The sequence below is a fragment of the Prinia subflava genome, chromosome 3 (assembly GCF_021018805.1).
Source record: "Prinia subflava isolate CZ2003 ecotype Zambia chromosome 3, Cam_Psub_1.2, whole genome shotgun sequence".
NCBI classification, from domain to species: Eukaryota; Metazoa; Chordata; class Aves; order Passeriformes; family Cisticolidae; genus Prinia; species Prinia subflava.
This window is the reverse complement of record NC_086249.1, coordinates 63,263,489-63,335,577: the sequence shown is the minus strand read 5'-3', so window position 1 is coordinate 63,335,577 and position 72,089 is coordinate 63,263,489. Positions and strand designations below refer to the sequence as shown.

Here is a 72,089-nt window from a genome sequence, read left to right as displayed (position 1 = left end):
ACCTTCTGAGCTTAAAGAATAGAAATCAATAGCTTCATGTCTATTTATTACTTGGAATTAGTGGAGTCCTTGGTGTTTGATAGTGAGGCACATGTTGTTCAATATCTTTATCAATAACCATGATGACCTAGTTTGACCTAGAAATACTATGATGAACTTAAGGACTGGACTGATGGAAAACTCTTGAAGTTCCTCTAGGAAAAAAAGTCATTTTCTGCATCCTGAGTAGAAGAACACCAAACAATAACACATGCCAAACAAGTAGCTGAATATCAGCTCTGTTGTAGAGGACTTGGGAGCAACAATGAATTAATAAAAACTAACTTCACAAGGTGTTCTGTGATTCACTGAGAGAATTGTACCTGACCAACAAAGGGATTTTTTTTCCACTCAGTGCTAGCAAAGCCACTACTGGGACACTGTATCACTCTTGTTTGCCTCTTCTGGTTGCAGCATGGGGAGAAAATTAAGGAAGTCTAAAAAATGCCACATATCCAAGAAAATGTGTATGAAAGAGCTGGATGTGTTTAGTACGACAGAGGGAAGGTTAAGAGGTAATTTAGGACTGCACGCAAGTACTTGAAGGACAGTTACCAAAACAGTCCAGTTATTTGGACTCTTTTTGTTATTTTAGGAGATACAAGAGGCATTGGCCATGAGCCTGATCAAATTCAAATTATTAGGAAAAGTGTCTTTCACTAAGAGCTTGCCAAGGCACTAGAACATGTTTCTTAAATCGGTTCTAGGATACTCATATTTTCATATTTTCTCTTATGAGGAGCAGCTGAGGGAACTGGAGTTGTTTATTCTGGAGAAAAAGAGGCTCTTGGAGGACCTTATAATCGTCTACAGCTACCTGAAAGAAGGTTATAGCCAGGTGAGGGTCGTTCTCTTTTCTCAAGTAACTGACAACAGGATGAGAGGGAACAATCTCGAGCTGTGACAGATATTAGGTAAAATTCCTTGCTGAAAAGGGTTCTCAAACTTTGATACAGGCTGCACAATGAAGTAGATGAGTCACTCTCCCTGGACATATTTTAAAAAACAGGTAGATGTGCTGCTTATGAACTTAGTTTAGTGGGACTTGAGAGTGTTAGATTTAGGATCAGACTTGAATCTCTTTTCCAACCTAAATGATTTCATGATTCTATGTATCTTTTCTAAAATTAGGGAGGGGATGGTTTCCTGACAATAGGAATACCCAGTTGAGGCTTTTGAATCCTTGACTGCTGGATAAAATTTACAAACAATACACAAACCTGAGACCAGGGCCTATATTCTGCCTCCATGCTAAATAATATAATTTCACAGTTCTAGTCATATATTTTCTTTTCATTTATTCTTACAAATGTATCCCAAAGCATGTTAACCACAATGAAAAAACTTCACCATTAAGACTGATTTCAACTTGCTGGTATTATGGCTAATTATGAATCTGGTAACCAGAGCATTGTCCCAGGATATTTCAGTTGGAATTCTCTCAGGCTGATGTGGGAAATGAGGAATTCCTGAAAATGTTTTCAGTTGGAAAAAAAAATGAAAGGGTTCTGTAAAAAGATGCATCTGAATAAATTGCCTATTATTCCAAATGAATCAGAAAGTTTTAGTGATAATATTACAAAAAGACTAAGCCTTTAAGCATCATCAGAACACTGAAAATAGCAGGCCCTTTGATGATTTACACAGAAGTCCTCATAATTTGCTTCGGTATATCTAACGCTGATGTGCTTGGCATTGTCCTAAGAGTGGCAAATGTGTAGCAATAAATGTTCCATCCTGAAAAATATTGTGGTGCTCATTTGGCTGAGATGTCCCTCAGATTAGCAGCTGCTGAGGTGTTCCCAGACTTGCAGCCTGGAATTTGGATGTCTAAATTCAATTTCAGTCCCATTTTAGGCAAATAAAACATACATAGGTTTAGCTATATTTCCTCCAGGGAATATAGGCCATTAATGTTTCCACTAAAAATTAAGGGAAAGCAGCAAAATTGAAAGTGATAAATATATTCACACCATATGTTTTAGCAATCTAATTTTACATGCCTGTGTCAGAAGCCTAAACTCTGTTCACTTGCTTGAAAACACTTTCTGGAGGAGTCTTTATGTAGGTTGTTTCTCATGATTATATATGCTCTAAATTCAGTACTTATATGCAGAATCCTTTTTTGCTATATACAGGAGATAAATGGCACAGACAGAAATAGATCAAGGTTTTCAGGCTGACCCTTTCTAGTTCCCTACTCACTGGGCTCTATGTCACTTGGGGTTTTTTCATCTACCTCAAGACCATGCTTTTTTCCTTGCATTTCTGTACGAACAATAGGACCTCTTTCATACAAAACAGTTCTGTAAATGTTGGCAGCTATTTAGTGAAAAGGAAACACAGAATATCTGTATTTCTTGCATTTTATGTCCTTCTCTTCACCCATCCTGGCACAATGAAGTGTTCAGCAGTGAACATGGTCTTGAAAGGTCAGGGACAGGGATAGGAACAGGAGCAGGGGCAGAGCGAATCTCTCCCAGCATTTGGAGATTGGAGCAGGTTCCTCCCCACTCCCCAATCCACTCTCAAAGGAACTTTCACTCTCCTAGAAGGAGCTGTTGCTTTCTTGAGGGCAATGGCCTGAAAAAACCCAGGGCTGGAAGAACAAAAAAAGCCCTCTGAAGGAAAGACCCACTCACCATGGGTACCCTGCTCCTCCCAGCAGCCCTGGGAGTCAGAGTGACACAGGTTAAGTGCAAAACCAAGGAGAGGAGATGGGTACTAAGCAATTTTCTTTTAAAATGAGTCAATTTTACTAATAATGAGGTTTTTCTGCCCAAAAGAGACAATTCTGACTTGAAAAATTCTCAACTCAGTGCTTTTAGTCAAAACAGAAGGATTTTGTTGCTCCTGTTGTGGATGGGATTCCAGTATCCACCATCTGAGCCATGGACTCAGGTCAAGGCAGCTAAATTTATGCACCTGTCTGTAGGCTGGGAGTCTAAACTCCCATTATGAGCAAAGCAGTTAAAGGACATAAGTAAATTTCCTAAACAAGGAGAATCCAAGGCATTTGGCACATCCATATGCACTTGGCAGATACAACATAGGACTACCCATGTCTTTCCAAAATGGCAATTAAATTCATGTGAGATGTCACAGGGATGTTAAATGGGATAAGATGCCAATGGAAAACTCTGCCTTCCCTAAGGAAAATTCTTACTGTGATCCATAGAATCAGTGGAATTTGGAGAGTGATCTGCTCACATAAAATAATACACCTATATGGATGATTCCCATTCCCTAAGTACAGCAACACAGATTATGCCAACCATACATGTATATTTCCTAACATTTTGCTAAGGTTTAAGTAGATTTTTACATGAAAATGTGTGAATTTTTTTTTTATACTGCATGACAGTTGGCAATGTAGAAAATATTGTTTAACATTTGCAAACAAATGTGGTAAACTTTAAAAGTAAAAAAAAAGGAAATTCATTGGTGTTGGGGGAAAATGGATGTTAAAAGCCAACACGTAACAGCATATGAGGAAACCTCAGACACAAAGAAAGAGATTTAAGTGGTACATACAAAATTACCTGGGACCTAACAACTACATATTATGAAACACAGTGAAAGATCCCTACATATCTACCACAAGTCTGTCTGGCCAAAGGCTGTACGATCCACAACACAGCTAATAAATATCTTGCGTCTTTATGGATTGAAATTTGTAAATTATGTTTCTCTTCATCCAAGGTATTTTCCCTAAACAGGATTAGAAATGTACAACACCTTTCTGAAAATTACCCAGAGGCTAGGAGACTTTATGTGTCCTTTCCTTTGTGGCATTCTGGTGGCCATTAAGGACAGTTTTGCATTGCAGCATCTTGTAGCTGTGGTAGCTAAATCAACCAACTTCTACTGATTTGCACATTTCCATGAAGCTGTGAGAATATGAATGGATTAAAGACTTGCACCGGTGAATCTGATTTGACTGAAATCATTCGAAACATTACTCAAGATATTTTGCACAGAGAACAGAAAAAAGATGAGACCTTACATCTGTTTGGTGTCATCAGTTTTCCTCTTTTTGCTGTCAAATACACGCACACACCTATTAAAAAATTTGTAAAGGAATTCGAAGTAAAAATTGTTTCAAAAAAAAAAAATCTGTTTTCTTCTATGTGGTCAAGGACTTGAAGAGATGACAAAGCTTAAAAAAAGTATTTCTTAATAATTTTGGGGTCATTCTTTGTTTCAAGATTCTTTCTTGATTAGAACTAAAACTAGAGGGATAAATTTGCCCTTGACCTTATCCTTAAAAACTATTAATAATTACTAATTTCAAAACCAAATCCACAGTAAATACGCCTCAAATACTGTACACTGAATTGGAGAGCATGCTTTAAAGACATTCAGGAATGAATGAATTAGAAATTTTCTAATTAAAAAAAAAAAGAAAAAAGACAATTTTCTCAATTGGTTTTAATACTTTATTTCTTCCAGAGCTTCTCTTCTCTTGAACTGGCAGGATTTAATCATTGTGAAAGTAGCTGTGTCTGCACCCAACTGCACTACAAAAGTCTTGCATGCTCACACTGTTAATAATATCTGTGCAATTCTTATGACATCATGCCAGTGACTAGAAATATGGGGATAAAATTAATTCTATATAAAAAGAATAAAAAGAGAGGCTGAGTCTGTACCATTTGAGGGTTTGTTCATCAGGTTCTTTCACACTAATTACAATTATGCTTTTGAGTTCAAAAATATTTTTCTATGGAAGTGCTGATTGTTGTTATCTCTAAAGATAAATGGACAAGCAGAAATAGAACTACTATAGATACAGATAAAAATAGTGTCTTTATTGCTTTACATGAAATGATAAGTATATTGATGAAGCTGCGTATTAGTAAATTTTGAAAAATGAAATATTCTACTGAGTTTTGGCACTGTATTGGTAGCTGTGTTTAGACATTAGAAAGAGACTGAGCTATCTAAATCCAGTCTATTTTATTTAGCTCTGTTAATTCAGCTGTGTTTATTCACTACACCAGAGGAACATCTAAAATTGTACTGACCTTCGTGCTCAACAATCTTGGGCTACAGGGGAGTTTTGCAGGATTGAGAAAAAACAAGGAAAGCGAGAACGAAAGCAGGGTGGCTACTCTACCTTCCATTTTCTATTTGAGTGCAGTATCAGTGAGTCATTGAGGACACTATCTGGTTGTCATGCAAAAGAGATGTGTTAAATTTAATATCAGGAAATACTCCCTTGCCTACAAGTGTCTACACACACCTCAGCACATCCAGCCTGTCTTCCACTTGCCTCCTGGGATGTGATGGGTTTCCTGTGGGTCCTGTAAAATATCTACTAGTGCCATACAAATGCTCCAGATATCATAACGGTCAGAAATAGCTGTAGGTGATTTAGTTAATTTATGATGGCAAGAAAGATTAAGCAACATTAAATTATTACTTTTACACTTTTGATTCTGTCTGTTCATAAGACCGCAATGAGATTCATCTGCCTGAGCAGCAGGACCTAGAGTTTTCCTGGGCTATCCCACCTGTCTTCCAACAGTGTCTCCAAAGTAACACAAGCTTGCTGTCATTCTGAACCATATCTGCCAGACTGTCCAGATGTTTGGATATCCTAAGACATAGCAGATGGCACTAAATGTCTGCATGTAGGCAAACAAATTGAATCTCTGTTCAGTTAAATCAGTGAATGGGGCCTCAGTGTCATCTGAGACATCTCTATTACCTTCAAGCGACTGGTAAATCACACAAGACTTGGAAGAGACTCACATCTTCTTCAGATCAACATCTGAATATCAACCAGGAATATCCTAAGGCCTCCTGGAAGGCATTAAATACCTGTGTTTAGGTGACTGAATTAGTCATTGATTGCAAAATAGTAGGGAGCTATTCAGCTAAGTAAGATACATACATTTTATCATCTGCAAGTTCTGTAGACTTCACTGACTGTGTAGAGTAGAAACTCAGTGTAGTTGTCCATACACAGTATATGGGCAAGGGTTTGGTAGGGGTGGCTGCAGGGACAGTCTGTATAAAGACAGAGGCTGCCTGAATCCAGCTAATTTCAGCTGGCTTCAGCACAGCAATACACCTGAGCCCATCAGCCAAGCTGATGTTGCCTTGAGAAAGATTTATCATCAGAAAAAGCAAAACACTGTACAGGCATTGAGGAATGAAATTTGGAAGAAAGTCTGAGAAGTAACCCAGTGAACAAAAAAGTCAGAGAGGGAAAGGAAGGAGGTGCTCCAGGCTCCAGAGCAGAGATTTCTCTTCAGTTCATGGAGATATCCACAGCAGAGCACATATCCACACTGAAGCCTGTGGAGGAGCAGGTACATATTTTCTGAAGGAACTGCCACTTTTTGAGAGCTCATGCTAGATTAGATTGTCCTGACACAGACATGAGCCAGTGAAGACGAGAAAACATTTCACTGCAGCCACTGGAGACTACCACATCAAAGTAGATATCTAGACTGTGGCTGATGGAGGACACATGCTGAAACAAATTTATTCTGAAGTAATGTATGACAAATAGGTGACCTGCAATGGAGTCAGAAAAATGTGGGGAGGAGGAAGGAACTGCAGAGAGCAACATTTACGTGTTGACTGTAACCACCTGTTTTCCACCCTGCCAGTTCCACTTGAGGCAAGGATGCAGGGAGTAAAGGACTGAAGTTGAGCTTGGGAAAAATGAACAGGTTGTGGAGGAATGTGTTTTACTTTGTTTCTGAACTTCCAAATGTATTTTAATTGCAATACATTAAATTAATTTTCCCCAATTTGAGTCTGTTTTCCCTGCGACAATGATTTGTAAGTGATCTCCCTGTCTGTGTCTCAATCTTTTTTTTTCCTCTTGTTTTCTGCTCTTGAAATGTTGAGGATAGGGAATGTGAGAGAGCAGATGGGTGGGTGCGGTGGTTTAATCCCAGCTGGCAGCTAAATACCATTCAATTCTCACTCACACCCCTACAATCTCCTCCTGCCCCTCCACCTCCTCGAGTAGGGAGTATAATTGGTGAACCTCATGGGTTCAGATGAGATCATGATCATAATCATCAATTAATTTATGATAATAGTATCTGTTATTAATAACAAAATTTAATTATACAATGATTATAAGTATAAATATACAATTTAGATATAAATATTAATGGTTATTAAACAAAAATAATACATTATGTATTATGATACAATATATATTGTATATTTATGTATATGTGTATATATATTATATATTGATTATTCACCCCATTAATGTTATTATATAGTGTTATATGTATAGTGTTTATTACAATGAAAAATAAAAAGAATATGAGATGGAGATGATGATGGTGTTGATGATGATTGATGATGATGATAAGGAGAGAAAGTAACAAAACCCTATAGAAACAGGTAACGTACAGTCCAATTCTCACCACCTTCTAACCAACGTCCAGCCTGTCCCTGAGCAGAGATCAACCCTGCCTGGCCAACTCCCTCCAGTTTACATACTGGGCAGGACGTTCTGTAGCATGGCACACCCCTTTGGCCAGTCTGGGTCAGCTGTCCCCTCCTGTGCATTTGTGCACCTCAGTACTGGCAGAGTATAGGACACTGAAAAGTCTTTGACTGAGGATAACCACTACTGAGCCAAAACATCAGGGTGTCATCAACATTGGTCTCATACTAAATCCAAAAAGCACAGCACTGTACTAGCTACTAAGAAGAGAATTAACTACATTTCAGGTGAAAACAGGAAAATAAGGGTCTGACAGCCAGCTGAGATCAATCTTCCAATCTTGAATATTTTTTATCCAACTATCTTGTCATTAGAATATCTCAGATTCCAAGAGAAGCGTTATTACACTTTAAAGATGTCAAATATTATCTTCAGAGATTAAATACCTGTTTTGCTACACATCATGAAGTGATTAGAATCTCTAAATAAGTATTGCTGTATAAAATGCTGCTAAAGAATTCTAGTTAGATCAAAAGATAAAATGCAAATGTGAATAGCATGATTACATGATCAGAGGAAATTCATTTTTAACTGTGCTAGAGAACAAAAAGGGTAAGTTCTTGTTCTCCTTCCACTTACTTAGAAGAGAAAGCAAGTATTGGCAATATTAAATGTCTTTTTTTCATGGGATATAGTGCAGAAGTAACTGTGCTGTAATATACAGAAGGCCTGGTCTGACACAAAAAGGAAGTGTTCTTTTAGGATTTTGTCTCTGCTTCTGACTTGCAGAGCAGGTTCAAAAAGCAACCTGTCTGCTTATAAAATCTCAGGAGGATTTTGATTAACATCCCTCTTATAGTTAAATTTTGGCATATCATTACATAAAACAGGAATACTAACTGCCTGTTTTCTCAGTTTGTCTCCCACCTCTCAGCAGTAGCAGCTGTATAAAAACCCTAGATTAGACAATCACTAAGTAATTTACTCATTGGGACATTTTCTTTTTAACCCCACAAAATAGAAAGTGATTTATGCTTTTCATATGTCTATCTATCAATTTAAGTTACACATATGAAAAGCAGCTGTGATTTTTGTTGCATAGGCTTATTTTTTTAAGGTACTTGAAGATGTGAATAGTTGAAAAACATAATTTATGTCCCACATTGTCTGAAAAAAATCTATATGCAATTGTGAAGAGTGGATAGGCATCCTGGAAAATAAATACTTCAGTCAGACTTTGTTTGACTAGAATGTTGAGCTGCTCTTTACAAGATGAATATCAGCCTACCATGAGCTTCCTGTGGCAAAATTATCAGATATGTCATTTTCCTATTAAAAAGAGAAATACTAAGCAGCGAAATGGTATGCAGCATTGATTAAGGCATTATTTGAGTATTGCATATCCATATTTTAAGAAAGATGTAAAAAATTAGGCAGGGTTGAGGGCCTAAAAATAGGAGCATTATCTACTTATTAAAATGAAGATTGAAAAATATATAATGTGCACTATATATAGAATAGATAGAAGACCTATTTATAGTAGATAAGATAGACCTTTGTACAAAAAGGTTCCTGTTGAAGGTGGAGGGATCTTCTTAATTAGTAGGGAAAGCATTATAAAATCGAATAGCCTCCAGCTGAAATAAGCAGAACTTTTACTAGAAATAAAATGTAAACCTTTAATAGTGAAAGCCATTATTGCATGAGAATTTTCCCACAGTTTACAGTGTTTAAAATAATAATGGATATCTTTTTGATGTGCCTTACTTTAACAACAAATTACTAGGTGGGTTTAGAAAGGTATCAAATTAGTATAACCTTTGCTTAAAAATCTCCACTTTTCCCCCTCCTGAATATGTTTAATACCTACTGAAATCACTGCCAGTGAGTTTAGACTCACCTGTCTTTTCTCCACTACAAGTATTCTTTTTACATTTTACAATGCAATTGGAAAGCATTTGTAGAAGAACAATCCTATGGAAAGATTCAAAAAGTGTTTTTCAGGATCCAGCAATTCTCAGAAGTTACTGCTTGTTCAGTCTATCTGTTCTTTATGCTCTGGTTTTTCTCTAATAAGATTCCAAACAGGGGTATGTTATCTGAGAGATCTTTCTGGTTCATTCCACTGATTTTAGTTTGGGGGTGGTTTTTTTTGTTTTTGTTGTTGTTCTGAAAAATGTTCATACTTCAGAAGTTAGATTAAACTTCTTTCTCAACACACTGTTTGCTGGCTTAACTATGCTGACTTTGAAGTGCATCCCTTGGATGTGAAGCAGTGAAGTAGAGATGGATGTTGCACACTACAACATAGATCAGTAACCGAGATTCTACTTCAGGTCTAGACCTGCTTCAGGTTGTAGAAGCAAGAAAAACAGCTACTGTGAGAGTAATTGAGAGTCTTATGCTCAGCAGTGACAGTAGAAGCTTTAAGCCTAGCATTTTCACCCACAGTTAGAAGGTAATATCATCTGTACATCATGCTCTAAATTTACTTTTTGTGTTCTTCCTTAAGTTTAGGAAGTCATGGAAACAATACCTTGCTAAAAGATATGAAGCATTATGCTGAAGACAAGATCTCTGAAAATACAATGGATTATTTTATGTCTCACATTTGCAAACTTTTTACTGCAGTCACCAAACGAAGAAACAGATTTACTTAAAATCTGAGATTATAATAGATTCCAGGCCTTGACTTCCCAAACTGGCAGCAGTAGTCCCACATATAACACAACTCCTCTTGCTATGAGAGATAATTGCACTAGGCACTTAAAAAAATTATCTGCATTTTTTGAAACTGTCAGGCACATTTTTAGATCAGTGACCATTCTGCGTTTTTCATTACTTTTCTAAAATAGTAGAATTGAAATATGTCCGAAGTGGTAGACCAAGAACCAGTTCTAGACTCCCTCATGATGGGACGTATCCCAAATCCATGCTAGACCAAAAGCAGTGCAGGCTAGCTTCTAGGTATGCTAACACACAACATGGTACTCACTGAAGGGAAATCCTTACAGCACAAAAAGGACTGCTGTGATGTAAACCAGGAATGCATTGCAAAAAAAATTTGTTCCATTGGGATACAGCTTTTAGAAATAATATCATGCAACCTCCTGACAGTGCTGACACAGTATCAACAGAATTTTTAATACTTAATTTACTAGAACCTAATTTGAATTCAGAAGCTGTGAGTAAATCAATGGAAAAAGAAAGCTTCAAGGTGAAGCAGTAAAGCCTGTTGGCATCCATATTGCATAAGATTTATGTTGAAATGGTCAAGCTGGAGAGGCCCAATTAAGGTGAGTGGGCAGTCAAGCTCCACAGCTCCTTGTTATTCTTTCATGCAGTAGTATGGATGTAGCAATAGTACCTGTTGTTCAGTTTGAGCTGTCCTGGAAATTCAAAATACAGATAAGGTGGAACTATGTGCAAAAAGAGACTTTCTATCAGGAAAGAAAGATGTCAGCCTAGTGCAATAAAAACTGGATCAATGTTACTTCTGCTACTGAGTGTATATCCTGAGGCAAAGTAATTAACTTCTCTAGGTATTAGTATACCATTCATAATGAGGGTTAGAGGCTAATTTACAGAGTAGAGATTTCTAGGAATTTTTTTAGATTAACACAAGGACACTGCTGTATGAATGAGAAGTCCTGATAGCTGCCACCACAATATGTCATACCTTTTCACTGTTCTGTTAGAATGAGTAAATATATTCTTTGTCTTTTTACAACTTAACAGCATCAGAAACTCTGTCTCAAATAAATTTTACTTCAAAATTAAGCCAAAACCCCCATGAGCCTGATCCAAGATCACTTATGAAGGAGTAGGCTTTTAGGGTGGCATTAACTTCTGTGAATATCTGCATTCAGCCACATGTCCAGATTCACTGTGTACTTCAGTTACATTAAGCTGCAGAGTAGTTGTATTCCTAATCAGCAGATAGTTTTTTGGAGACCACTGCTTGCTATGTCAAACCAAACTCTCCTATCTGGAAAGAATATCCAAATTTTTTGAAAGTTTGTAATAAATTAATATTAAAAATTGAAGATTTTTTTTTAATATTTAATAGAATTAATCCTACTTTCCTTAAAACATATGGGGCAAAGGATGGAGACCAATGTATTGAACTAAGGCACTGAATTTACTTTGAAATTTTTGATGTGGTTATAGAGAGGGGAGGAAGTTTAGTGCTGTGTGGTTGTGACCAGGTTGTCATCCTATACACTCAGATCATCACTGGGGGTATGGTTTTATACTCTCAGTAAATTGTCATCTCAACCCATAGTCACTGCTTTTGGTCCCTCCCTTACCATAAGGGATGGAGGAAGAGGTATGGCTATTTTGGAGTTTAATTTCCTGCTGGTGTTAAAACCAGTACCATTTTAGATTCTCCTTTTCCTCCACTGAAGAAGTTTCAGATATGATCAAAGGATAGAGAGCAGTTGTCTTGGAAAATTTTCTGGGGAAGATTCATTTTAGCAAAGTCTAATGAAATAGCTGTAGTCCTACTGTTTTGTTTCCTAGGGTTTTTTTAAGGCATAGATTTCCAAAGAAATAAACAACACTACACTGGGGTACCAATGAAAACAGCAGTGGCTTGCTGCTATCCTGTGACATCAACCTGTGACATCAGAAGGGCTGAAGAAGACTGTTTCCAGCTCGTGCCCTAAGAACTACTCAGCTGACATCACAAAAACAAATGTCAGGTTTTCATAGCTAATCAGCTACTTTGTCACCAGTTACATCACAAGTTGCTACAGAAGATGCAAAATAATAACAGTAGATCTAAAAAAAAGAAATAAAATTATATTTGTGTTGGTATTAAAAATGAATAAAAATAGTTGAATAAAAATAAAAATAGACAAGTTCTTAGAAAAGTAGACAAAATATATGAAAACACAGTAATTTTGAAGTCAACCTGATATCTGCCAAGAAAATGATATTTTATGATTTTACTAGTAACTAAAATCTAGAGTGAGTGTAGATTAAATATATTTAGAAAAAATAAACATGTCTTTCAGGAAAATAAGAAGCTGAAAACCAAAAAAAAAAGGTCAGAACACTAACTGTACTAGAGAAAACTTGCAAAAATGCATTAAGAATATTTGCTTTAAATCTGTTTAGTTATGGGAATCAGAGAGGAGTGTCTCCAAAGCACATTCACTCTGGATAGGTGTTAAAAAGGAGCAGAAGACCTGGAATGGAGTCCAGATAAACAGAAAAAAATGCTCCTCATTAGCAATTACAGTAATCATTTTGGGAAAATGATTTGTCAATTATATTTCTGCTATTTGTAAGTATCTAGAGACTTACTAAAGCAGTAAAGCAGTTCTACATTTCTTCACTTTTTCAACTATTCTTTTAAGAAATATTCTTTTAATTATTTTTTTCTTCTTTTAAATCTGGTTCACACTGTTATCTATGGTGATGTACTCTAAATAAATATTTTTCTGAGGAGGAGAAAAGATTTAGAGAACTGTTATAGTAAATAAAAATAAACAAGAATGTAATTTATTTTGAGAAGAAAGATAAATTGGGAAAACTTCAACGAAATGAAACAAACAGTTAGGAAAACTCAAGCAGCTGGGACATTGTTACTGCCTGTACCCAGAACTAAAGGTTTATTTTCTGCTACACCAAAAGAAAATACTTTCTCAGCTGCTTCTCCTGAATTTCTGTGGGAATTTGGTGAGCCAGTAAGAATGTGAATACATAAAAATGATACATTTTTTTCCTCAGATCTGGTACCTATACCTCATTGAGATAAAAGTGATTTGCTATGTTATGCATCAGCTCATGTTATGTTTAGTACTCAAGTGCTACATGAAAAAAGATTTGTCAGTCTCTTTCCCTGAGTGATCACCATTCTGTGCTAACCAGTCTTCACTTTTTTGAGGACAGTCTTTGTTCACTAAAAGGTGTCTCATATAATTTAAATCAGTGAAAGTGACTGTTCAGGCATTTTTCTTCTTTAATTTATGTTAACATTTCTATTCCCTAAAACATAAATCCAGCACAATGTATTCTAGTCAGCAACCTCAACTATCTGCAGGAAGAAGCCCTGTCTTCATCCGCTCTATATTAATTTTTTATATGGCTAAAGGTCTTCTGAATGTCAGCTTCTAAATATGGCACTGTCGTTTTAAATCAGTGTGTGTCTTTTGCTAATTAAATGTATTGCCAATGTTATGGTGGAAATTAAACTTCCAAATCCTGCTAGGCCCATTTTTTGTCTTTTTCAGATCACTGATGTTTACAGGTGTGATTATGCAAAGTTAAACCCTTCATTATTAGTCCTTTGCATGTAAAATGAAATGAATTAAACCAACACTCAACAAAGATTGTCTCTGCTTCTTTCAATAATGCTTTTAAATAATGCTTTAGTCTAGTGTTCTCTATTTCCATACAGATTTTTAAGTTGCACATATTTAGCTTACTCAAACGGCTCCTGTTATTAAAACAGGTTCAGACTTGGTAAAACTTACTTTAATCTGACTCCTTTACAATCTGATTTTAGTATTGTTTTGTTAACAATGCTTGATCAATGTAGTAGAATATTTTTTATCTCTTTTTTTTTTTTTTTTTTTTTTTTAGAATTTCACATTTCTGTTTTTCCATCATAACACAAAGTTTCTTACCTATGTCCTGTGTGGAATTAAGGAATTGCAGTTTTGTCTTCCAGATATCATTCAGAATGTATTAAATGCATTAAAGACATTTAAGTCTTTAAAACATTAAAGTTTGTGAAAGCCATTTTGCAACACGTGAATGAGAATAAAGTGATTTGAAATAGCCAGTATGATTTACTACATGCTCAACATGCCTGATTGCCTTCTGTGATGAAGTGACTAGATCTTTGCATGAGGGAAGAGCAGCAGAATTTTTCTACTTTTAATTTCTGAAGGCTTTTGTCATGGGCTCCCACAGCATCCTTGCATCCAGTTTGCATCATCCAGGTGAGTAAAAAACTCCTGTATCATCAAGTTCAAAGCATAGAGGTCACTGGGGCTGGTTACAAATGGAGTTCCTTGGTAATATATAGTGGCACCTATCCCCTTTAGTTCCTGCTTATGAGGAGGCTGGAGGAGAAGACAGGAAGTACCATCATCAAATTCATTATTGATGAGAGCCTGGAAGTGCAGCTGATACAGGGCTGCCATCAAGAGGGAACCAGACAAAGAAAAGGGCCCTTGGAGCATCATGAAAATCAACAAGAATAGAAGCACATGGACAAGATTTCTGCAATTTTCAGACTGAGAACTTGATGTCTGGAACTCATCTCTACATTAAGGTACTTGGAGGCTCCTGGCCATAACAGGCTTAAAGGAGGTCAGCAATATGTCTTGAAGCAACGAAAGCTAGCAGCATTGAGTGTTGTATTAAGAAGGCACAGACAGCTGATCAGTGATCATCCCCTTCTAGTCAGTGCTCGTTAGACTACATCTGTGTCCTGTGCTAGGGTTTACAGTATGTGAAAGACATTGATAAACTGGGCAGCTCCAGAGGAGGCCACCAGGATGGTCAGGACAGGAGCACTTTGTGAGGAGAGCTTGAGATGGGTTTGTTCTGCCAGGGGAAGAGCTGGCTTTGGGAGCAACCAAAATCCGCATAGCACATATGGATGTGTTTTGCACTAATGGAACTTCAGAGAAAGTTCATCTGACATGGATTAAAGCTGCATCAGGTCAAAGTATCCTTGTACTACCCTTTTCTTAACAACTTCTTGTGATATTTGTGTTTGCAAGCAGCAATGCCAGACAAATGCCAGACAAAAGCCATCAAGGCCTCTCCATCACTCTGCTCAGCAGCTGCACAGTGAGGCTCTAGGGGGGGGTCTCACCAGAGCTGAGTAAAGGGGAAGAAACTCTTCCCTTGCCCTGTTGGCCAGGCTGTTTCTGATGCAGTCCAGGACACGATTGGTTTGGTGTCTCATGTCCAGGCTCTCATCCCCAAGCATCCCCAAGTCCTTCTCAGCAGGGCTGCTCTTGATCTGTTCATTCCTCAGCCTGTTTTGATCTTGGGGATTGGCCCGACCCAGGTGCAGCACCTTGCACTTGGTCTTGTTAATCCTCGTAAGATTTCCACGTGCCCACTTCTTGAGTTTGTCCAGGTCCCTCTGGGTGGCATCCTGTCCATCAGGTGTTCTTGTGTTGATAAGAAATTCATAACATCCAGAATCAAAAAAATAAATTAGTTCAAAGGACTTATGTGATGTTTCCCACATTTATACCACCCTCATTAACTGAATAAACATATTGTGAATAATTCTGGTGACATAACTGATTGAATCACAACTTGTAAAATAATGGAAATATTTTGGGGGAGACTAGCAAAGACCCAAATAAAACCTAGAACACAATTCTACTAAACAATAACTCAACCAGATTCTTGTGTTTGGTTAGTTAGCAACATACTCTTTTTGACAAATTACTGTTAAAATATATACACTTCTATCCTTATTTTTGTTTAGATCTTTCTAGCATAACAATACTTGATAATAACAAGATATGATGATATGTACATTTAAAATGTCAAAATTAAGGTGAAATACAGGTATGTCTAGTCCTGAATTCTTTTAAAATATTATATTACATTAAAAATCCTATAAACAGCAGCTTTGCAGAACAAGGACTATGATTTTAAGATGCCAGAACTACTTTTCTTTTTCACTTTGGATTTTACTTACAAATTTCTGTACTCTCTTTATATAACACTAATAATAAAAATCTCTTATCTATGCAGATATCACATCAATACATGCACTATAATCGGCCCCTCACATGTATTTTTCTGTTTAAATTCAGCTCAATAGTTATAGAACTCAAAGCATGAAAAGAGGTACAATTTTACTTCTGTCTTTCTGATAAAGTGAGAATGTTCTCTAACATATATTTTTAGAACTTTTTAAAATACTTAGTATTACATTAAATTTATTTTTTTCAAAGGTATAAATCTTTAAGGTTCTTTGAAAGCCTGATCACTGTTTAATTTGTCACCCTCACCCAGACTTTTAATCTGAGTTCTTGTGAAACTGATTTAGTCTTTGATTATGCCTTGTGTAGAATAGCCCTACAGCTCATACAGAAGTCAAACACAGCTCCTGTGGTGAAGCTGTGTCATGTTCCTGCCAGAGGGATTGTAATGACTCCTGCCCTTGAAATCTACAGAAAGAAAGCATTTAAGCAACCTAAATTGCCAAACCTATTGCACTTTTTATTTGCCCGTAGCTAAGCACAAAATAATTTAGATGACTATGTAGATTACTCATGTTTAGATTCCCAGACTCCCCAGTACAAGAGAAACACACATACACACACACCCACCCACACACACACACTCTGTCATCACCACCTCCAAAAAATCCCAAACAAAAAGCCAGGCAGTTGAGCCTCATGTCTTATAAGTGGACTCTGAAGTCCACTTACACAATTCAATGAGGGAGGAGTAGAAGCTCTAGCGGTTTGGTTTTACGTTTGTTTTATGGAATGTTCTCAGGAAGTATTCATCTCTTGATGATTTAAGGAATGTCACATTTGCCTTCTGACTCTTGATCACATAAAAATGTAGCATGCAGAACATTTATGATGCTTTCTCTTCTGCTATAATGTCATACCTTTATTTAACTCACTATTACAATTTTTGTATTTGAAATTTTTTTCAAAGGCTAAATTAACTTGCTTAAACTCAGCTGTTTAGTGTTATTTAAGATGTCTTTGAACATATTGTTTGTTTTGCAGTGGATAGCTCATAGGCATGGAAAACCCGTGGTTTATCTACCAGCTTGAGCAGCCAGTCTCAGGTACCCAAGATCATCCTAAATACTGTTAAAGACATATGCTTACGAAATCTAATCTAGTCACTGTAGAAATCCTAACTAGAATGATTCAGTTAAAATCTCTTTCTTCTTTTAATTTGTTGGTAGAAAGAAGAGGCTGTTTTGGAAATGTGGTTAGTCTCATCCTACTGAAGGTAACTGAAATCAAACCAGCTGTGCCCAGTTTATTACTAGCATTATTTCTTGGCATTACTATTTGCATTTTTATAACAAACTGATAAATAGTTTCAGTATCTTTGATGATACATCCAAGTGTACTCATTGATGATGTTTTAAGTATCCATCTCTTTTTTCAAGTGGGTCCATTCATGTGTAAATTTAAAGAATACTACATTTTTTAAATTTCAAGAATTTACCTAGAAATGCTGTCTTACTTTGATCAATGTAAGTTCTTTGCTGAAAGCCTCTATTATGAAAGTAATGTATAAACAATGTTTTACTGGTTAGGTGGACATTACAGTCCTTAAAAGAGTCTTTAGTACTTTGCAGGACTCTTGAATAATGGATGTTTGTACAGCCATATAGGAGAGACCTTAGCTAGCTAATTTTCTCCTGTTAAAAATACTTTCCCCTTTTTTAATCAACATAGAAAGAACCAGTAATTTAGACCTTTACAAAAATCTCTTTTAATGCATGTCTTTTTAAAACACAGAAATTACTAACTCCATTATTCACTTCTCCAGCCTGGAATGAACACTAGGAGGTAATAAAAAATTACCTCTGCTTTGTGTAATTGGTGGAAAGCGGTTAAGAGTTGTAGTTGAGGTCATTTAGCTTCCAATCAAATAGTTAGCTACTGGACTGAATAACACATTTAACTCCTTTGTAAAATCTCTTAGTGTGATATTTAATGTACAGGAAAACACAGGAGTAATTATTCAGAGAGATTAAGTGATTTTGTATGTTAAATAAACAATCAATTTGCTTCAATATTTGAATTAAATAAATTTAAAACATAAAAGAAAATGCTTTCCTCAGAATTTGGATAACTCATGCAGTAAATCAGTTGAAAGCAAACAAACAAACCAAAAAATGGTCTAAATGCACAGTGTATCCTGACCACTGTGAGCTGCTTAGCTGATGAAATATAGCTGTAGTTGGCATTAAGCTGGTATCCAGCTTTCTCCAAGTTTTGTAGTGCTGTTATGCAGTGATGGAGAATAATGACTTGAAGTGATACTTTAAAACCTGATTACCCCTTTTTAATTCTTTGATATGTAACATTTTTGTCAGGGTTATGTTTTGGAGTTGGCAAGTAGAATTTGCTTTAATGAAAATGAAACAAAAATTCCTCTGCATTAGAAAAAAAAAAAAAATCTAGCAGTACTGTAAATATCTTGTTCTTGTTGCTTTAACATATTAAAGGATGCGGCAATTCAGGGCGCTGCAGATGTGGCTTCTGTGAGATGACACCAGTAGTTTTTCCCATGTCAGACAGAGACAGAGGCACTTTCAGATGACTCCAAGATGGACCTGCCACTGGAAAAAGCTGACCTCATCAGTGACATTTGAGGCACTTCTGTGATAACATATTTAAGAAAAGGTAAAACCTGCTGTGCAACAGAAACCAGAAGAGAGGAATGAGGAAATATTAAAGAAACAGCCTTGCAGGAACCCTGGCCAGAGAGAAAAATGGAGGATATACCCCAAGGGAAGGGCCAAGACTGAGCTGCAGTCCTTGGAAATTGCCATGCATAAACAGATTTCCGTACTACAGCTCATGGGGACCCCATGCCAGAACAAGTTGATGTGCCCTGAAAGAAGTTAGAGAGAGCGCCCATAAAGAGCCCAAGCAAGAGAAAAATGTTATTAATTTACAATAAAGATAATTTCTCTAAGTCAAGTTGGTTTTGTGTATAATGATAACTGGTGAAAACTCTCCCTGTCGTTATCTTCACCCATGAGATTTCCATTATATTTTCTCATATTCAGCTGAGGAGGTGAGTGATAGGGTAGCTTTGTTGGCACCTTGCCTTCAGACCAGCTCAACCCACCCCAAAGTTCTTTGTAAAAGACCCGTTTAATATTTGCTTCTCACCACTGACTACCAATAAACCAAAAATTACTAAATTTGATTGAATGGCTTTCTGATTATTAAAATGAGGTGAGTTAAAGAACAGCTTTAATGTATTTTCTGAAAATTGCATTAACACTACAATGGTGATCTCTTATTTAGAAACACTTTCGTTTAATAATCCAAAACTTAACCCCAAAACCACACAGGAAATCTTGCTCATAGAGAAAAAAACCCAGTCTGCTGACACTGCAGAGAAGTCACTACAAAGTACAAACTGCTGGTGCCATAGGCATGCTTAAAGAAGATGGTGGAAATGCGCAAATGTTCCAGTAATACTGACAAACTTGCTCAGGGATGTTTGTTAGCACTGTTTGAAACTTCTGTGCAAGAGAGCAAGGCAGTTAATTGTGCTTTATGTAAGCTTTTGTTTAGAATATTAATTTTTTAAATTCTATTTGATTGGAATTTTAAGCATTCTGTCCTCTAGATTAGTAGTAAATTCTGCATATTGTTCAGGAAAAAAAAATCAGTCTGAGAGGTAAAGATTTGTAAAAAAAATGTTTTTTTGGGGGGAAAGCTCGATCAAAATGAGATAGAGAATTAGATAATAATTCTATTTACTGTAGAGTTCAAAGGGATGCTTTTAGATTGGTTTGTAAAATGAAAGTTTGCACATGTAAACAGTATGTCACTCTGTTTCTTTGCTATTCAGATTTATTACCATTCATAAGCCTAAAATTAAATTAAACCAAACGTACTCTACTGCAAACTCAGGACAGCTTAACGTGACTTTACTTTTCTTGCCTGGAAAAGGCCATAACTCTACATTTTCTGAATCTCTCACTTCTTGTGTGATGGAAAATAATGCAGTTAATGGTTAAAAATAATGCAGTTAAAAATAATGCCGTTTGGTTAATTCTTGACTTGAAAACTGTTTCAACATTGGTTTTGAACTGTCAGTATAACACATTATCTAGGTTCTTTTGTTGGTAAAAATTTAAGGATTTTTTCTGCAATCAAAAGTGGAGAAAGAGAGATAAATCAATACAAAACTTTCATACAAGTAATAGTTACTTCTGGAAGTATGGGATGCTTTTTAACCCCTTTGAGGTCATCATGTATAATAATTACACCACCAAAACAATAGTATGTATTTTTTTTCACCTTGTGCTAGAATAACACAGAATGGAAAAATAGCTAATTTTGTTTCACGGTGGTCATAAAATAGAAAAAATGTCTTATTTTTCGTTCTGTGTTTCATATTGCATCCTGTGATTCCCAAGGGGCTGCCTTGGAGCAAGTAAATGGCAAATAAATAGAGAACAGCTGAGGCAGCAAGAACTTATTTATTACAAAAATGACTGAGAGCACCTCAAGCAGTGTGTTCCCAGCATATTACAAGGCCAGTGTCTGATTCAGCAGGACACATCACAGACACATTTGTAAGCATGGCTTTGATTGTTTAACCGAGTCAAGGTCATGTCCTTAAGGGTTAAGACCTTCTGATGGATAATGTCTAATTGAAATGCACTGAACTACACAGTCTTTCTTGCTTAAAGCAGACTGGTAGGTTGACAAAACAAGATCAAGAGAGAGCAATGTTTTAGTATTATTATAATTATGTATTATTATAGCTCATGGTTTGGCAAAAACAGAAGGCTCCAGCCATTACTGAACTCTCTCTCCTGGAAAAAAGGAGTCTTTCCTCTGCAATGAATATGGAGGTGATGAAGGTTTGTTAGAGTGCCTTCTTCTCTGGGCTAATTGAAGCTTTCAGGAGCTCTCTTCTCTTGAGTGACGTTGGACCACCCAAAAAATGGATTTATGAGTAATGAATACTAGTCTAAGATGAGTCTGAAAAAGATTTTTTTAGGGATTAATCATTAAAACATGATTAACAGAAAATGGGATTAATAGTCCCTTGAATTCCTCAAACAGCCTTTTTTGTAGGGTATCACTCATATTGTACTTTACCCGTACTCCAGTCTAATGTTTTGCATCCATGTACATACCTCCCTTACAGCAGCATGGAAGAAGGCACTGAATAAATCATCAGACAGACTGAGCAAGAATTTAAAATCAGTTCCCATAGCTCTTGGGAATACATGGGACAGTGGAAAACATTAATTTTTAACTCTTCCACTGTATAGCAACAACAGAATTTTTACTGAATTCTTTCCTACTCTTGTTGTGTTTCAGTCATATACAAGATGAACTATATGCTTTTTCTCAAGTTATTGCATTTGGAAGTCATTATGTTTACCTTAAAATACCTAAGGATACCCATTTTGTCCTTATCATCCCTTAGCTTCCTCTGTAACAGAGATGAAAAATAGCTGGGTCTTCCCATGCTTCCTTACTCCCCACAAACACCCTCTCCCTTGGCATTGTCACCAATGGGATTAGTCCTAAGATAAAAACACGAGGTGGAAATTTCAGGAGGGACTGTCTGGATGCTCACATCATGAATGCATTCCAGAGATAGTGAGCTGTGATGATTTCAATTGATTTTGGTACACATTGCACTCCAAAAAAGTACAAAATGCTGCTGGAGACTGGGCCAATCAGACAAGTTGGTCTCCAGAGGTGACAGGCAGCTTCCATCTAAGCAGATTGCCCCCTGCCCTGACAGGGATGCTTTCAGGGTACACCCAGCCCAAAGATGGGGAATACCCACTTTTGGACATGTGAGTAAAAGCACTAAGATTTGGTCCCATACAGAGATAAAATCCCAAAATAGCCAAGTAGGTGCTTTGCTGCTTTGTAACTGTGAATTCTATAAAGCCAAAGACTGCAAACATGTATTTTTCTAGTGAACATGCTTATATTATATACTTTATTAACAGTATTTAGATACTTTAATTTGCAAAAAATCTAACCATATTCATCCAAATAACCATATTTCTCATGCCCGACTGAGTTTCATCTCCACTACTCTGCTACACTGCACTGGGTGCAGGTATTTTCTTTCTACACTATCTCTGAAAGAAGACTGGCTTAAGGTAAGAACTTTTGTATGCAACTTGGCTATATTTATGGCATCATAAAGAAGACAAATTGTAAGGGTTGAAGACTTTGATAATCCAAATCACCAACTTACAATAGCAACCTACTTGGAATATTACTTCAATGTCTAATATATATATTAAGAAGATAAATTGAGAAAAGCACCTCAGATACATAATTTTTGAAAACTTAAAAATATTGACATATTCTATAGACAAAATATTTTCTTTTTATATGTACAAGTTTCTATTTTTATTACTTTTTATAAAAGATTAAAAATATTTGATAAAAATGAGTGAAGATATTAAGTGCTACGAAACATGACTTTGTGTTGCTGTTGCTAAGGTAATAAGAGGCTAATAAAATTATCTAAACAAAAGGATATATACACAACTGACAATTTTAAGGAGCCTTAACATCTGGAGAGAAAATATCTGCATCTTCATTGGAGGGTGGTCTATTGATAAAGTTTATCCTGGTCAAAATTGCAGATCTAAATAGAAAACACTGTGACTGATTTTGCAAAGCTGACTCAGAAAGAAATATTTAATTGGAGAATTATCTACTAATTCATTAATTAATTAGTTTTATTTATTTATTTATTTATTTAAGTCTATCTGCTAAGTTACAGTAGTTCTTTCCTAGACTTTTACTTCTGTGGCTGTTAACCAAAGTGTTAATATGTATTCATTACATAAATACAGGCAAAAGAAAGTATCAGGTAGCATTTCCGACCTATCCTTCAATAGTTTAATATAATCTTTATTCAAAACTTACAAAAAGTAAGTCTGTAGCAATTAGGCAAAGAAGTACTTCTCAATGACCCCTTTTCATTGGGTGAAATTAATTCTACACATAGTACCACGGTCTTACTTAATTCCTGAAATAAGACCTAAATTGGAAAATTGTGTAAATTAGGATTGGATCTGATTAACTAAAGATTAATGAGTTATTGTTTGCTTTAAGATAAGCTTTCTTTCCCCTTTGGGCTTGCATTTGTTAGTGTAAAAACATAAATAATGGATATAGCGGTTTAGTTTGTTTATTTGTTTCACAGAAAAAAGCCCAAGCAATAGCAATAGTATTAGAATTACATCATCACCTAAATTATATTTAGGTTTCACAGCTTCTAAAACCTGTGATTGTTGGTGGTGCTAATACTGTGTACTCATTTAAATTCCCATATAAATGAATATTTTTATATATTTTATAATAGAAGTTACTGATCCTCTCTGGGTTTTTTATTGTCTTATTTGTCCTCCATCTTATGTTTTATCCTAGAATCTATCTAGGGCAGGAATTGCTTTATACAGCTCTTAACACAAATGGTGGCGTGATCTATGCTTTGAGGGGCAAGTGAGATGAAGATGCAGTTCTGCTGTGTTGATAGTTGGGAGACAGTGAGGAAAGAATTTCCTGCATTTTTTGCTCATGTTTTTGAATTTATGATAATCTCTAGGTATGATTGAACGATAAAGAGGCACACTGCCACTCTACATATCCTATGAATTCAAAGCATCACAGGAACCCTTTTCCCAGAAGAAGAGGATGAAATGGATCTTTAAATCAAATTTTTTTTTAATATGTAACCCTCTGTTTTATATTTTTTCCCAAGCAATGTTGATAAATATTACTCTATTTCTCCCCAGTGGAATTTTTTAAATGCATTCCCAGATGCATTATATATTATCTTCTAGAGTTATAAATTAAATATTTCTACAGTCTTTAAATTGCCTTTGTCTTACTTGCCTAAAATACATAAGCTAGGCATATTTATATGTTATTATTTTTATTTTACTATTATATTCTATAGGAGACTTCTGGATAAAATACTTGAATCCACAAACTTGATTTAAAAGTATGTTCAATTTTGAGTTTGCAAGTGTTGTTTACTTTTCAACATATAGCCTGTGGAAAATCCAGTCCTAAAGATAAAATGGATTGCTGCTGAAACAGAAAACAACATTTCTCTTTCAGTCTCTTTGATTTTTCTATATCACAAACTCAAATTTCTTGTTTAAAGCATCTATCCTTTAGCTTATGTTTGATAGGTAAGTATTATTATCTAATGGGGAAAATCTCATGCATTTAAAAAACAAAAACCAGGAAAATGATAACTATTTTACTATACTGATGGAATAGAATTTGAGTATAATATACTGAAGCCCTTCAAAAGCCTTTGCACACCTCATTTTTCTTTCTCAGAGAGAATGTCATATATTTTCTGTGAGTAGCTGGTTTTTCTTCCATAAGAGTTTCATTTTCTTAGGAAGCTTGTTTGGCTTACTTCACAGTTTTTAGCTGGTTTAGCAATCTCATATGTCACCTGTAAGGAAAGCCAAAAAATATTGGGGTTTTTCAGACTGGAGAAGTCTTAGTGTTGCATCTTATCATTAACTATAGCACATAAGCCTATTGTAGATTTTACATAAGCCTATTGTAGAGAGCTAGCTGTTTTAGGATGGAAATACATTTTAGGTTCATGTTAATGATACAAATATAGGCAAGTCAGTAGACCTCTACATAGTGCTCCCCATTTTTGTTTTGGTTTGATACATAAGGTCTTAGCAGAGAGAGATAAAAATAATTCTTTGTACTCTATCAAATCTATTCTTATTCATGGACATTCCTATTTTCTGCCTAATTCAGTACTATCACTGCTATTAAATTCCAGGGTTTAGTTCTTAGTATCTTACTTTTAGCCAAATGATAATAACAGGAAAAAATATCTCCACCTTTATCTTGGGCATTAGATTACCCATTTCTTCATCTCCCTATGGGAAAACAAAATCATTACAGGAATATATAAGGAATATAAGTTAATTTAAAAACAATAAAGATTTAAAACAGTGGAAGAAGGAAAATGAAGAGCCTGCATGTCAGCATGGTCATCTGAGTGCACTCAAACAAGATGTTAGGAAATGAAGATCAGTTAAGCATACTATAGCATTAAACAATAAGATCGTTAATGTGTGCTTGAAGCACATAGCAATGACAGAACTTCATGAAATAGAAAAGATTTCATTGAATTTAAGTTGCATTTAATGAAATTTTGGAAATGAAGAGAAGAATTAAAATAATTTAAAAAAACATGATAAATTATCTTAAGAGCTATATGACCATTGGAGCTGTTTCTTGATATTAGATTCTGGACATTAGGAAGAATTTAATGTAATATTGGCACAGACTTCCTAGAAAGGTGGTTGATGCCCCAAGACTGTCAATGTTTAAAAGTTATTTCGACAATGTCCTTAATAACATGATTTAAACTGGTCAGCCTAGAATTGGTGTGGCAGTTGGACTTCAGAGTCAGCTTTGGTCCCTTTCAATCAAAATAGTTCTATTCTATTCTATTCTATTCTATTCTATTCTATTCTATTCTATTCTATATTGGGGGGGGATTCTTAAAACCCACAAGACTTCCTTTCAAAACATATGACCTCACTATTTTTAAATAATTTCAATGTAAATCACCAACTTTCTGTAGTTACATCTCACCACTGTACAAATTTGTTTCTGGATTAGGGAAATTGTGGCCCCCTTTTGAGAAAATATTTGAAGCGCAACTGAGTTGAGGGTTTTTTTCAGATTGTTGAAGTACTAGGTTTTATCAGAAAATAAGTGTTTTAGGGAACAATGTGAGAAATGTGGGTTTTAGAAAAGTTTTAGTAATAGAAGTTACTAGAAGTATTAGAAATCTATTAGAATAATAGAAGTATTCTAATTATAGAAATTACTATTGGTTCATCTTTTCCCTGTGATATGATGAAGCAAGAGACACAGTCTAATTCTTCTCTCCTAGAGAACTGTCTCAGTGCTTCACAGCAGCTATTCCTGATTTATACAGATATCAATAAATTATGAATCAAGTCATGGCACAAAAGAATGTCTGAAAGAGTTGGGTAAAAATCATTCGAAACACTCTATTCTTACAAATAAAAGGCAGTATGTGAAAGTTTGGTCAGAAAAGAAGGATTCTATCATTTAAATTTTCCACCCTGCTTTAGCAGACTTATGGCAGCAGAGCTATTGTTTCTGATGATTGATATCACACACATGTCACACAGAAGTAGCATGATAGTTATGGATCCATTCTCTTGTTCATATGATGATATTAGGAACTGCAGGAAAGAAAGAAGAAAAATATAATGCGTCATTCTTCTCCTTAACCAGATTTAAAAGTCTGTGAAAGAGCCCAAGTGCTGAGATATGGTGTCAAGAAACTTTTCTTTTTTCTTTTTCTTCTTTTTCTTCTTTTTCTTCTTTTTCTTCTTTTTCTTCTTTTTCTTCTTTTTCTTCTTTTTCTTCTTTTTCTTCTTCTTTTTTTTCTTTTTTCTTTTTTTTCTTTTTCTTTTTCTTTTTCTTTTTCTTTTTCTTTTTCTTTTTCTTTTTCTTTTTCTTTTTCTTTTTCTTTTTCTTTTTCTTTTTCTTTTTCTTTTTCTTTTTCTTTTTCTTTTTCTTTTTCTTTTTCTTTTCCTTTTCCTTTTTCTTTTTCTTTTTTCTTCCTTTTACTTTTTCTTCTTCTTCCTCTTCTTCTTTTTCTTTTCTTCTTCTTTTTCTTTTTTTCTCTTTTTTTCTTTTTCTTTTGATAAGTTATCAATTACTATCTGCATACTGTTGCCAAAACACTCACAATGTCATAGCTTCTAATTTCCATTGAAAGTATCATTCAAGCATTTTCTAATCTTGTATCAAGGAGGGATATCAAATTCATAACAGAAACTGATGACATTTTATATAAGCCAGCATTCAACATGAGTTAAACTCCAAGTATTTTAATAAAATTTTAAGAATATTCACATACTTTTCTGGTATCTGTCCTTTTTGTGTGAAAACGCCCTTTTCTTGAAAAGTGTAATTTCAAAAAGACCCTTTTTGCCATATCCATACTTTTCAAGAGAAAGGTTTTTTCTTGACATAAGTAATTCTTGCATTAAAAAGCTCTTTTCCTGGTAACTATACTTGTAAGTAAAGAGAAGGCTAAAAAATTCAGTGAAACAATAGTACCAACAGAACACCTCACAGAAGTTACATTCATCTCCCATTTTTAGATGGGTAACTCCGCATTTTAAAAATTTCATGCATTACTGAGGCAAATATTCATTGATTCAACCAGCATCTCTACTGTGCATTCATCCTCAAAGAGGTAGATTGGAAAATGATTGAGATTAATTCCCTGGAAGATTACAGAATCTAGCAACTGACTACTTTCTAGCTCCCAAGGAATAAGCCTTACATTTAGATGGTTATACAAGTTGTTTGAAGTCAGTCTGTGTGACCAAACGATGTGTGAGTAATAAAAATCTTTAAAAAATTAACAGCCCAAAACAAAACAAAAATTAAAGACAAACAAACAAACAAACAAAACCACCTAAACAAAACAAGAAAAAAATACCTCAGCCAAACTTCTGACTTCTTTTCAGATGGAAATAATATATAAGAATGATATGGATGGCAGGATTCTGAGATAACTGGAGGAAACAGGATTCAGCCTAAAATACAATGCTTGAATACCTGTAAACATTATATATGAATTATTGATTTGAGTCTAAAATAATGAATCCTACAGTCTTCAGCAGGCATATTTCCATTTCACTGAACAAGATTACATAAGAAATGATGATAAAATCATAAGAATTAGAGGTGAATAAGTTATAACTAAATTAATCTTTCCCAGTCACTGCAATATAACTCTACATTCCTCTCTAGAAAAAATTTTCCAATGTTTTTTACTCTGTTTAGAAAATAATGACATGTTCCTGATTCTGATAATTACACTTCCATTGTCAAGCACAAAATTACTAGAATACATGCAACTGTCACAACAGGTTAGAACTATCTACATTTCTCCTAATGTACATACACTAATAAAAAATGTGTCCTATTACTACTGATTATACTAGAATTTCAGAGTTGTTTTAATTTTTTCTTAATGTGTTTTCTCTTAATCAGAAGTTCTGTTTCTTCTTTTCTGCTAAAAATTGGTGCAGTAACTTCAGAGATATTTCTACTACCAAAGTAATTTAACAGTTCAAGACTTCCTGACATATTGCCTTGCTACTTCCACATCTTTGAGTCTGTTATATTTACCTTTTTTTCTTTTTGTAAATCAAGACTATCAGGGCAGCCAGTCATTTTTGCTATTCAATTTACCAATGCTTTTAGCATAATTAAATTCTTAAATTACTATTTGATTCATGTGTGCTTTGAACATTAGGCAATTAAGTGCTCTAGAAAGTAACTTGATACCACTGATTAAAGGGTGGGATTTAGTTCAGGTAAAACCATCAACAGTACTGGAAATGGCTCACCAAGTTGCCCAGGGGAACATCTTAAATGTCAGCATTCTGAAATTAGATCTAAGAAACTATCTGAAATAGTCATGCCATATCAACGATAATTGTTTCACAGTGTTCCCTTATTGCCCAAAACTTTCTCAAGAAAGACCATAAATAATTTAAGGCATCATTTTGGATGAGGTAGCTTAAAGGTGTGTCAGGTGATGATACTGTGACAGCAGCACCAAGGCCCATTATTACAGAGAGTTAATCAACAGAACTATCAACAGAAAAATCAAAAGTTCATTCAAAATATTTCTGATTATTATACACACTTCAAAATAGCTCCTTATTTAGTTGAGATAGACATGCTACTATTCATGAAGGATATATTTCTAATACATTTAAAAATATTCAGACTTTTTTCCTCTAATAATTTCTTAGTTTTAGCAGTCTTTTCACATTACAGTGTCCAGAGTTATAGAAATAAATACTATAAAAAAAAAAAAAAAAAAAAAAACAAAACAAAAAAAAAAAAAACCGCTGGATGGTGTGGTTCTTTTGAGGTTTTTTTTGGTTTTGTTTTTGTTTTTGTTTGGTTGGTTTCTTTTAAACAGTACTAGATTGTATGAAACAGCAGAAATAGCATACCATTTTCTTGTTTTTTCTTGTTTTGTTTTGGGAATGAGGGTATGTTTGTGCATGCATGTGTGTGCAAGTGTGGGAGAAGGGTGGGAGAAAGATGTGACAAGTTGTATCACCAGGGGGCTTTTTCTTCTCGATCTCCATAGTGACTGACAGCTAGTTATTTCAACAGATTCAAAGGAGCACTGGTCTTCACAAGTTTAATATATCTCACGCATCAGGGAAGGCATTTTACTGTGCGTATGGCAGTGCTGACAACTCCTTGAGATACTATTCTGTAGAGAACAGACCACTTTTAATGCATGCAATGCCAGAATAGCTCTGTAGCCCAGCTTTTAATATACTTGACTCTTAGACAGCAAAAATAATCCCCAATATGCTGGCTACTATGTGAAAAACAGATTGTGATTTCCAAAAGTGTTTTCTTGGTTTAAAATCAAAAATTTAGAAAGAAAAAAATCACTTCCTATTTATTGACTGAAGCTTTGTTACTGAAAAAAAACACCTTGAACCTTTGTGTGGAACTTATAGTTATTCAGAGCCCTTTAAGTCCTGAAGTCTCCAAGAACAGTGTCTTTAATAATATTCACATCTATGTGCTATTTTGTGATTTGAATAAAGGCAATAGAATTTAAAAAGAAAACTAACCATTCTTCTCCTGAAAGAATTTTAAGATCCCATTCATGCCTTTAGTTTAAAGTTAAATGTTCAGGTTCAATTAAAAATAATTTTATTTGTAGAATGAATCTACTGAGAACAGTCTACTCTAGTCAATATGATTTTATGTACTCAACTACCCTACATTTAAAGCAAGAAGGAAGTGAGCTCATGCATTAAGTTCAGACCATCTCTACATGAAGTGAATCAGCTCATAAAGGCTCAAATAAAGTCGCTCTGGATCTATGACTGAGCAGATCACACAGATCTGAACAAAAAAAAAAATTACAATGCGATTAGTATAAAGCACACTTCATTACAATTATATATAGTGAATAAAAATCTGTAATCACAAAAACCCAAATAGGTCATGGTACACAGATATGAAAGTTTCAGAATATAATAAGAATTCATAAACCAGTTCTACTTCAAAGCAGTTTCATTTCTAACTATACATTGCCTGAAGTACCACTGCTTAGAACACTGGGAAAGCCTGACTCACTATAGGTCTGCAATTTTAGTGAGATCAGATTTTCTTTTCATTTTGCATTGACTGACTTGCAAAGGGACTGTGAATAAGAAAGTTTTAGGACAACCAGGCAAAAAAGCAAACTGTTACATCCATCTAAGAGAGAAAGAACATATTTTCTGGTATTTTCTAGAAGATCTATTCAAAACAATTCAGTATTTGTTAATCCATGCAATGCAACAGCCCCAACTGACACAGAAGAACAGAAAGCTCAACTAATAATGATATGTCAACCAAATGTAAAGTGTAGAGTTGAAAGGAAAATTACTTTCTTAATTAGAACTAATTAGGTAGTTGAGTCTATAAATAAAGCAGCTTTTATAAAAGAAATAAATTGACAATTGCAAAGAAAAATCTTCCAGTATACTGATAACGAAAGGTTTGGAGGGGTGGTACAATTTGAAATATTTTGCAACATATATGCAATTCCTGTTATAGATGGAAAGCATTATAATCATCAAAAGTGTCACAGAAAGATGCAATATGCCGTGGAGACTTGATGATCTATTAATCCCAGAAAAGATGCAGAGTGGTGTTCTTCAGCATACTGTTAACACTTTCTAATAATGATCAGAATTGTAATACCACATTTTCCAAATGCCCTGAATTTTCCTGCTGGTTTGGTCAATTTTCCTACATAAGCTGCTATATGTCTAATATTAAAAGGTGGATACAAATCTCTGGGTGTAATTGCATATACAACTTTTGTTTGTTGATGTAGACTTTGACATCTGAAATTGTACATAATGTGCATATACAAAAGTTGGCATATAGGTCATGTAACCAAAAATATGAGCATAAAATTGTCAACACTTTTTCCATCCAAATTATCATCCATATGCCTAATATATTTTACTTTTATCTTCCTCCAGGCTTCAGGCTAAATTTGGTTCTGCTTGGCAGATACCAACAAATGTGTGAAAGCAATAGAAACATTGTGTAATAACGACAAGAGAACAAAGCTATTGAAATAGTTATCTAGAGCATTCTTCCAGAGAATAAAAGATCCTTAATTAGCAACTATCAGGATATTGCTTTGCTAGAGATCACACATTTTGTCTTCAAATGCAGGTCACCATGGAATAATTTTGGCATTCAGTGCTAAAATATCTTAATAGATGCATTTACATTAAAAAAAAAAAAAAAAACAAAACAACACAAAAAGCTCTTAAAAGACAGACCTGACCACGGCAGAATGAAAGCTCAGAAATCTCTTCATATTTGACTACAATTACAAAACTAAAAATTTTTGCATTCCCTCAGCATGATAATGCAGGTATTGTTTTCTAAAGAATCTGTAGTAGTGAAAACGTTATGATGAAGTATCTCATGCTTAATTACTAATACCATCTGCTTAGATGAGGTAAACCTATGAAAAATGTTACTCCTGATAGTATTAATATTATTATACGGCTGTTGGGGTTTTGGGGTCACTCTACATTATATGCACCTATACTGAAAAAGAGCCCTTCAGAATCTGAACTCCATTATGCTTTGAAATTTTATGTCTGCTGTATGTGACCTCTGTGTCAGTTGCTTTTGAACAATGTTGTATACTAAATAAGTGACAATAGCCCCAATTAGGTTTCTCAGATATAGAATACAAACTTAATTTAAAGGTATTTTTTCACTATTCTGAAGTGCCTAACTTAAAGAAGCAGACTAATGCACTCTGGACACATGCTTTGCACACCCTTTTACTTAGTAGGATTTAAATCAGGAGCAGATACAAACATCAACGGAGTTCACCAGTGTAAGACCTGTGGAGAAATCAAGGCCACAGCTTGCATACAAACATACAAATCGTCAAGCTTAATAAGGATAAGGTGATAATGATAAGGAAATCATTATGCAAATCACTCGTAGATTACACAACCTGGACATTAAGGGGTTTTTAGCATAAAAAGTTTAAGCCACTCTTTTGTTATAATCCTATAAGAAAAACCAGAAAAACAGTGTAGAAACCTACACATGGAGGTTATTTTGAGTGAGTGTGTGTGTGTGTGTGTGTGTGTGTGTATATATATATGTACACACACTGACAGAAGTTAAAACATACTCATGGCTAATCACATTTTGATTTAACTAAAACTAGTTACTAAAGTTACAGGAGTTATGTGTACATGACTAAGCATTAAGACTTTGTCTAATAAGAATAGTCAATGTTACTGCTAATCCAGTTTTCTCTTGGTTATGTGCACCCTCTACTCCATCCTTGAAAACCAGTGCTCACTGTGTCTAAACTTAATATTGATACAGTTTATAATTGTACTAAGGTGAAGATATCTCTAAAGTCACTAGACATAAAATTATAAATGCATTTCCCTCCAAACAATACCAACTTTCAGCCATTTCAGTAGGTTTTCAGCATGTCTTCTTGTTGTCTCTCTTTAATCCTACCTGAAGTGTTTTTTTAAGCATGAGAGCTTATCTTTGGTGCTGTGATGCCCAGTCCAGATAATCTTTAACTGAGGGCAAAAGAGTGGGCAACAAGAGGCAGAACCCTTGTGATTCAGTGCATGCCACGATGAAAGGTACCTGACGTAGCAGATCTGCTTGGAGAGGGAGGAGGACAGACAGCGGGGAGAGGAAGAGAAGGAAATGCCATCTCAAGCTTCTGAAACCTTGAAAGAAATGAACACCCTGCTGATGTCTTTAATAGTTCATAACAACAGCTGTCTTCCACTTGTGAATGTTTCCTATGATGTGGCGCTTCCTCATATGACATTCTTCAGTTCCATCTACCTCTTGTATTGCTTCACGCCTCACTGAACCACAGGAGGCATCATATTGCAAAAAATTCTTCTCTTGTGAAGTGCCTAAGCACCACAGGAATAGTTTTTCTGTCAGAATGAAAAGAATCCTCATTGCATATTGCAGGTTTGGGATTTTGTTTGTTGGTGTTTGTTTTTGTTGGGGTTTTTCCCCTTAGTTTCATTTGTTTGTTTTTCCCCAAAAATATACCAGTAACCATGAAAACTGACATTGTAAACAGAAGCTAACATTGTAACAAAACTCAGTTAAATTACCACATACATTATGGTGGCACTTTACTGCATAATTTAGATCTAATGTGCTTGTACATATATGAGACTTTTATACACGTATATGAGCATACATAGATATAATGTACACCTATGATGGTGCTTAAATGAAAATGAAAAGTATACACAGAAATGTATGTGTCTATAATTATAAAGTTATGCGTATATGATGTTATCTAATGTTTGTAATGCTCAGTGTTTAACACTGCAAATATAAATATTATCAGTCTAAAGACAGTCTTTGGATTATTCTGTTAAGTATCTCACTGCATTTCAGGGGTAATTTTGATATTTTCTTTCTTTACTGTTCACTGAAGGATAAGGTACAAAGTGTTAGACAGGTACACATGAACCAATTTTATGATCTCAAAAGCTCCAGTGACTACTGAGTAGGTATTTTTCCCATTTGATCAAACAATCAAAAATTGAAGGCTCAGTCCTGCAAATGCTTAGACATATGAAGAATTTTACATCCATAAATTGCTCCTGGTGGTATTACTAAATTTCTGGAAGTTAAAATTTTCAGAGCACGCAAATATAAATATGAGCAATATATAAAACTATTAAAAGCATTACTTTTGCTATAGATATGCTCTTTAATTATATATTTTATTTGAAAATAACCCATTTAAAACCTTTTATTAAAAATATTCCTTGGCCTTTTTTTTTAAGTATGGCATTTTAAAGAGCTATTAAAATAAATCTTATAGAATTATTTAATTATTAATTATAGAAATTATTTTGAACCCTAAACAACATAATGCATTGGTTAAAAATCCATTGCTATAGCTTGCAATTACGAGATGACTGTGCATAAAAATGTGTATTTTATAATCTTAATTACTCAGGTATATTAACTAAACTTTAGAGTATAAAGCAGAGCATTCTGTAACAAAGCATTCAGCTGTTTCTAACAGCCTAGATCAACTATTTGTTTATGACACATTTTGTTTTGTTTTGTTTTGTTTTGTTTTCAGAATTGGTGAGAAATGTTCAAACTTTGAGGCTTTTGACAAAGGCTTTATTTCAATCTAAAACTAGATTAATTGTATGGCTCTCTTTTTATTTTAGTCAAAGTCATGTTTTGTTTGTCAGGAAGATTTTTATTTGACAAATTCTAAAATATATTTGAAAAATCGTACTTTCTCAGGAAATTGATGTGGGTTTATTTGTATATTGAGCATGCCCACAAAAAAAAGAAGTGCATTCACCTCACTTTCTAATACAAAATTGGTATTTCCTATAATGGTTACAGATATGCCAATAAAAACATGTATAATGGAAATTAATGAAAAGTATTGTAGCACCCAGTAAAGTCTTACAAAATATTTATTAGTGAAGAAATACAATACAAAAGATTTTAAAGGTCGGATCCTATGATGCTTTGCTGAGCAAGGTGGAAGTCAGAAAAGAATGCAGAATCTGACACTAGCTAATTTATTTCTATTATGAGATGGATGTATGATCTCTGTATTGCATTAGTCACTTACGTCCAGATACTTAATGGCATAAAACTTAATCATAAATTTTCTTTTTAGCAACTGCCATTTAGCCCTTTATTTAATATATATTTTTATATAAAATAATTTGAAGTTTACAGAAGACATTGAAGACTTCTTTGCTTAGCAAAAGTGCACAGATTTCTTTGGGTGTTTGGCCTGCCTAAGGACTGCAAAAACAGGCCTTAGGGAAGATCTAACAGGAAACCTATTGACTGACCACGAGATCACACACTAATCCTACCCTTAGGATAAAATCCAATCCTATCTTCCCACTGAAGTGCTAAATTCCTCCTGGCCTGTCATCAGCACTTGCATAATTACTTCTTTCTTAGTTTTGTGTGTGTGTCTAAAAGAGGCTGTGCAATATCAAGCTTAATTTATCAATAGCTCCAAGACCAGGCACCAGATTTCACATCCTTAACTATTTTGTTGGTTATTTTCTTACATGCATCAATGAATCATTCTTTGTAAAGATGGTTTAACCCCTAATTTAACACACTAAGTCAAATTATTATGCTGCAACATATGTTTATGACATAATAATGACTTAATTAGAAATATTAAGAATGTAATACTTAAAAACACATACAAAAGAAAACAAAAGTAACTGGCTGTTAATTTCAGTGGTTGTTTTCTGTATCTGTCTGTAGCTTTCTGAAACTATTATGCCAAATTATTTTTACTTATATCAAATTCTCATTGGAGAAGACGAGATTTCCAGCCAGAATGGTAAGTAAGAAAACATGGCACTTGCTCATTCCACATAGACTCAGTAATTTGCATATTTCAAGGTTCTAATTGTTAGAAAAGTTTGTAAAATACTGTGTTTCTAGTAGAGAATGAGATTTAGATCTTTTAATGAATTGCATTCTAAAAGAGTGCCTTCTTCCATGTATTCAAAACTACTTGAAAGCCACACCTATGTAACAGATGCATACAATATGCTGTTATTCCTTTGGAAACTCCTTTTATGAAATTTTTGCTCAGGGATGACCCAGGCTACACTAAATATTTTATGAAGGTACAGTATGAAAAGGAGAACATTATTTAAAAAGTGCTGTTACATATGCTTTGGGTTTTGTTTTGGGGCTTTTTTGGTGTTTGGGTTTTTGAGGTTTTTCTGGTGGTTGTTTTGTTTTTGTTTTGTTTGTTTGTTTAGGTTGGTGGTTTTTTGGGTTTTTTTGGGGGGTTTGTTTGTTTGTTTGTTTTTTGGTTGTTGTTTTAGTAAGCTAAGTATATTATTCAAATGAATGATGCAGAGAATTTCTGTCTGGTCAATAATGCAAGCTTCATCTTCTGTGATTTTGCTGGTAGATTTAGTAAATATTTATTAAGACTAGAAGGATTCAGTAAGACTAGATTGAATTTATTTAGTCCTGTAGTCTCAAACCTTTTTTTGAATATACAGCATTCAAAGACTTAGTTGCTACATAATTTCATAGATAATTTTTGATGGTTAGCTATTCTTTGAGCTGCTTATTTTTCAGTCCCATCTGAAAGCCTCTAATTAGAGACAAACAAAACAGTCCAAGAGCTAATTTTTGCTCTTCATTAAATAGCAGTATTTTCTTAAATATTGAATAATATAATTATTTTCTCATTCACCAATATAAATGATTGAGAAAAAAGTGCTGGGTGAAAAGCAATTCAGGCCTTTTCATAGTATTACCAATACCTGCGTTACTTCTCATGTTTTTTTTTTTTTTTTTTGATCTTTGTATTCTGTTTAATGCTTTTGTAGCTGAAAAAATTTTATATGAAAGGTCCCTATATTAAAAATAAAGAAAAATATGATAATATGTGGTATAATGCTAAATTTCAACTGGAATTTCAGGTATACAAACATCAAATCCTGTCCTCCACATATCACAGCAATCAGCTCAATATGTAAATTGAAAAAATATGGAAATATACAGAAAATACTGATAGTAATATCAGGCTTTATCAGGTAGAAATTAAAAACAAATCAGCAAAAGGATACAATAATTATAGAAGCTTACTTTTATGTCCATGTTATATTTTTTCTGAGATTATTTTAATTATTGCACCTAAACCATGGAAATCTGAGCTCCAAAATATGTGTATGCAACATATGAATAATGAAAGTGGTATCAGTCATTAGAGCTACTGGAATTAATGTTCAGATCTTCAGAAAAAAAATACAAAAAAATCTGTTTGGATGAAGACTCAAACAGAAATCTTAACCAAAATCAGTGTTATTAACAATAATATTAATTTGGACCATGTACCCCATTAAAATCATACTTTCTTTTAAAAATTTGCAATCTGTATATGATAAAATTCATTTCCTGTCCTAAACCACTGGGAGTATTGCTGTGTAAGTTGAACAGTTACACATTTCAGTGGCAGAAGTGATGTTTGAATGCAGCTTTTATTAGCTTCCTAAGTGCCCAGTGCTGTTCCCATTGGCAGTGCTCCCATTGACTTCAATCAGGGCAGGAACAGGCCCTAATTTTGTAAGGCACTTTAGGATCCTTTGGGAAGAAAGGTGTTAGAAGAAACAAGCCATAATTATCAATTAGTTGTCAACAAAGCACTCTCACAAATATCTCCCATGGTCACAGAACATCGTATCTTAATTTCATATTTCAGTTTGTTGTAGCAATTTTAATGCTGCTACTGGATTATTATTCGTCCAGGCTCTGGGACACTTTGTGACACCACAATTTCCAAATTTGACATGAAGAATTTTGATGCCTGTGTAAGAGAAAAAAAAAAGCCAAACAAAGCAATTTTTCTAAGATAAAATAAGATAGATCAAAATACCTGTCTCTCTAGTGACTCTGCTGCCCTAACTACAGCTAAAACTTCCTTTCTATATAAGAATCTGACATCAAGGGTTGAAAGGCTGTACATATCTACAAAGATGCTTACAAGTTTAAGTTTTAGCGATATTCTATGTATTAAATACTCTATATTCTGTATGTTTTTACTTTTGCATCTCTTCATGTACACAGTTTAACTGAAATCTTTGATTTAACTTCTGGTAACAAGAATACTTCCTTTAAGAGTCTCTACCCTGAGCATAACTGCTTCCTTCTCAGTATTAATAAACAACTTTGACAATGTTAATCTTTTCAACATTTAAAATGAAGAGATAAATAAAAATTGACCATATTCTCAAATCATGAACTCACTAAAATGAACTCCTTTTTTATCACTGTGGTCATTTAACTTGTTTTAACATGAAGAGGTCCAAGGCCTCTTAGCAACTATTAACACACCTCCTAAAAACCCTGTGAGTCCCATAAATAGATATGACCTGATTTTTACTGAGCTTAATGAAAACAACAAAAATAAAAACAACTATTGTTAATGAAGTGTTTGAATGACAGGTATTTGACATAATAATTTATAATTCATTCAAATCCTGCAATTTCTATTCAAATACAAACCCCCTACCCTGTTTTAGAAGACAAATTGAAGACATTCAGAATCTATAGCTACTTATATATATAGCTTTTCAGTTCAAATATCTGAATAAATAAAAATATTCATAAATCCTCCTAGTACCTTTCTGCCATTAGGCTTAAATACTATTATCAGTAACCTTTTCTAGCCAGCAACATTCAACAGAAAACAAAAAGTAGTTTTAAGGTTGAAGGTCCTCAGGCCTTTTCAAACATATCAAAATGCTCTCTGAAAAACACACCTAATTGTATATTTTCTACATGAGTAACTGCAGAAAAGACTTTTCTTAGGAAGAAAATACTTTGTCACAGTAATCATAATCCTAAAGTGTTCAGAAACACTTCCTTCTACATTAGACAAACCAGAACTCAGATTAAGTATTGACATAAGTCTGTATGTGTCAGACATATATTAAATTCCAAATTCCAAACACAAAAGTATGTAACACAAAAAATTCTGATGGAACCCAATGGGACAACTCACATAAATCAAATTTTCACATGTGGAAGTAGTCAGAGCATCAAAATCTACTTTGGAAATTTGGCTTCGTTGTTGTGTTAAATGGTTTTCTGTTTGAGTTGTGAAGTAATACTGAGTTTTGATTAAGTGAACATTTGTGAGGCCTTACATCGACACACAGACCTGGAGATAAGGGTACCCAAGTCTAAGACAAACATAAAAGAAAACAGTTTCACTATGTAACTGTAAATTGAAATTACATAGTGTTGATCAGACCAAAGAGGGAAATTTTTTGGTATTTCACCATAGATGATTATATAGAGCAGTAAGTAATTCTCAAACTTTTAAACAGCAAATAAGGCAAGAATAATACATACTTTAACATACTTTAACATGAAAGAAAAAGAAATCTGAGTTATTTGGACAATTGCTCATAAGATAAATAGTATGAAGATAGACTGATGAGATGGGGGTTCCTCCATAATTAAAGCTCTGATCCTAGCTAAATCTAACAAAAACTTCTTAGTAATCCAAAAAGGCTTAAGAAATGTTTAATTACAGATAACACTCGGTATATAAAATATACTGAAAATTATAGAACACATTCATTGTATAAAATTATGTGTGGATGAAAAAATATTACTCATCATAAATACATTCAATTATATCTCTAAAAATCGGTGAATTTAGAATCATTATCTTAACTACTTCTCATATTTTTAGAAAAAACTTTTTGCAAGAGAGTAGTAACTTTTTATTCTTTAGGAGAAAGTATTCTTAAGAGACAATTAATGTACATGTTAGTACAATATGCATTGGTAGACTCTTATAATTTAAAAAATTATGAAGTAATATATTGAATGATAAAACTAATAGATTCTAATGTTCAACATATTATGGCACATTGCCACTTACTTGTTGGAAGTTATTATTTGTCAGGCCAAAAAGTTAAAAATAAACATTTCAAACCAATCAGAAACTGTTAATAAAGAGGTCACTGTATGACTTCAATTACTCAGCTGGAAAGCTTCATTATATAAACACTGTCTAATTATATGACAAATACTCTCTCTGAGACAAGGTGCATTTAAAAAAATTAACTAGGGGAAAAAAAAAATCTGAATTGTGTGGTGCCCCAGACACATGCACATATAAATGCATGTTTATGCAGGTCTGTATTTGTGTTACAACTTTACACTAATGATGCTATAGGTAGAATTTTTTAAAAAGTTCTACCTAAAACATAATTTCCTTTGACAATGATGAGGATTTTGCTTAAGCTACAAAAAAGTTACAAAATCAAACACACCATTTCACAGCCTCAAAACGTAAGAATGAAGAGAGGAGGAGAAATGTAGACCATGTGATTCTCCTTAGAAAATCAATAGCTATTTAGAAGAGTACAATATTTTTCTTTAAAAGAAATAAACACACTGAAGAACAATAGCTTAGATCCCTTTGCACACAACTGTGCTCTGTACTTAAAAAGCTGCCTTCAAAACAAAGGCAGGCAGTTTGATTCAGTAATACGTAGGAAAAGAAGAATGACAAGGAAACACAGAATTAAAATAAAAAATGTGTTACTGTTAACTCTTTTTCGAAGAGTTAGAATATTTTTGACCATTAATGTTATAAACTTGAAGCACTCATCAATATACAGTGTTTAAAGTAATTCCCACCACCAGTATTGACTACATTTCATGATTTGTTTGGATAGAAGTCAGCAAAAAATCCACCCTTAAAAGACTGAAAATCACTGAAAAAATAAAAGAACCTTAAGAAACTGCCAAAGCTGTAACTGATAGAGATGTGATAACCAGCTGAGATTTGAAATACCTTTGTAGCAGGGATTTTTCTTATGCATGGTAGGCTAATAAACAGTCTCTAACAGGAAGAGAAAAAACCACTCAGTGTAAAGATATTACATGCTTCCAAAAAGTAAAATCAATGGGAGAATTTTCATTCACTTCAAAACCATCAAATATACTGATTAGGCATTTTTTCCTTTGATGCACTTTTCATCATCACTAAAAGAAGATATTTATACTTCGGAATAAATGATTCAGCAGAATATTCATTCTTTGAAAATGGTTCCAGTTCTTTGATGTTAGTGTAAGCATTTCTTACAATTTTGAAAAGAGAAAAATGTACATATTCTTGAATTTTGAGCATAATGTGAAGCATGTTGTAATCTAGATATTTTGGTTTGTTGGAAGTTACCAGATGTCATCTTACCAGATGTGCAGCACTGTATGTAACTACACATAAACTCATGTAACCATATCATTACATCACCTATAAAGAGCTGTATGTATGGCTTAAAAAAAAAAAGAAGAGAAAACTAAATTGAATCATGAATAAACATTAGATAAACTTAATGACATTTTCAATTCAACTTAGCAAACTACCAACCTGAAAATGCTTTTAAATTTTCCACATTTTAAAAACCAATTTACAATGATAAAATTGTAGCATGGCTGAAGAGTACCAATGTAGAGAGCAACTCTGTCTTCATTTTCAGCAGAAAGCAACTGCCACTGGGACTAACAGCTTTATTATAGTCATAACTAAAAAACTGATTAGCTCACCTAAGTTCAGCTGTTAGAAAGGGAACAAATCTTTGTCATGACTTGTAATAATTAATTGCATAATTAAACACTGTTATGAGTGTATTATAATTCAGTATTTTAAAACTAAATTCAGATACCTAGAAGAGAGACCTTTCTAATAACTCTTGTCTTTATCAAAAATACATTTGTTATGTGTCTATTTATCTATTTGACTGGACCAATTAATTGCTATAGCAGTCAAGTTACAGAAAATCAATTTCAGGCCAGTTTTGCCACGTGAAATTATGTCAAATGTAAAAGGTAGAAGCTTAAAATACTGGAATATTAATGCCCCTCAATCCATATTCAGGCCCTTGAAAATTGGATCTGAGCCCAAACTTTTGCTCCTAACAAGCCCAACCCAAAATCTGTATTACTATATTAGAAAAGTTGAAGCACTGTATGACTGGACTGGCTTTTTGGTAATTATGTGGATATAGCATTTATCTCCTACATATGCTCAGTGAGGAACTTTAGTTCATTCCAAGCCTAAAAGCTCGCACAACTCATATGGAAATATTCTTACACCACAGTAAAGACAATTTTAATTAAAGAAATAAAGGTAGATAGAAGTGTAAGCGTACATATATGTATCTATGCGTACTTACATATATGTACACATACACTTTCATATATACATACACGTTTATTTTTTAAAGTACAGATGATAAAAAAATACAGATGGTTAAAATAATACTCTAGTTGGTAATTAAACAGTTTTCAGGAATTAAAAAATTGGACTAGACTTTTATCTTTCAAGTTTGAAGACTTTAACTCAGTGCTTTTGCTCTAAGCATTTTTGAATAAAGTTGATATAATGTCTGACAAAAGCAATCTCATACTTTGTCCCCTTCCTCAAATAGAAACACAAACTTTTTGCCACAGAATTGGTACAAAATTACCCAATGTGTTAATGATCCAGTGTTCACAAAATCAGATATCAGATACTCTTGAAATCATGAGAAAAGAATATACTATTACATGAAATATTGAACTACACAATTATTATTTCAACCTTTTATCTTATCCTAGTCTGGACATTTTTGGAAGATCACCCAGAACCACATCATGATATACAAACAGTAATTGTGTGTCCAGCCAGAAAAAAAAGTGTTTATGTTTGACATGGTCTACAGTTTTTGTTGGGTTTTTTTTTTGTAAAATTTAAAAACACTGTAAATATAAGCCTGCAAAATTGCAGCAAAAGTAGTTGCATATTCCATGGCAAAAACACCACAGAGGGAACAACTTTTATCAATAGGTGTTTCATCTAATTCCAGGTTTCGGCACCAAGTCCACAGAATTAAATAGAGGTATGTTGTCTTTTTATGTGGTCCATCATTCTGAAGAGCCACATGTATGTCTGTGGATGTAAACTGTACTTCCCATACAATCAGGACAATATGGGTCCAAAATAAATTTTACAGTGCCTTACTACATCAGTATTCAGTTAATTTCTCAGCAGACTGGAAATCCCTGTGATTCATTTTGGAGGTACATAGCAGCACTATTAATGTTTATCATTACTGTATTCAAATTTTCACTGTACAAAACAGAAATACTAAGAGAATGGCTTATTTCAAAGACAAAAAGCCAGACTCACAAGAGCCAGGTAAATGTTTTGCAAGTTCCTCAAGTCAGTGGAATCCAGTTGTGTACTTACAAAACTAGAAGCAAAATGTAGCCCATTAGCTGTAAGTTAAATAGTTAGTTTGATAACCATTTAATTACAAACTTCATTACACTTTATTTCTTTGTATATTCAATTAACTAGATGCCTCTTGTTCCTAGAACCTAAATGTGCCTCTTTTTTTGCCCTATCTCTGTTCTGTTCAGTGTTTTAAGAATAAACAATTATTCTAAAGCATAACTGTGCTTAGCATTTCTGAGTATCATCATACTGCTAGATATTCTGAAATGTAGCTGAATAATGAACAGAAAAAAAAATTGCAAGGACTTGTAATATTAGGATACTATTTTAAATAAATGGCAAAACACAAATATGTAAGACAGTATTGCTAAACTGTAAGGAGATTTGTGTGCCCTCTTGCAGCAAAACACATAGCAAAGCTTCTTAGAAGGGTTGGGAAAAACAAATAGTGTGCTGCCCCATTCAGAGTGCTGCTATCCCACCCACTTCTCTCACAGAAACGCCTCATTCCTCTTCTCCTCCATCCTCTTGTCACTCCTCAGCTTGAGGTCCTACGATTTCCAGGGTAAGCGGATGCTGCAGAATAGAGGAACAAGTTCCCTACAATCAAATAATCAATAGAAATGTGAGGACTGTTTGAAGGCTGACAGCTATGGAATTGTGTCTGCCATTCATGCTCTCTTCTCTCCCCATTTTTCTTGTTTAATGCCAGTAGTGCCAATAGCATTCTCAGTTCTACATAAGACAGCAAAAGATTTCAGCCTCCTTCTCTGGTTTGGAGACGCTGTAATTCAGTATGCCAGTCTTTAACCTAATGAAAGGCTATTCAGGTTCCCTGGAGACACTGAGCAATATAAAGAACCTGCCCTCTAAAAATGAAGGAGCTCTTGTTTACCCTGTCCTTCAGGATGTAGTGCCTTAATGGACTCTGCCCCCTGAGAGGGAACCATATGCATTAAACAGACTCTTAAGTTTCTGTAAGAAACAACATGCTGCTCAGACATTTTAACTCCAGCTAAATAGAGATTTAAACAACCTACAAAACCAGGATCTTGCCTTCATATTTTTTAACAACCACAATTAGCTATCCCTGCCTTTCCAAATATATCTTCTACATTGTGTTTACCATGGGTCATAAGCTCATTTTTATGCTCTTTTACCATTTTAAAAAACGAATTTAATAATTAAATTATTATGTGAGATGAGAAAAGGTACTTTGGGGTTTTCCCAAAAGGAATATCCCTAAGATATACCTATAAGCTTTATTAAAAAAAATTAAAACATATGAAAACATTTAGAAATTAAATACTGCAGTGTGCAGAATCAACTGAACATGTTTTCACAACCTTAAGTGACCATTAAGATACTGGATGGTAAAGATATATATATTAAAAAAAAACATGTAAGAATGTGGGCTCTAGCTGCATTTATGTCAGACTTTTAACTGATGAGAGAACTGACATAACATCTGGTGTTTCAAACAGTGTGTAGGAATGTCTAGAAATTACAGCCTATATCTTCTGGGATTAACCACTTGAAATTCAGCTCATTTAGTTAAAAATTAGATTAAAAGATGAAACAGGGGAGGGGAGGGGAGGGGAGGGGAGGGGAAGGGAAGGGAAGGGAAGGGAAGGGAAGGGAAGGGAAGGGAAGGGAAGGGAAGGGAAGGGAAGGGAAGGGAAGGGAAGGGAAGGGAAGGGAAGGGAAGGGAAGGGAAGGGAAGGGAAGGGAAGGGAAGGGAAGGGAAGGGAAGGGAAGGGAAGGGAAGGGAAGGGAAGGGAAGGGAAGGGAAGGGAAGGGAAGGGAAGGGAAGGGAAGGGAAGGGAAGGGAAGGGAAGGGAAGGGAAGGGAAGGGAAGGGAAGGGAAGGGAAGGGAAGGGAAGGGAAGGGAAGGGAAGGGAAGGGAAGGGAAGGGAAGGGAAGGGAAGGGAAGGGAAGGGAAGGGAAGGGAAGGGAAGGGAAGGGAAGGGAAGGGAAGGGAAGGGAAGGGAAGGGAAGGGAAGGGAAGGGAAGGGGTCTCACTCATGTTGTTTCCAATAATTACATTAAGAAACCAGAATTCTCTTCCACTTTTTTTTTTGTTTTGTTCATTACAGAATTTCATGCAGTTATGCACTTTTCAAATAAAATGTGAGGCCACATGAGTGATTCAGTAAGCTCAACATTACTTGATCAAACCCTCTCCATCCCCTAAAAGAAAACTCACCTAAAATAATATTCAGAATTCTCAAAATAGGGTGGGTTTTTCTTCAAACAAATTATTTTATTGCTTATCCTCTTTTTGAATCAGAGGCACATCTCCCTTTGTCAATTTCTATTCCCATCTACTTTTTCTTACAATAATTATCCACAGATGATATATCATTTTAGCCACTGAGTGGGAACTCCTACTTCTATTGAAGTCCTCATTCACAAATAGCCCTTTCAGATATGTTTCAGGATGACTACTGACTAAAGAATATTATTTTTCATTCTGTATTCTTTTCCAAGGATTTATCTTCAGGAATGCACTTTCTGTAGGTAATTGATGTCATTTGATCTTTTTCTCCAGTAACGTTAAGTGTTAACATATTTTTTTCTACTGAAGGTGAGTTGTCAAAAAGATTTAAATTAATTGTTCTGGTTGTAGTGTAAACCATTTGAAAAACCTCTTCATTAGTAGTTATTAAATGCATGTAGAACACATGGAAGCAGCACTACTGACCTCAGAAATGGCAGCATCAGAATGCAAACATAAACAGAACGTCAAGGGATTTCTTTCAGCTATTTCTTACAAATCCAAGCAATTCCTGCTCATTTACTCATTTGCGGATGCTGCCTCTTTGTGGCAGAATGCCATGCAAAGTGTACCTTTCACACTGAGGACCTCATCCTATGTTTGCCCTGACACCTATGCAAACTCACAAACATCAGTTTAGAATCACGTAGGAAAGATATATATACACATGAACAGACAAAGTTTGCAGGAGCTTCTCCATCAATCCTTTCTGAGCTAGCCTTTTGCTGGCCAAGTCAGAGAGGCTGCAAATTTTCTTACTAATACCCATTTATCAACAGCATACCTCTACTGAGCTTAGATGGAATAACCAGGCCACTGGTTTCTGCAATAGTTATAAAGGCAGGAATTCAAAGTTAGGGCTCCACAACTGCACCTCAGGCAGCCACACACACATCTCTCACTGGTGTCAGTGGGAAGTCTGCAGGAGACAGAGAGTAGTGAACAGAACAGCCATTTGTTATGTCTCTTGTGACAAAAGAACACTCCTCAACTCTGCATTTCAAACTGAAATAACACTCCACTTATTAAACTGTCCAAGCTAAATACAGTCATGCTTGTTTTTTGGGTTTTCTTTTTGCTTTTGCTCAGTGTGGGTGGCATAGAGGGAAGAACACACGCCAAGAAAACATTTTTCTTGAATTCCAACAGACCAGTTATACAGCTTTGTTTTTGTAGAAAGTGACAGATTGTACATGGGTAGGAAAAGCAGAATAGAACAGAGCCCTTTTGCAATAAAAGATGTACTAGTGAGCAACTCTGGCAACAATATTAAATATAGTAACCTAATGAAGAAAGGAAACACGTGAAATATCACTTACCCTCTTCCATATATTAAAGAACACCTCAGTAAGGAAACAAAATATAAATATAAAATTATCCTATTCAATATGTTGTTGAAACATACATCATTGTGTTGCTTTCTGACCCGTGTTATATATGCTGGTAATTACCACGTCATGTTTCGAAAACCGAGAACACATTACGTTTTGCCTAGAAATGTTAGATTTTCTTGATGAGACTTAATTGCTAGTAAAGAGAATCCAATGTACAAACAGATTATTTTGGCCAGAAATTTTAAAGTTCAGATACTCATTACTTCAGGATCTTACATTTGAAATATTTACCAAGTGTTTATTCAGAAACTATTAAAAAATCACATGTGCTGGGATACATATGAGACATCAGCTGTCCCATCTTACAGTGATGCTGTGTTTATGAATATCCTTCCCATTGCCTGTTGCCCAAAGGGGTAAAGACATTTTATAGAGATGTGTACAGTCCATCATTTGGTCTTTCAGGATGCCAGTAAACATGTGGATCTGTACAAGTGCAATTGTACTCGACTAAACAATCATAAACTGGCTACAACAGTTGCAAATCATTATATTTTGGTTAACTAATACAAAATTTAAAAGAAAAAATGAAACCAACAAATCAAAAATGAAACTTTTTTTTACTGATAAAATGAATGCCTTCCACATGTCCCTCACTAGTTTGCCCAACCAGACTCCTGAGCAGGAGGTTGCTAAAAGATACATTTTTTCAATAGAAAAACATGATTTTTTTTTTCCTATTGTGATCAGATTTTATGTCTCCGATTGTCTGTTAAGATTTGGTCATAACTGGCATTATCTATAGAGACTTAAAAGGTCCTTCTGATACTATATCAGATTTGGGGACAAAGCTCTTACTGTAGTGCAATATTTTAAAGCAATCCACAGACTTTGGACCCCATCCTGGGGAAAAAAAAAACAAAAAAAACCAAAAAAAAACCCCACTTAAACATTCCAGTATTTTTACTTGTAAGAAGAATTCTGCATCCTCTATCCTAATTTTTTTGACTTTGGACTAACTTTGCTCAATGAGTGAGTCTCCAAAACTACACACATTGGTAAAGTTGTTCATGTGCTTAAGTGCCTGCAGGATGAAGGCCTAAGCTGGGACTTCTTTCACAAATAGAGATACTCAAGCGAGTTAAAAATTTGCAAGATTAGGCCCTAAAATAGTGAAGGAAAGAGAAATGCCAATGTGCATATAAAAATAGGTGCTACAATAAAATATTTTTTTTATATTTCATCAATAAGTTATTTTCACTAACCAGTTATGGATCATATATCTCTGCACTCTTTAATGATTTGTCCACATCTACAGTGATCCCTTTAAAGATCATAATATATTTTTTTTTAATTGAAAAGTCCAGAAAGTATACAAACACATCCTTAAAAAAAGGAAACCTTGTATTAAAGTCGGGGTGTGCTAATCTCTCCATAAAAGCCATTTAGACTCACCCATGGCTAAAAGGGGAAAATGTGCGCCATACTCTTCAACCAGAGAGAAAACTAAAATAAAGAATGTCTGTTAAAAAAAAAAAAAAAAAAAAAAAAAAAAAGCACGACCTGAATGTGACCTGACAGGAAACCATGAAACCTCCTGCCACCTTCCCCAAACACACACGGACACCCGCACACTGCCAGTGCTGTGCCCATTTTACACAATAGGTGGTCTCCGGCTTCCAAATGCAGTAACAGAGAAAAAAAACCAAAACCAAACCCAACTGAACAGCACACCCTTTCAGAATCATTCCCCGAAGCTGAAAAGTCCTGTGCCAAGGCACTTCACCCTACAATAAAATGAATTAAAGGGGGAAAAAAGAGGAGGGGGAAGAGGTGTGTGTGTAGGGAGGTCAGCATTTACGTTTCTTTGTTTTGCGTGTGGTTGTTAAATACAAATACTCTAGAGAAGGAGCTGCTGAGACCGGCGAGGGGAGGGGGGCGGGGGGCTGTTTCTCAGAACTGGCTGAATGTGGTCTGTTTTTCCAGCACTTCGAGGTAGTCCGGCTCTGTGTTTAGTTTTGCTTTTAGCTCCAGATACTCGTTCCTGTTGGGCTCTACATAGACAGTACTCGGGGGGCTGTAGAGCACCGTCTCCCGGAGCCTGGCGTCCCCCGGCCCCGGGTGCAAGTACTGGTGGGCACGCCTAAGGTCATAGTTGGGGGAGTAGGTGTAGGCGGCGGGGAGCTTGGGGTAGTCGGGGAGGGTGGAGCCGGGTGTACCCAGCGTGGAGGGGGAGTGTTTGTCGGGCTCCAAAATGCCCCTGTAAAAGCGATCGGCGTCTTGCACCGGCGAGAGCAGCTCCTCCCGCGGCTCGATGGTGCTCACGCTGTACGCGGGGCTGCGCGCCGGCGCATCCTCCCCGCCGGGCGCCGGCGGCGGCGGGGGCGGCGGCGCGCCCCCCCCGGGTGGCAGGGGGTGGCTGCTGTAGGTGACCTTGAGCTCGTGAAGGTCTTTGTAATCCTCGCCCGAGTTGCCTTCCCGGGAGCGGTAGATCGGGTTTTTGCACATGTGGCCCAGGGGGTGCGGGATGTACTCGTAGACGTGGCCGGCGGGGGTCTTCACCTTGGGCAGCGCCGCGCCCCCGCCGCCACCGCCGCCGCCGCGGTGAGGCGGGTGCTGCTGGAGGTGGGGGTGGTGGTGGTGGCCGCCGCCGCTGTACACGCTGTACTGCATGTTGAAGGAGCTCACGTCGGAGTTGTTGGCGCTGGCGTGGTCGCCCTGGCCCTTCTTGCGCCGCTTCATCACCAGGACGAAAAGCCCCGCCGCCACGAAGACGGACATGATGAAGACGAGCAGCAGGCTGAGGATCAGCACCGAGAGCGGCACCGAGGAGCTGCCGCCGCCGGCGCCGCCCGCGGGCGCGGAGCCGCCCGCCGCCGCCGTGCCATTGAGGCGCACGGTGGAGGAGGAGGGGGTGGTCCTGGCCGGCAGCTGGCCCGGGGACGGCGTGGGCGTGGAGACGACGATGTCCGAGTAGTCGGGGCACAGCAGCTCCGCCCGGACGGCCCGCATGTCGCTCTGGGCAAACTTCTTAGGGGACTCGCAGATAACCTGGTCCACCAGGACGCCGGTGTTGAGCTGTTCCAGCCACAGCTTCATGCCCACCACGTCGCAGGTGCAGTCCCAGGGGTTCTCGTGCAGGTCGATCTGCAGCAAGGATTTCAGCTGGTCCAGCACCCCGCTCACTGGCAGGTAGGAGAAGTGGTTGCTCCGCAGGCTCAGCCTGTAGAGAGACAGACCAGAAAAAATGTTCCCTGGCAAAGACCTCAGCAGATTGTTGTTCAAAAACAAGAGCTGAAGGTTGGGGACAGATTCAAAAGTGCCTGCCTCTATCTCCCGGATGACGTTGTACTGCAGGAAGAGGTACTGCAGGCTTTGCAGCCCATAGAACAGCTCCGGGCTCAGCCGCTCGATCCGGTTCCCATTCAGGTACAGCCTTCGCAAATTAGTTAAATCCCCAAAAGCCCGGTCCTGAATGACCGAGATCCGATTATTGCCCAGATGCAGCAAATCCAGCCCAGTGGCATCCACAAAATCTGCCCTGCGTACCAGCGCAATATAGTTTTCCGTCAAATACATCTTCTTAGGATTATAGGGTTTGGGCTGAAGTTCAGAAATGCTCTCGATCTTCCTCTCCTGACAATTGACGTTGAGGCCCAGGTCAGAAATCTGCAAGTTGCAAGTGCAGGCAGTGGGGCACTCCAAAGGCACCGGGGATTTGGTCTGGTAGGCAATGCTGGGGCCATAGTTGCTGTATCCCAGGTCTTTTGAGGGCAGGCGGGAGGTGGGGCGCACCCTTGTCTTGTTGGGTTGGCGGGTTCCTTTAGGGGGCTTCAAGGGAGATTTGTAAACAGCTGAAGAGGAAGTGGCCACGGAGTTGACTGAGGCCGGGGTGGTGTGGAAATACCCTGTAGTGCTCAGTGGTGTCTGAGGTCTCATTTCATAATCCGAGATGAGCCTCCTGGGGCAAAGCTCCTGCTTAGAGACTTCATCCAAGTCTCGACCATGTAAGCGGAAAGGGGTCTCGCAAACCACATCTCCCACCAGAGCAGAGTATGAGATGCTGTCCAGCCAATCCTTTAGAGCAATCAACTCACAAGAGCAATTCCAGGGGTTTTCCTCCAGCTGCAGCTCCACCACTTTATCCATGTGCTGCAGGAGGCCCACATAGGGCAGCAGCTTCAGCCGGTTACCCCTCAGGTCCAGGTGAGTTAAGGGCACAAAACGGAAAAGGTTGTTGGGCAAACTGGAGAGGAGGTTATCATTGAGAATCAGCACCTGCAACAAATGCAGTTTGCTGAAGGCATTGGGTTCAATGACGCTAATATAATTATAATCGACCTGTAGGTATTCCAAACTCTCTAGCCCAAGGAAAGTGTCATCCCGTAAAAGTTCCAACTTGTTATTGTTCAAGTGCAGCCTCCTTAAACCTCTCAGACCATGAAAGGCCCCAGTTTCGATGTCTTGTATGTCATTGCTCCCCAGATGCAAAATCGAAGCCCCCGTGTAGTTGACAAACTGGTTTGGGTACAGCCTGTTCAAAAGGTTCCCAGACAACAAGAGGTGGTAAACAGGGAACCTTGGTGGACTGATCTCAAAAAGGCTGATGATCCCTCTGTTTTCACAGCTCACTGTTAAGATGCTGTCCTTTTCCTCACAAGGACACGCATTATCACAGATTTCCCCATAATACTCGATGCTTTCTGCCCAGGAAAGGACTAGTGATGTTAAAGCAAATGCGATCGTCTGCAGCATCCAGATATGCATTTTTTTGTTGAGGTCCTGTTCCAAAGTTACTGTAGAGCAGCAAGCATACATTTTATTTCCTGTAAGGATAAGGAGAAAAAAAAAGAAAGTAGCATAATAGGGTAGCCCCACAACATTAGAAATGGAAATAAAGTTTATATATGTCTTCAGTAGGATAGAGAACAGATTGTCCACCAAGCAAAAAAAAACCCCTCCTGTCACTTCTAATTGCCACACTTCTGGAAACTGGATGACATGCCTTGATTAAAGGGTTGATAGGCAACTCCTTGCGAGTCAAATGCCTGTGGTGTATAAAAAGGTGAGGTCACAGCAGGAATTGTTCTGGTTCTGTTGGTGTGGGGTGAATTTCAATGCTTATTTGGATTTCCTTTTCACAACCAGCCCCATAAATATACATAAAATGGCTGTCAGTTCAGTTTCATGTTTCTAATTTAAGAGAAAAGAAACACCATTTTACGAGGTTTCCCACCTCCCCTATTACCCAGCTCCCTCTTCCCTTCAGAACCTCCCTGCTGAACCAGTGCACCAAGGTCTTCCCCTCCTTTTACCTTGATTTTTAACCGGTGGTGGAAATACCATGGTAGGAATCCAAAGAAAAATGCTCAGTGCTGAAAATGGCATCTTAATTCAACAGAGGGAATACTGACACATTCTCCACATCACACATTTCTTAAAACTCTTTTATGTTGGTGGCTTTTTTCCTAGCTATACATTTACAAAGCACACACCCACCCACACAGACATGCACACACGCGCACACACATGCACACACACGCACCCCCAGATGACTTTTGTGCAGGAATTCTTCTGTAACGAGATTAAATACATTAACCTCCCACTTCAGTGCACTTAACAGTGCTCTTCAATTATGGAAATTTTGTATCTTCACAAAAGCAAATAATATTAATTGATATTTGATCCCTTCCCAAGTTATACACAATGTAACAGAGCTCATTTCAAGCAGAAGTCTGCTGTTCTCTCTCTCTCACACACACACACACATACACATACATACTCTCAGAAAAAATGTTTTAACCACTCACCCAAAATTTGTGAAAAATGTAAAACATGCAGGTCATCTTCGGAGTCTCATCCATATCTGACATAGCGCTTATTCCCAATGTTCTGCAAAACTAGCCTGGTAGAAGTGGAGAGATCTAAATAGGTCTCATGAAAATATCTCATTGCCAACACTCCAAACATCAGAGTTACCGATTATAAGCAGCAATGGCTGTCAGTGCTCTTCATCCTTTAGGGGAGAAGACACCCAGGCTGATTAAAAGCCAAGGAGGGTAGAAGGGAAACCCTACCATTGACCTACGTCAGTAATTTAAATCCTGAATTCCACCTAGCTGGAAACAAATCCATTCCTTTTTTGCCATCTTTCTGACTTCTTGTGGCTTTCTTCTACTTCTACTTGTCTAAAAGCAATATGAATAGGGAAAATAAATGCATTTTGTGTGTCGCTAGGGGAAGACTAATAAATCATCAGGCTTAAATGCTGGGATCTTGAAGCAGGCTTGCATTTCCTATCGTCCACCTCAGAGCTCCAATCCTCATGACACAACTCTGGTTTGGAGAAACACATCCTAAAAACCGAGAAGTCTCAGTACTGCAAGACATCTCCTGTGGCATCAGGTTCAAGGCTGCAAAACTAGCACTTGCAGCAAAGGCAATCATGCAGCAAGAAATCGGAAGTCTCCGTGAATCTCTCTCTAATTCCGACCAGACGTCAACTGGATCGGAATTACTCAAAGCAAAAAGGCTTCACTGCATAAAGGCAGCAGAAATCTTACTCAAAGGCATGCATCTAGCATATTTTTTCTCAGCTCGATCAGATCCATTCATCCATTAACCAACAGTTCTTCGGAGAAGAAAAAAAAAAAAAAAAACCACAATGACAACCTATTGAAAACCTGCCTGGTCAGTGTTAAACTCCTAGGCATTTTACAACTTTAATTCAATTATGGTTAGCAAAGGAGACAAATACAATTTTCCCTGCCTCTCCCTTTCCCTTTCCCCTTTCTCTGAAAAAAAAAAAAAAAAAGAAAGAAAGAAAGAAAGAAAAAAAAAAAGGCGGGGGATGGGAGGTAAAGAAAATAAAGTTGTAGCTGGCTATATGCAAGGTTGCAATCCCGCCCTGGAAACCCCTCTGTGATGACTGTGTGCTGCTGTTCGCCAGCTCCCTACAGAGGTTCAGATTGAGGGGGGGTGGGGGGTGGGGGCGACGGGGGGGAGGGGAGAAGAGGAAAGGGGTTGCATCGGGATTTTTCTTGCGTGTGTGGTTGCTAATTTTTTTTTTTTTTTTTTCCCCGAAGAGTTCAACCCTTAGATTACCGCACTGCATATCCGGCTGGAAGCAGCTTTCAGTACCGCCGACAGCAGCAGCGAGCGAGCAGCCCCAGCCGGACACTGCCACCCAACTGAGCAGCACCCCGAGTTGGGAGAAATGGCTTTCGGGGGAGGGGGGCAAGCGGCGGGGAGCTGGGGGTGGAAAGCAACAGCGAGGAAAGACCCGGCGGGGAAGGGGCGGGGAACGAGGAAGGGAGGAAGAAAGGAGGAAAAGAGAGCGAGAGAAAAGTCAACCCCGGTACTTACTTCGCCCGAAATCTCCAGGGCCCAAGCATGGTGGCAGCCCATGAAGATGCCGACCCGCTGCGCGGGCGCTGCGCGGAGCCGCCGGGGCGGCGGAGGCGAGGACGGCAGCGCCGGGGAGCTCGGTGCGGAGCGCGCACGGGCACCCCCCGCACGCAGGCGGCGCCGAGGCACAGCGCGCGCTCAGGGGCGCGCACACGCGGGCACACGCGCCGCACGCTCACACTCGCGAGCGCGAGCCCGCGCGCGCGCCCCTGGGCGGCCGCGGGGGCGCGCCTGCCGCGCACGCGCACTGTGGCGCGCGCCCGCACGGCGGGGGCGGGGGCGGCCGGCGGAGCGCCGCGCTGTGCCCGCGCCGCCGAGCGCAGCGGGGAGGCGGAGGGACGGGAGCGGGGGCGGGGCGGCGGCGCCGAGCGGGCGCGGAGGGGGGCGGGAGTGCAGGGGGCGCGGGGGAGGGCCGCGCTGCGGGGCGGGTGTCCCCGGGTGACGGCGCGGCGGCAGCGGCCGGCCCCGTGGGGCGTCGCGCAGCCCGCCGGCACGGGCACCCAGCGCACGGGCACACACATGCCGGTACGAGCGCGGCGCGCCCTCCCCGCCACTCCCGCGCACCCCGGGGCTGCGCTCGCACTCTCGCCAGCGCGGGGCAACTTTCCCCGCGCTCCGCCGCCGCGCTGGATCCTCTCCCGCTGCCCGCACCCCTCGGGCGGAGGTCCGCAGCTGCCCCGTCCGTCCTCTCCCGCCGCGCTCGCTGGCCGCGGCCGGGCGGAGCGGAGCGGAGGGGGCGAGGGGGCGGCGGGAGCCGGTGGCCCGGCGGTCGCCGCTGCCGCTGCTCGCTGTGCGGGAGGCTCCGCTGCATTCGGGGAGACCGCGGGGAATTGGGTGTTCGCGGTGAAACAAAGTGTCGGGTTTCGCTACGCGCATTCTCCGATATCGTGGGCGCGAGCGTGGGTCGGAGCCGTTCAGCTTCACTTTTCTCCTCTGCCCAGCCCGGCCGCGGGTCGCGGAAGGAGCGGGGGCACGGATGCAACAGCAGCATCTGAGGGGCTCTGTGGCCGCCCCCCGTGCCCGCCGGGCCGCCGCGCACTCCCGCGCGGGGCGGCGCCTCCCGCGGCCGCCAGGTGGCAGCGCAGGGCGGCGGATGGGGCGCGCGCGGGCGCTGCCCCCGGCCCGGCACGGAGGGGGCGACCCCGCGGGGAGCGCGTTCCCGCTGGGATGACCGCCGGTATTAGGTGTGCATGCCGACCATCCACAGAAAGAGGGCTTTCCGGTGCCAGGGCTGGCTGTACCGCTGGAGATTTTTTTTTCTCCTTTTTCTGATTACATTTGGAGTTTTATTTTCGGCGAAATAGCCTGTTTGGCTAATGTTGAAAAAAAAAATTAGAAAGAAGGTGACATAGTTGCATATGTGCAAAGATGTGCACGTGTTCGCATTTGTGTGTTAATTGCTGTTATGTTCTGTCTAAACTGTAGTACGTAAATCGAATAGGTGTTATGCACACAGGAACACACGGAGTACACCCCATGTGCACAGCACAGAGATTGGAATCTGGCTTTAACTCAAAGGTAATGCTAGATGTATTTGTCTCTCCGTTTTTCCTGTACAAGCGTAAGCACTGAACAATACTCTGTATGTGGTATGTGATTTCTGCACATCTGTATCTTCAGCAGACCTCTGTTAACTCATATCTTAACATCCCAGCATGCTAAAGCCAAAAAATATTGTTTAAAAAATCATATTTTTTGTAATGCGCAACCTTTCTTAAAAGTCATATTCATTTTCTCTGCGATCATAAAAGGATTGTGACTCAAATCTTGCTTCCTCAGGACTGAAACAAGCAAGATCTGGTATTTGGATGGAAGACAAATTTCTTAAATGGACTAGGTGGTTTTCCTGACCTTGTAGAAGCTTTTGGAACTCTTCTCAGTGGGACAAAGTACATATTTATATTCTTAACGGATCACCAGCTTTCCTGTTTCAATGGAAACCCAGTTAGTTCAGTGGAAGGTTTTGCAAAGATTGTGATAATGTTCCGACGTGCTACTTTCAGTCAGGAGAAAATACCAAACCATACCCCATACACATTTTTTTCCCCCTACGTACACTCTTTTAAACTTTTCTAATATACAACGTGGAATTTATGATAGTGGAGCAACAAAAAAATCACGGATACTAAACAGAGATGTCTTACAGGAGTTTCTTATGGCCCCAATATTTTTGAAAAATATCTCTTTAAAATTAATAATTCTACATTTTGAATATATGGGATTCTGTCCATATATGCTAGCACTTTTTAGGCCTGTCATATTTATAGCATTTGCCTGTGTTTCTATGCTATTTTTCTCTCTGACACACAAATTAGACACACATAAATACTTTTCTATTCATAACAGAGAAAGATATTTTACATAACCTTGTCAGCTAGGCTGAGCTTAACTCCTTCTTGAAACTGTTTTGGAGAAGTTGATATTTCATTAGTCTGAAATCATGGTAAAGCTATCATGTTACAGTCATCATTGTAGATATATTTCAGTTTAATTTTTCTGATCCTGTACTAGTGAGATATTAAACAGCATCATAAGTAGAAATTCTGATTTAATAAAATCTTACTTCCAAGTTTTTAGACTGCTAGATGGTTTTAGTAGCATGTGGGAGATTTAAATAATTATTAGTGTAGAAGTATCATGCTGTTGTTCCATTCATTCTTATTCTTAGTCCAAAAGTATTTCTGGCAGTGAAAAATTATATCTGAATATTTGAACTAGAACTGTCATTTTAAACCAAAGCAAAAACATAAACCAGGATATTTGTGAAAAATATTTTTTTACTATAGTGTTGCCTCTTGTTATTTATTTTTCATCTGCTTTTCATTAAACTGGAAAACCTAAACTCCTTTAAACTGAAATACTCATGAGGAAAGAGAAATAATTCATATAATCCTCATATGGAATACAAGTAGAGGGACCTGAGTGAGGATGCAGCAAGAGTAAAGATAGTTCAATGAAAGTGTATTAGGCATGCGTGCATTGTATGTACAACTTGTAGGTATTCAGGTCTACCCTCTTTCTAAGTACTTCAATTTATAACATTGGCAGGAACAGTTGATCTAGGATGTGGAAAAAGACTTGGGAAAACAGGAATTTGGAGGTGCCAAAGTAATTGAATGAAATATATTGGAACACAAGGATGGACACTCTTTCTGAAAGACGAAGAAAGTGTTGGAATAATTTCATGTTGATGCAGTAAAACATGTTAAGGAGTGAAGACTGTTAACAATAAAGCAATAACAGTGTTAAGTTTGAGGGTGAAGATGAGATAGTGTCCATTTGAATGAAAATCATTGAACAAAGGGTAGGAAAAATACTTAATAGGGATACAATCTGTTATGAATCTGCTAGTAGAGATTGGACCTGGAAAATAATGCCTACAAATACAGGGGAAAATAAAGCTAAAGCTGAGATTGTGTGATCGTGTAGATTTGTGTGATTTCTTATGGGCAAGCATCAGCAAAAGTTCAACCAGTGTTGCTGGGGATGACATGAATTTGAACATGATAGAGGACAACTTTTACGGAACAGATGTTGAGCAAGCAAGGGACAAGGATAATTTAGATGAAATTTTAGTAAATTAAAGGATCTGCAGGATAAACTAATACTAGAAAATAATCCTAAATATAATGGTTTTGAGCTTTTCTATTTCATGTGACGTTTCAAGACAAAAGAATGTGAAGGATCTGTAACAGCAGTCCAGTGTTTCAGAAAGGCAAACTCAGAAATAAAAAACTTTAGTAAGTACTGGAAGAAGAATTCAGATAAGACAGATGCTTCTTTATGTAAAAAAAAAAAAAAAAAAAAAAATAAAAATAAAAAAAAAAAAAAAGGCAATTATTATTGAATTTTTACAGTGAAGGAGATGGGGAGAAACAAAATAGCCCACCTAAACTGGAATGAAAAAGAATTCCCAGAAGGTTAAAGGCTTAAGCAAGTTTATTAAGAGTAAGCACAAAACCTTAAGAGAATGAAAAAGATATATTGATTAGCAAGAGGAAATCTGCATCAATAATTAGAGGGCATAAAACCCAACTGAGAATGGTCAGAAACCTTATTAAACCAAAACTTGCACAGAAACTGAAATAGGGTAAAAACTTCTAAAGCAATGTAACCAAAATGAGAATTTAAGAAGTGGGATGGTTGTTAAATAATGGGGTGGACATTAAGAATGAAGTAGGCCAAGACTGAATAGGTACCAGAAAAGTTCCCTCTGTTTCTGGTAAGAATATATGTAAATTTTGATATCTAGTGAAAGTAGAAACAGGGTAAGAGAAATCAGATCCCCAGTGTATCATGGCACAAGCGTTTGGTTCAGCAGTTTTATGTCCTAAAATACTGAAAGGATCAGCTCTTTGTAATACACATAGCACTGATTTAAAGGTATAAGGTAAGTGAGTCTGAACAGAATTTTTAGACAAAATTAGAGGTCTTTCTGAGGAACAGATATGTTGAGACACATATATGTGCAAATATATGTATATACATATATACTATATAAATATTTTACAACTTTAGTCTTATTTTCTATATTTTAACATGTCAGTATTTCTAAAGTCGATTCATATGTATCTATATATCACTTTCTTTTGGTCTAAGCTGATCAGAAATAGTGTGAAATTGAATAATGCATTCTACAAACTGATGAATTAAAACTTTTGCTATAAACTGGGAAGATTCAAGTCTATAAAAAAATTTAGAAATTTAAAGCCAGTAGTCAGTCAGGAAGGGGTTATAGATTGCTATTATAAATGAAGTACTTATATAAAGGGAAAAGAAAAATGTGATTCTATGATGTATTATGCAGAATGTTGTAATAGGTAAGAAGGCATTATTAGTATTGTAAAGGATGTGCTTTTTCATGAGTTCCTGGTGTATTATCCATGATTCTAGTTATACATTCAAAGAAGATAACAAAATGAAGTCAAAGATCAGGAAGAAACTATGGTAATTAGGGCATGGAAAATGTGTCTACAGAAGAGAGACTTAAAAAGAAAAGGAATACGTAGCCAAGTAGATATTGAAGGGACATAAGAGTCCTTACAAATGCATTTTTAATTAAATGCTAAAAAACAACAACAACAACAATAAAAACAACAACAACAACAAAAACCCAACAACTAAAAAAAACCCAGCCAACAAAAACCCAAAACAGAACGTATTTGAACTGAAGAGGGTTGTTGGCATGCCATCAAATGCTTATATATTGATTATAAAGCCTAGGAAAGGGAAGAAATTTACTGACTGTTTGAGACTGGGAAGGTCTTCCAAATAGGTAATCAGGCCAACAAAGTTTTTTAAAATACAACTTGAAAATAAAAAACTGTGTAATTGAATGGGACAGTTCCTGTTAGAAAAGGGAAAGGCAAGTTGGAAAGAAAAGGGCTTTTTTAAGAAGTTGGAATATGTTTTCTTCTACACTTATACTGTATCTCTTCTCTGCCTGAGGGCTTACTGCGGGCTCTCAGGTCAGGTAGGATGTTTTCTCCCTTTATTGTATAATTTAGATTCTGAGTTATGTTAATTTCTTTCTTTCTTTTGTTCTGCTTTGTGTAGTGGGACATGCTGTAACTCCTCTAACATTCTGCAAAGAATTTCTAACTTATTTCCTCCTATTGAGGGGGTCTCCACAGACCATTGGCAGTGCCCTTTTTTTTCTTCTTCCTCCCTTTTTTCTTTTTTCCCAAGGAAGATTTGAGGTTTGACTTTTGTTCTTTATTACAAATTAAAGGTTTTGAGTCAGTGGGAAGTACCATCTAGACTAAAAATTCTGTAGCTCTCTTTAAAAAAACCAAAAAAACAAACAGAACAAAACAACGCAACACCCCCCTACATATTTAGTATATTGTAACTCTCAACTGTGAGGATGTAGAAATGTAGATAAACCCTTCCAGCAATATGCTTTTAACTACTTATGAAAATCAAATTCAATTCAGTTCCATTATCTCAAAAATACTAGCTAAATTTTCAGCATTTTCAGTAAGACATGACATGGAATAAGTGGCAAACTGCAAAAAATCTCTCTGAAATTTCCTCAACTGTTCTGTCATTATACATTAGTTCTGACTTTTCATTTCTCTTATCTCCTTGCTATACTTAGGTTTATCAAATAATTAAAATTATTTCATGTAAAATATGTCTCATGTAAGGTACCTAATCTATCTATAATAACTGAAATAAAAGGATTCTGATTTCTTCTGGATCTGAACATTTCCTCTGGGATAGCTTCTTAGTTTTTCTGGTGGAAGTTGTAGAGTAGGAAAAGAGGTTTATTAATATCCTTGCATACAGGGGTAACTCTAAGGTACAAATCTATTTGGCTATTCTTTTCTTTCTGCTTTAATTTTCTTACACTGAGCAAAACAGATTAAACAGGAGAAACTCAGAGAACTACCAGGTGGTTTTTGCCTTCGTGGTTAAAACATTCAATAGAAGTAGCAGGCTTAAAATTTCTACACCACTTTAGTTAGCAGAAATTTGAATATGATCAGTATACTATCCCTCAAACGCAGTGACTGACCTGTCTCATCCCTGTTCACTTTGCAGAAGTTAAGCATCCTGTGAGAATTCCTAATGAACTGTTCCTCACAAGTGACAAAAGCAGGGGAAGTCAGAAATTGAAAATCGGAGATTATGTATAAATTAGACTTCCAAGTGATTCAGTAATAACAGACAGCATTAATGTAATTTCAAATGTCTTTGAAAAAGATTGCTGCAAGAAATACAGCAAGAAATGTTGATCCTTGAGGCACAAGAATGTACCCAGCAAGAACTTTGGCGGTCTTAATGGTTTCTGAATACTGGATCTAGGCTCTGTAAATGATAAGTAAGACTATATATATTTATATATACATATATATATAAAGTTCACCCTGCATAACTTTAAGTGGATGCAGGTGCTTAGCTTTATGTTTTGTCATTTAATTTTTTTGGAATCTTTGAATTTTGATTTTGATTTTTCTAGGGAATATTTGAACACACAGTAATTAATACAATAAAATTATAAATCTTTAATCTGACTCTTTCAAGAAAACAAAGCTACTTGTATGCATTTCCACATAATATGTTTTAATACATATTTACAAAATATAACTGTAATCCATGTGTCAGTTTCACATATTTATGTACATACATTCACAGGCTGATGCTTACCAGCTTTGTCCTTACTTAAATATGAAAATTTATTTACGAAGGGATAATCAAAAATCAATCTATTATTTTACGATTCTACTCAGGAGGCACTATAACTGTGTTATGGTGCATTAAAGGAAAGTGAGGGATATTTTGGTTTGTTTTGTCTTTTTAAGTAAGTAGATTCGCCCCAGTAAAAGTGCAAAACCTCAGAGTGAACTGAGTTTGCATGTTTTGGCTACTCCGCGTGACCTGGATTTCATTCCACTGGTGGCTCCTCCAGGTCTTCCTAGAGGGGAGTTTTCATCAGTCTCTGCCACTAGGTGTCCCTATGTGTGTGCGGGAAAATCCGCACTTAGTTGATGGAAACATTCATTCACTGAAGGAGGAGGAGAAATTGAGCGGGAGGAGTAGGAAAGATGATAGTAAACTTCCTTCATGATTTTGTGTTCTGTTTGACAACAGTCTTGCATATTAGTGAAGAGAAAACATGAGTGGATTGATGATTGTGCAGTTATATTTCAGAACAAACTTTTTTAAACAGAAAAATGGATAATCATGTGCTCTTAGATATTACACAGTCTTTTTGATGTTACGTAGTTTTTTTGATATTAAGTATTTATATATATATAAATCAGAAAAAGTATTCTGAAAATATTTCAGTCTGCTTTATGTCTGGTAAATTTATTATTATTTATTTATTTTAAAATTGTTCATACCATTTGGTATTAAAAATGGATTTTAACATAGTAAACACAATTAATTATATATGTCAAATAATGATGAAGAAACGTGTACTGTGATTAGCTTCTCTAGGACATCTTGATAAATGGAATGTTTCAAGAATTAAGAGCCTTTGATGGATTGTAGAGCTTTCTAACCCTTACAATTATTGTTTAAATAGATTGCTAGTAATGGAAAAATAATGTGGTTTAGACCCCAATTCTTTTGGTAATCAAGAGGCTATTAAGTGTCACGCAAACATTCTTCTTGCAGGTTAGTTGTTTAATCAAAGTCAGCAGCTATTATGACATGAAAGCTTTAAAATTATTATTTCCTATTAATAATAGTAACAAAAACCCAATAAAAAATTGAGATATTTTTGTTTCATTTATAATAAATAGGATACTTGAACAGACACGTCAGAGTATTAAATAATCATTTTCTCTGACATCAAAAGGCTGCATGTACAATGAGAGCAGGATTATACTGATATTGTCCAGAAAACAGGGTTGTTGAGTAGTGTGTTCTCTTTTTCAAAACACAGATCTTTACTTAAAAGACAAGCAAGCAAACAAAGAAGCTTTCATCCTCCCAATACCATTCAATACCTGACTAGAGAAAAGCTACTTTTCTGAACCCATAATTCTGAGTTTTTTTCTTTTGAACTTGTAGAGAACAATAGCTCTTTTTTGGAGCTGTCAACACTGTTAAACATTTTATTTCTGGACTTCTATATCACACATAGTCTAAGAATTTGGAATTATGGAAAGAAGTTTTATTTTAAAGGTATTTGCTGCTATCAGCATAATTTTGTTGGAATGTCTTTACTTGTTTTAAGGAAGTCACAGTGTTGGTTTAAAATTTGAGTCCATAGTCTTCTAATGCAAGAGTGAGAGATTTGCAAGTCCACTGCACTGAAAACTTATGCCTTGGTGAATGCATTAATGAATCATAGCTTTTTATTCTTCATTAACCTTGTGTACTTCAACACTGATGTGATAATCTGGTATTTGTTTTGGATTTCCACTTGTCTGTTTTAAATTTAGTTAAATTTTAGTATACCTTCTCAGTTGACAAGACTGAGTTTTGACAGACCAAAAAAGCTATGAGACAAATTTATTTTAAAAAATGAAAACATGTCTTTAAAGATACTGCGGTGGGTTCCCATGGTCTTTGTACCACAGGCTGGAATTAGGCTACTTTGAGTATCTATCATTTACAACTTTTTTACCACAGGCAATGGAAGGAGAAGGACTGGTGCTTCATCATTCAATATGAAGAAATAGAACACGAGATTTGTAAGCAGGGGATATGAAACATTATTGTAGACAAGTGGAAAACACAAATAAGAATCTGTGTTTTATAATCATTAAAATAACTGACTAATACAAGTGTTTTATTAGTTTACCAGTGAAGCTATGAGTTTCAGTGAAAAATGGTAGTGATGTATGTCATAAAACTTCTATATTATGTATACTCTCTGTATAAAGCATAAAGATATCTTGCAAGACACTAAAGATACATTATACTGGATAAAAAGAAAACAAAGTCATCATAACTATATGCTATACCTTAGTTAAGAATGTCAAAATGCCCTGCAAGCATTGTTTATATAATGCAAGCTGTACAAGTTATAACACACCAAGAAATTTCTCACACCCTTTGGTAAAGATCAGTATAGAGTTAGAATCTTCAGAAGAAAAGGTTCTGAAGAGCAGTTTATCTCTGCATAGAGGTGGTGTGAAAGTAATGTCTCAATGTAATTTCAGCTCTAGATTTTTATACATATCGCTGTGGAAGATAAACACCTGACAAAGCTTAAGTAGAAAGCCACATGGGATTTTACTGTGTTTATTGCTCTTATGGTGATACCCAGTAGCTGCAAATGGCATTCTCCACTAGACATATCTGATCAGGTAGCATCAAGCCATGGTGCTGTTCTGTAACCTATATGACTTAGAGAAAATATTTTGTAGCGAGAATGTCAGTCTTAGTGACATCCAGTGGTAACTGAATAGTGGAAAGTTACTTAATTGTACTTTGCTACCTGTAAATTTGAAGCCACGGTAGAAAGAGCAGATGAAAGAAAGGTGAAAGGGAATATTATCCCCAGTCTTTATTTCAGAAGTGGAAGGAAAATGAGATCAGTTAACTGAAATGTGGCATATGGAATGTCAAATACCTTATTAAATTAATTATTTTCTCAGAGCTCCCTTTCCAGTATCTCGTCCAGAATATGAATCAGACTCCTAATATAGTAAAATGTTGGAAATATTTGATGTCCTTTTATGTCCTGCTTTAATCCTTTTTTAAAATGCAAATTTATTGCTGAAAATTGCAGCAACAGAGAATTTTAGTAAATAAGACTATCAGTGCCTAAATCATGAAGTCTATCTTGCCTAGGATGAACTTTAGCCTTTGAAGCCCATATAGGTTCTGCAGGCTTCAAGATATGTTAAGAAGCTGTCTACATTTACAAAATGTTACCTGTTGGGAAGGATGAAGTAGAGAGGCCTTATAAATATGATGGTTTAGATTCTGGGAGTATGAGATCAACAAGCGAGATAGAAATGAAAGCAAGCTTTGAGATTTAGGGTGTGGGGTACCGGGCCATCAGCTTGTGAACAACGACCTGCTAAGCTGAGGGCCAGCCCCCTTGATTAAACAATCCCCTTCTGTTTGCCTTAGGTAATGGGACAGTTCTATTGGCTGTATGTAAATGTTGTTATCTTGTATTAGACTGGTTGGCCCAACACAGACTAGTCAACTTAGAAAGATATTTATTGTACGGTATTCAGAACCTCCTCCTCTTTTCCCCTGCCCTTTTTCCCCTCTCTTTTCCCTCTTCTCCTTTCCCTCTCTTTCCCCGCTCTGTTCCTGCTCTCCTGGCCTGCTTTAGCTGTGCCTAGCAGCTACAAGCAAGGCCCTCACAATAAACCATGTACTACTACAGTTACTTTTCTTATAGAGATACTTTGTCGCCTACTCTGCCATCACCGAGAAGCCCCTACAGTTACCTACTTCCAAAATGCATCTATGTACTAGTAAAGGAAATTAAATTAAATTATTCATTCCACTTGAACAATTTCCCAACTATTGTAGGAAAAGCAAAAAATATTTTCATAGCTTTAGAAAATGAAATTTACTCTTTAAAGGCAAATGAGTACCATGTCTTGAAATAATCTTACTAGGCAACCATGCGTGGTGTCTAAATCAGGGCCAATTCATCTCAAATACTGTCCTATAGATAGTGATGTGAGATGGGCATCTCTCAAGGATTATTCTAATTACTTGAATTCTTCTCTAAATACATGTCCCTTTCTACCAGTTACCAAGGGGATGCAATCCATTTAGCTTAGTGCCTCTTACCTAAGATCAAGTGAGCTTAATACATACTTGGTGAATGGCCAGTCAATGTCTGGAGATAACTGAATATAACTGTAAAGAGATAAAAAACATATTTAAACTTTGTCATCTGTAATCTTACTGACCTAGATGGGGCTTTCTGGGAAATAGAGTGCTGCTAATGATGAGGCGGATATTGTTTAAAAATTCAGACTTGCATTAATAAATTTCTTTTAAAAACTTAATATTACAGGAAAACCCCTAAGTTCTTTCAAAATTTATTTCATATTGTTGCTAGCTACTGCTCCTGAAAATTTCTGTACAACCAAGTTCAGCTTATCTAGTTATATCTGTAACAATATATATTTCCTGTTTGTTTTTCTGTTACATTGATATGTATGAATATATGGATTATTAAACAGCTGTCAGGATTGATGTGATAGCATACATCTGTATCAGAAAGGATTTTTTGTCTATTTCCTTTTTTGCTGTTATACATTGATTAAAATCTCATGTAGATGCCATAATAGGAAATCAATTTCCTTGCTTTGTACTAACATTTTCTTATTATAGAAATTCGTGTTTATTCGACAAATTATATTTAATTAATGAGCAAATTAAATTTGTATTTTATTTACTTTAATTACATATTCCTTTGTTCTTAATAACATTTTTAACCAGCATTATTTTTGTTTGCATACACTTAATAGAACTCAGTGGTTAACCTTCACACCCAAGATGAAATGGAATAAGTGTCTTTGTTATGCTGAAGGAAAAGTATAAAAAAAATACAGAAAAATGTTGCCACCCCTTGCCTATGAAATTTGCAGATGTGACAGGATATTCAGAACAATAACTTCATGTGATTTATTAGTGCTGACTACTGAATGCCACTGTTTAATTTGCTACACTAAAACCCAAAATGCTATTGTAAAATATAGATTTTTTGTTTAGCATTCCTCCTTTTGACAGAAACTGATTTAATTGACTTGTGTGTCCCATGTGTTATCTTCATTCCAAATTCCTAGCTGGAAGAATGTAGTACAATCATGAAAAACCTTCTAACCCTTCTCGATATGACAAGTATATAACCTCTAGCCATTTAACATATACTGCTGGTTACAGCATACTTTCTCAAATAAAGACTGTATTTCTGAATATCTAATATGTTACTTATGTAGAGTAAAAAGTAATAAATCTTCTCACTTTGCAAAAAACGCCCACCTATTATCCCAATTATTTTATCATTATTTAATATATAATTTTATTTTTCTTCTTTTGCAAATAGGAATGAGAATTGCTTTCCAGAAATAGACCTTTATATATTATCCTATATAAGAAATAGCTCTGATAATGGCATACAATTTTTCTTCACACCTGAAAAACTTATTGCCTTGAACACTTGCCTTGAATACTATTCCACCAAGGATAGGATTCTTTCAGTTGTTTTCGTGAATGAAACTGTTAATTCAAGCTGCTAGTTTACAGACTGCCGAAGCTTTCAAGAGTTTGCCTTAAGATCCAACATGTACATTAGCTAAATTAGCACCTGAGAAAGTGCATCATATGGTGTTTATTGTTGCCATTGTCATTTATTACCTTTTTTTTTTTTTTTAACATAATTTCTAGTAGAAGTTTGTTGATAACAACAGATTCAAAAGTTAGAGCTTCAGTGAACTCATATATTAAACTATATCCTGAGAGAAACTTGTGGATAAGTGCAGGCATTTACATGCACAAAGGGGGCTGATGTGGACTTCAGATATCTGAGAATATAAATGAAGACAGTTCCGCTCAGAAGAGCCTTCTGTGACACCTAATCCTGAAGAGGCAAGAAACTGTGCCTGTGGGAGATGAGCTGTTCTTACTGGAAAAATTCGAGCACAGCAAATAGGTACTGGAGCATAATTTAAAGGAGGCTTATCTGCTCTAGGCTGTCCCTGTACTTAATGGTAAACAGGTGTTAAAAGCCTCCTTAAGATCTGAATCATCCTCTCAAGAAAGCTATTTCTTTCAGTTGACTATGTCCCTTTATCCCTCTGGGAAAGTAAGTATCTAAAATAATTTACAGGCTCATTTAGGACTGAAAGCTAGATGGAAAAAAGTCAAGTTCAGGAATCTATTTTTGGCTATGCCAGATCTCACTAAAATTGAGTAAGCATCCATGCTGCTAACCTCAGTTCTGGAAATTAAGAGAAGCAGCTTACATGAAAGTTCTGCACTATTATGTTATGTTCTTTAGAGGTTGGTGATAAAAAATTGAGATTGTTTCTGTGGGAAGTCTAATCATAAACTAGATGAATTAACAACTCTGAGAGACAAAAGATTCTGACGTAGACAAAAATTATGTTTGAGTCAATCTGCTAAAAGAATTCTTTTTTCTTAACCCATATCAAAATAGTCCATGTTATATTATAATTCAGAACAAGCCTGTTAAAGAGTTAATTAGCCTTACATCGCTCCTTCTCATCTCCCAAAGGAAGTACAATGCACATGAGAAATTCACATTTGGTTGCTGAGAGGTTTTATGTCTTAAAAGCAGCTCTTGACTTCCAATCACTTCCTTGCTTGCTGAGATCTTTCCCAGTGCTGTTTTTGACCTACTAACTTTCCTGCAGTCAATTTGTTTTTGGAGCATGGAGAATCAGAAACTGTCTTGTGTCAAATATTTAACTCTTTAGCGTGAGTAACGTGCCATATGTTCATGTATTATCTACAGCCTAAAGTGTACCACAGAAAGATCTTGTAAGAGGCCTTTTCATGTCATGTCAGCATTAACATACACAGTCCAACCAGAAAGGGATAGACATTATGATGCTTATACCAATTCAGAGAGTGAGGAATATCTCCTCTTGACAGCTTTAATGTTGTGACTCATTACACCTAGCTAGTCCTGTCCTCATCCCTTTACATCTTAACCAGATAATGGCACTTACTCTAATTCTGAGGAGAGTGGAATCACCTAATTTAAGGTTAGCTCTGGGCTTTTATCAAGTTATAAAATTGATTATTGAAAAGCAATTAAAAACAACTGTGATGAAAAGCCACTGACTTTAATAATGGCCCACAGCATATTCAGTCTAAATGCTTTGAATTAATATCAAGGACCTTTGGCCTGGAGCATTGAAGCTTTTTTTTTTTTTTTTCTGAAGCTTAGAATATTCTGAAAACTGCTGACAAGAATTTTACTTTGTTTCTTCTTGTTATTCTGTTGTTGCTAATCTGTTGATTGTGGCATTATTCTGGTTTCTTCGTAAAACATCTAATAAGACTTGAGTCTGTCATAAATCATATATTTTATTAAATAAAACATATTTTCTATGCCTAAGTTAATCTATTGGAGTTTATCTTTTTTTGGTTTATTTTTGTTTTTCTCCAACTCTATGCTTCAGAGTTCCTCTGTAATTTGATACTAAATTACTGGGTTTACAGGTCATTAAAAACAGAGTATTTGGCTCATCTGTCACATATATCTCATTCAAGGAAAATTTCAGGAACAGTATGCCCTCACATCATTCTAATTTGTTGTAAAATATGATGAGACTACTTTCATACAGAAGTTCAGTAATAAGAAATTATGACCTAGGAACTTGATATGATTTTAACTGTCCCTTCAAACTGACAGGTTTCAAAATCACACTTCTTACTCAGAGAAAGCACTGTGTGTAGCAGGCTAGGCTTTTATATTCTATAAAGCCAGTTGTGGATCTAAACATTGAATAGTTTCCCTCACTTTCGTTTGGCTTTTTTTTCCATTTATGGTAGTCAGTTAATCTTTCAAATGATCCGAGCAGCCTTGACCCAGAATTCCACTCCAGGAATGCCTTTTCACTCTGAGTGTTTGCAGCATTCAATTTGGTTATTTAGTAGTTCTGCATGACCTTTTCAAACTCTAAACAAAAGCAGGGTTACTTCTTCAGTGATATAAATTCACAATATAAAAAGAGCTGTATGGAGTTGTGATGCTTGGCATAGTGTTACAAATGTTGGACAGATCCTTCACAGACTGACAGCACTGATCAAAAAGGTTATAATTTCCTTTGGTGACCTTTTTACCAAAGATGTGAAATTACTCAATAACTGAAGGTAAATGCTTGCAGTTATATCTTCAGGTTAAAAAATACATTTTTAAAGAACACAGAGTTTGCAAAGATCTTAAAAAGACAGTTTTGCAATCAAGAGGAAAATCCTCTTTGGTTCTATCAGAATAGAGAGTGCAGATATTATTTCCTTTCCTTCCACTCCATACATGCCTCTTACAGTTTCAGTTGAGAATAAGTGATCATAATTATCAGACTCTTGAATATTCTCATGTAAATACGAACTAGTTCCAGAGACTCGGAAGATTAATATGAGATGAACTTTGAGATCCAGATGAATTCTACTGTGTGGCATTATATGTTTCCAGCTGATCACTTGTTATGCAAGCTGCTCACCATTAAAATGTCAGGATTTGTATATGCACCAGACTGTAATTGCCAAAACTTTTAACTGAATAAGACTTTAAGATTCTGTTTCACAGCATGGAATTTGCTACTTCTCTGGAATTAACTTTGTGATGAGGATAATTTAGATTTTTAAAATCAGCCAGTAATTATGTACTGAAAAAAATCTGAATACATTCTAAAATGTAAATCTAAAACCTACTGCATAGTGAAACATACTAAAAATGGTATTTCCTTAATAAATGGTACTAAAGCAGGACAATTTTAATTCTTAAATTATTTTTTCTGGGGTATACCCACCCTTCTATTATATTTCAATTTTGTCTGTATTGCAGATATGAGAGAGTACCAATACAAGGGCAAATACACACACCTGCCTTTGCTTTATATATAGCCTATGGTCACATATTTCAAAAGCAGTATTGTGTCTGCTCCTTTCAAAGATTTTTGGGGTCAGCCTGACCCTTGAATAAGGTTCTTCTCCACAGAAAATCAATAGCTTTGTGATAAGAGAAGAAGATGCTTGCAGCATCAGTTTGAGACAAACATCAAGAGGGTGTCTCTGCAAATGGCAGAATGTGAGTGAAAGTCCTAGAGGTGTAACTCTTCTCTGTGAATATATTTATATGTGTGCATGTGTATGTATAGGAGGGCATATAAATATATATCTCCTATGTATGTCTCTTCTAGATTGTACCTACAAGTATAACTTTTGGGGGGTGGGGAAGTGTCTGCCCTGCTACCCAGTAGTAATGCAAAATTCCTCATTCATCTGCCTTCTTTAAGATACTGCACAAGTACGCTGAGACACAGTGGCTGCATTTGCTCTTTGCCTACAGGCAGGCTATGTAAATGTAAGGGTAATTTCTCTACACTCCCCACTACTAATTTGACCCAGAATGACAAAGAAGAACCTGCCCTTCTAGATGAGATTTTTGTGCATGCTTGAAGTGTGTCATTCCCATGATAAATAAAATAAAATAAAATATATTTTTCTGTTCCCACAAAAAAAATAAATCAAGAAAATGATCAATAGGCTTCCTAAACTGGAAGGCTGTGGGGTTAAAAAAGGAAAATTCATGATAAAGGACATTTTTTCTGATTACATTTCTTATCAAGAACACTGTTGAAATCTCACAAATTTTAATGGAAATTGAGTTAACACTGATTAAAAAGATACTGTTGAAGCAAATCCTGTTTCATCTGCATTGATCCTGCTGTTAAAAAAATAATTTTTGTTTCTACCATCCTTTGACATTTTGGGTTATTTTTCTGGTGAAGTGCCTGAGTCCTTGAGACCTTGGTTACCATTTACATTAAGTCAATAGCAGTCTGTTGTCACGTGTTTTGACCCTGCATTTCTATGGTACTCCTTCTGCCTACTGATGTTGGCTAGCTTTAAGTGTACGGGAAGTGCAAAACAGACAACTTGCAGTCCTGATATGGGGAAAGAAAAATAGCGCATCAGCAGATTTTACACACGTTTAGATGTGTCTAGTCTGCCATGCCGTCTCCTAGCATGCAATTGGAACATTTTTCAGCCACACAAGAGTAGCTGTTTTGGAGCTTTTCCAGAAGATCAGCTTTGAGTCAAAGAGAGAAGTCTACGTTTACAAAGAAGCATTCACAGCTGTCAGAAGTTAGCTGTCTGTGGGACTCAAAGTACAGCTGCAGTTTTTCCAGAATACTGACAACTTCTGTGGCAACCAGAGTCTTTCACTAGTACTGGGATTTCTGAAGCTTTATCAAAAGAATTGTCAATGTGCTATGCCTGTATATTCCATTTCTCTGGTTTTGTTTTCTTTTATTTTTTTGTATTCCACGACTTACTGAATTATTTTTCTAAAGTTAGGAAATTATAAGATATGAGCTTTTGAAATTATGTGCTTATTATCTCCAGGGGTTTGGGGTTTTAAGCTTCCAGAATGAACAGAAAGCATTAAAATCTGTGTTTTTCTGAAACATGTACAATTGTATTTGTAGCCTTTATGAAGAAGCAGCACAAATAGGAGTCATGGGAATGTATCCACCAAATTTTGCTACAGTCAGAATTATATCTTCCTCTTTGTACTGCTGTAAGGATGGTATCTACAGCTCTATTTCTCCTGCAGACACCCTTAAATGTTCCTCATTTTCAGTTCATATTGAATATTCAGAGAAACAAACATATTGTGATTTAATGCAGTATAAAGTGCATTTCTCAGAAAGGCAATAACCAGAAACAAAATGTTTGAGTTATACAACATCTTCTGAATTATTTTTCCAATCCCCTTCTCTCTTTGTCTCCTTAAAAAGTT

The 72,089-nt window shown here is 36.5% G+C and overlaps 1 protein-coding gene across 2 annotated transcripts; it reads right to left on the bottom strand.

Moving 5' to 3' along the window:
* Positions 1-48,271: 48,271 nt before the first annotated feature.
* Positions 48,272-54,223, bottom strand: SLITRK5 (SLIT and NTRK like family member 5). 2 transcript variants are annotated; one of them, XM_063392297.1, is made up of 2 exons: positions 54,107-54,223; positions 48,272-51,567 (listed from the first exon to the last, which is right to left on the bottom strand). In XM_063392297.1, the coding sequence occupies exon 2, from the start codon at positions 51,557-51,559 to the stop codon at positions 48,695-48,697; it is 2,865 nt and encodes a 954-aa protein (XP_063248367.1). In that variant the 5' UTR covers positions 51,560-51,567; positions 54,107-54,223; the 3' UTR covers positions 48,272-48,694. The 2 variants fall into 2 exon arrangements, with proteins under 2 accessions (XP_063248367.1, XP_063248368.1); XM_063392298.1 differs by lacking the exon at positions 54,107-54,223 and adding an exon at positions 52,552-53,671.
* Between the last annotated feature and the right edge of the window lie 17,866 nt (positions 54,224-72,089).

Bases quoted from the DNA above. Each gene is read 5' to 3' on its own strand.
- SLITRK5 (XM_063392297.1), bottom strand. From the start codon at position 51,559: ATGTATGCTTGCTGCTCTACAGTAACTTTGGAACAGGACCTCAACAAA.